The 72,089-nt window shown below is 37.0% G+C and overlaps 1 long non-coding RNA gene and 1 pseudogene across 1 annotated transcript; both read left to right on the top strand.

Moving 5' to 3' along the window:
* Window positions 1-31,056: 31,056 nt before the first annotated feature.
* LOC145100861 (uncharacterized) lies at window positions 31,057-33,050 on the top strand. The gene is made up of 3 exons (XR_013705334.1): window positions 31,057-31,970; window positions 32,193-32,255; window positions 32,351-33,050. It is a non-coding gene; the product is annotated as an uncharacterized LOC145100861 (long non-coding RNA).
* Window positions 33,051-45,914: 12,864 nt separating this feature from the next.
* On the top strand, window positions 45,915-49,992 carry LOC145063640 (ribonuclease TUDOR 2-like; annotated as a pseudogene).
* Window positions 49,993-72,089: the final 22,097 nt, after the last annotated feature.

The following is a 72,089-nucleotide window of genomic DNA, read 5'->3' as shown; positions in this document are numbered from 1 at the left end:
CAAGATCTAAATCATCGGAAGATTGATTGGACTCAAATTCATCATCTGATGACACAACATGCTTGATTTTTCGCTTTTTTGAGGGTTCTGCTTCCTTGGGAGCTTTGGCTTTCTTGGATGCTTTACTTTTCTTGTGAGTTTCACCCGTTGTATTTTCTTGCCTTGCTGCGGGGGGCTTTCTTGGGTGAAACCAACTCTTTGAGCCTTGTGGCTAAGGGAAGATTGGATAAAGTAGTAGAAGATGGAGCTGCGGAACGCTCTAGTTGATTGGGTGCTCTAGAGGCTAATATGTTCTGACTTCGCAGAGGTGGGGTAGAAAGGTATGGGTCAATACCTTCTGTAGCCTTAATATTTGGGTCTCAAGTCCAACCGTAGTAAAGATATGAATGGGTAAACGTTTGATTGGTCCAAAGATAGATTGATATTTAGAGGGATCGTATCCATTGAGATATCGTGTGATAAAGAAGTTGATGTCGTTGCCCATGCTGAGTTTGGCTTCTTGATGACGGTCTAAGATGCAAAGAGCCCAAAACCTTGCAAAAGTAAGCTCGGTTGGATTTTCCTTTGGAGTCTCCTTAGGGATGTACTAGAGAAAATAATCCCAAAGGATTTGACCATAGCTGACATCATGACCCGTGAAGATGCTCCATACAAGCTCGAGTAATTTGAGGCCCATGTTATCAGTGCCTCTGGTTCTTCCTGATAAACTGTGGATCACAAAATGTCACACAAACTGCAATACTGCAGGGAGCTGATTCTTCTTGAACTCACCAATACCCTTGATCTTCTTCTGGTATCCCATTTGATACATAGTGGTGGTGATGTCTGTGACACTTGGTGAGAAAAAATTGGTCGAGGGATGCACCAAAAGATTGATTGCAATAAGAAACTTGTCTTTGGTTAAGGTGATGAAAGAATCATCCACCAAGTTTAAATGAAATTCTTGCAGATTGGAGAAGGGTCGATACGCTGAAAACGCACATTTGAAAAATGTTGAGATGGGAACCACATCAGTGAATGATTCGAACGATCCAAATAGTGGATGATTGGAGATGAACTTGATCATGAGATTAATCGAGTCATTGTAAGAAGAATGATCATCGAAGATTGCCCTAAAATTGCTAGATTGAATTGAAGGCGATTGGTTCCTTCTAGCAGAGTCAGAACCAGTCGGCTGAGTAGAGGCTGATGCTTTTGATTGTTTCTTTGAGATGCCTGATTTCACCATTTTTGAAAAGTTCGAAGAACTTGTAGAAAAAAAAAACTTGAAGTGCAAGAGGGAAGAAGATGAAGTTCTTCGTCTTTGAGGGGTCAGAAAGTGTAAAGCTTTCTTGGGGAGGAAAAAATGTTTATATAGTGGCGGATCTCAAAAAAAGATTGTTTTTACCCTAATGAAAGAAATTAAGGGTAAAAACCCTTGAGTTCTTTGGTAAAATACGATCATTATTAGCCACACAAAACATTAATGAACAATTTTTTCCTTTTTTTCTAATTTTTTCTATTTTTTTTTTTGAAATGGCATTTAATGAAATGTTAGGTCCTGTTTCCCACATTCGAAAAACGTGTGGTGAGGGGTGAAAAACCGTTGAATAAAGGTGGAATATGTTACAGATTTGACATCCTTCGTGAAGGGGACAAGACAGTTTAGTGAAAAAGATTTCTAAAAGATTTCTTTTATGGGTAACTGATTTATTTTGTCATCACACCCAAAGTAGGTCTGAAAAAAAGTTTATTTGAGAAAGAAACTGAAACGATTGTGTGCAACGAATGTTTTTTTAGAATGTTTTTCTTGTTTAATGAAGGATCATTAAATAGCACACATCGTGTCAAAAAGAATTAATGAAGTAAATAAATGTTTATTCATCGTGACTGACGATCGGCAATTTATTTCAATGTTGGACATCATTGCGGATGGATTCATCAATGCGATAGACAGTTAGATGACTGCGGAAGAATAAGGTGAGAGGAGCACTAGATCAAAGTCAAAAAAAATATGGACCTTGAAATATAAGTATGATATATATGGTTGCGGTATATATAAAATATATACTGAAACTATGTATGATACTTATATGTGACTAGGACCGCAGTGGTGACCAGAGAAGGTATGTGGTAACTAACAATTCAGAAATAATTGTGGGTCCGGATTCATCATTCCTAACATTTGTAAGAAACTGTTGAGTTTTTTTAGAGTCAAGTGCCTTTATGAATAGGTCAGCAATCTCTTCATTGGTGTTTACAAAAATTAGTTCAATATTACCTTTGAGAATGTGGTCTTTGATGAAGTGATACTGTAGTTCAATATGCTTTGTCTTAGAGTGATGAATAGGATTGTGAGAAATTGCTATCGCACTCTTTGAATCATAGTAAATTGGTATCCGCAACATCATGTATCCGTAGTCCAAAAGTTGTGTGTTCATCCACAAGACTTGTGAACAACAACTAGCCGCGGCCACATATTCAGCATCTACGGTAGATAATGAGACACAACGTTTTTTCCTTGATGAACAGATGACGAGTCTTCTACCCAGAAATTGACATCCACCGAAAGTGCTTTTGCAATCCAATCTACACCCAGCATGATCAGCATCAGTGAACACTTGAAGATTGAAGTCGTTCCCAAAAGGGTACCATAGACCGAGGGTTTTGTTGCCTTTTAAGTATCTGAGAATCTTCTTAGCTGCAGTTAGATGTGATACTTTTGGATTGGCCTAGTACCTTGCACATACGCCTGTTGCAAAGACAATATCATGTCTACTTGCGGTGAGGTACATCAATGAGCCAATTATTCCTCCATAAGTTTTGTGATCCACTGATTCTCCGGTCGGGATCAACAGAGATCTTATATCCAAAGGCCATAGGGACCTTGGTTGAGGAACAATTGTCCATTGAGTATTTCTTCAGCGGTTCAGAGGTGTATTTCTCCTGATGAATGAATATTCCTTGCGGTACTTGTTTTATTTGAAGAGATAGAATGAAATTAATCTCTCTATTCATGCTCATTTGAAATTTGTTGGTCATGAGCTTCGCAAATTCATCCACCATCCCCTGATCTGTTGATCCGAAGATGATATCATCCACATAAATTTGTACGAGCATAAGGTAATTACCGTTTGCTTTTCTAAATAAAGTGGGATCAATCACTCCTCTTTTGTATCCGGACGAGACAAGAAATTCTAAGAGTCTCGTACCATGTTCTTGGATCCTGCTTTGGACCATAGATCGCTTTCTCAAGCTTATAACAGTGATATGGATATTTAAGACTTTCGAAGCTAGGAAGTTTCTGAAGATAAACCTCCTCTTTCAATTCACCGTTGAGAAAAGCACTCTCCACATCCATTTAATGTACTTTAATGTTCTTGTGAGCTGCGTATACTAAGAAGATGCAGATGGCTTCTGTTCGTGCTATAGGGGCATATGTTTCATCATAATCAATACCTTCAAGTTGACTATACCCCTTGGCGACTAGTCTCGCTCTGTTTCTAACGACCGCACCGGATTCATCCAATTTGTTCTTGTAGACCCATCTTGTACCAACAATAGTGTAACCTTTTGGTTTCGGAACGACTTGCCATACTTTTTTTCTTCTGAATTCTTCTAGTTCTTCTTGTATTGTGGATATCCAGTCAGATTCCTATAAGGCCTCTTTGATTGTTCGGGGCTCGACAGATGACATGAACGATGCATAGTGACAGTGATTAGATAAATTTTTTGAAGATCGAGTTTGGATACCTGTGGATGGGTTGCCGATGATTTGACCAGGTGGGTGATCCTTTGTCCATACATGAAGAGGAGGTTGCAGATGGTTAGTGACTGCGGTGGAGGGAATGCCTTCTATATCATATGATACTTCGGTTGGGGACTGCAGTTCCCCATGGATTTGAGAACAGTCTGTAGAATTTTCTTGAACTAAGGCAGTTGGATCCGCACTCTCTTGGGCAGTTGAAAGAGGTTCCCCCTGGATTGCGGATGGGAGTTCCCCGTGAACCTGAGAAGGTTCCCCCTGGATTGAAGGTAGTGAAGAAATCATTGGATCCGTTCGAGTGTCAATTATCTCTATATTGCCATCCTCCGTGTCTCAGGATACATTCGAAGATTGTGATCCTCTGCGGGGTAAGACCAGAACTACTTCCTGAAGTATTGGGACATCAATGGTTGCCTCTTGATTCGGAGTGGAACTTTCTCCTTTAATTGGAAGAGTGTTGTTTAGATAGAGTAGGACCAGATACTTCAGCTTGTTGTTATTGAGCTTCCGGAGACACAAGAACTTCAGATAGTTGATTTGTCTCAATAGAGTCAAAGAGATCATCGTAGTTGACTTCAACTATATTGATGGGACCCAAAGAGGATGGAATATCACTTTCCAGGACGACTTTAGTTTCATTGGATGGAGCAGTGTTGCGGACATAAAAGTCATCAAATTTGACATCGAAGTTTTTGACTATTAGTCTTATACATCTTATGAGTACCCTATAAGCTACTTTGTTTGTTCAGTAGCCAAGAAAAATGTCGTCGTCTGACTTTGGTGCAAACTTCTTTAAGTGATCCTTGTTGTTGATCACAAAGCATCTACACCCGAAGAGATGAAAGAATCGAACATTTGGCTTACGGTTGTTAAGGCCCTCATATGGAGTTTTATTGAGACGCTTGCATATTATGCTTCGATTTAGAACAAATCATGTTGTGGCCACTGCTTCGGCCCAAAAGTAGAGAGCAGGGTTGGAAAAGTTAAGCATAGATCTGGCTGCTTCTACCAGAGTTCATTTTCTTCTCTCTACAGCTCCATTTTGTTACGGTGTGTAAGGAGCTGAGAAATTGTGGCTAATCCCCTTTGAAACCAAGAAACTGTTTAAGAGATGATTGGTGAATTCGGTTCCATTATCACTTCGGATGCGGCGAACTGGTAACTTGATCAGTAGTTCAATCTCGTTGATGAAATTGATCGAAACCTGAGGTATTTCAGACTTTAGTCTCAAGAAGAAGACCCATGTGAAGTGAGTGAAGTCATCTACTATAAGCATTATGTACTTCTTGTGATGGAGGGTGGCTATGGTAGATGGACCGCAAAGATCAATGTGTAAGAGCTCTAGAGGTTCAGAGATTGAAGAATCAATCACCATCGGATTACTTGCTTTGGATTGTTTGTCACATTCACAGGCAGGACAGAGTTTATCATTGCCGAATTTGAGAATTGGGAGTCCTCGGACGAGTTCTCCGACGATCAGATTGTAAAATATCTGAAATTAAGATGAGCTAGCTTGCGGTGCCATAGCCAGCTGACTTCGGTTACTGCTTTTGAGAGAAATCACAACTGCAGTTCTCCAATGATCAGAGAGATATCCAAAGGGTACATGGTCCCTACGGATTTGGATTTGATCAAACAGGTGCTTCTAGCACTTGTCATTATGTAGCAGTACTCATTTTCAAATTCAACCCTGTAGCCTGCTTTACATAGTTGGCCTACACTGATGAGATTTTGATTAAGACCCTCCACATAAGCAACCTTTTGAATAGAGAAATTTCCCGTAGTAAGAACACCATAACCTCGGATTATGCCATTTGCATTGTTACCGAAGGTGAGATTTCCACCATTGTTGATTGGCCTAATGTCCCGAAGGTATTCTAACCTTCCGTTCATGTGCAAGGAGCAGGCTCTATCAATTAACCACTCCTCTTCTTGTTCCTCCTTGCATAATTCTTGAGAATTACACGGTTAGCTTGGTCATCCAAACAAGTTTGGAGCCAGGGGCTACAGATGAATTTTTCATGGATGCATGAACTGAGGTTGCAAGGATAGATTTAGTGTCAACTTTGAGTCCTAGACCTGGGTACTTGTGAGTTTTTGGAGTGTTGTGAGATTTTCAAAAAGTTACGAGGTCTATGATAGATATGAGGTTTCTGAAAAGTATGTGGGTGTTGAAAAGTACAAGTTCTTTAAACAATGGAAGTCTTTTGAAATGTACAAGGTTGGGCTTAAGAAAACCCTATTTGATGAAAATCAGATGAGCATCTTTTAGCATTTTCCCTAACATTGTTTTTGGTCAGCGGTCCGAAGGGTGTGAGATTATGCTTAGGACCGGTTTGATAATAAGATCTAACATTTGTGCTTTTTCTTTTCTAGTCAGAGTTCCTTGTTGCAGTATATGCACATGACTATTTCCTAGGATATGTCTTTGCAAGAGACTGGCATGATTTGAAGTGTGTTGGTGTAGGCAAAATACCTTTCCATTTTGGGTTGTCTAAGAAATAGATGATAAAACCATTTCTTCGAAAATACTTTACATGCTTTTGGGTTTTGTCAGACTTCTTTGAAAAAGTTTGAGGAACTGTACATTCCTTTTCGCTTGATTTTATGACAGTCGATATTTTAGAAAGATAGTTTGAAAAAACAGGTTTTTCTGGACTCTTGGAATTTGAAACTTCGACTTGTCTTTTCGAAAAACTTTTCTTATTTTTGTTACAGGACTGAAGTTCTCTTTTGAAAGCCATTTTTGGTAAAGCTTTTTGGTGTACTGGAGTCAGTGAGATTCAAATGTTGTTTCTTTGAATCCTTATATTGTTTTTGAAAACGAGGACTTGACTCATCCGAGCTGGATGGTTCAGGATTCTGGGAACATTAACTATATTCGAAGTTTTCTATGGGCAACTCAAGATGAATTGGCTTAATGGTTACTGAGCTATTGACTGGGGACTACGGTAAAGATAATTGGACTACCGCAAAGTAAGATTGAGTTGTGCGACACTTGATGAGAGGCAGTTGGTCGGACTGCGGTACAGGGCTACAGTAGGAGAGACTACGATCCGAAGGTAGTGAAGCAAAGTTTATGAAATCTACTAGATCTTCCATAAGAATTTCTTCATCACAAACAGATGACACGTGAGAGTTGGGATTAATTGTGCCAATGATAGGTTTTTGATCACAGGTGTGATCTAAGGATTCAGGAAGAATTTCCTCAATGACACAACAGGTGTGATCTAAGGATTCAGGAAGAATCTCCTCAATGACACAATTATTGCTTCGATCATGAAGGTGGCCGAAGTGAGCTTTGATGTCCTCAGGGAAGGTTTTATCATTAATCAGGTAATGGAACTCTCGATCCGGAGGGACATAGGGACGGTCCTTGTTAAAGTGGGATGATGAGTCCTTTGCAGTATTGTACCCGTTGGACCAACCCCAATTATAAGTGTTATCTACGGTTCCATTATTCACAAGGTTCTCAATAGCTTCACTTTCATTAAAAAGTTTTTCTATTAAAAGATTTAAATGTACAATTTCACTCTGAGCTAAATCTCTTTGGTTCAAAGCTATTTCTAACTGCATTTCATATAGCATCCTATCATCTTTCTCTAGCACTAAGTCTTCTCTAACATAGCTACTTTGTGTCTTTTGTTATCCAGTCATCCTCTTCCGTGAAACATCTCTTGGGATGCAATATTCTTCTCATCTAGAGCTTTGTTATAGTATGTAAGGATGACAACACATGTGTCATTTAAGTTGTCTATGAATAGTTGACACTCATGCATGCTATAATCTAGAGTTTGGATCATGAGTTTTACCTACTCAACGATGCTTAGAGTTCCATCCTTAGCCATGTAGCAGTAGGTCTTTTCCAGTTTGGTTGACTCATTCTCATCCAAAGTTGCCGTCATGCAAATATTGCCTTTTCCCTTGATGTTGTTATCCTCATCTTCATCTTCGGATGACCACACTTGATGGTCTCTTTTGACTTGGGTTACATATGCTCTAGCTTTCTCCTTTTCCTTCATTTCTTGAGCCATTCTCAGGTAGAATGCTCGGTCTTTCACCACGTTAGCTTTGCAATCCTTGGCAAAGTGGTTCTCCTTGTTGCACTTGTGGCAGATTAAAACATCACCTTTATCTTCTAAAGAGATATCAGAGTTAGTTGAATTTGTTGGCTTCGGTACCTCTTTGGGTTGAGTGTTCTGAGGTTATGGTGCTGAGTGAGTGTTTTTGGAGAAATGGGAATGATTGTGTTAAGGATAGAAGTTGTGATTGAAGGGAGGTTTGTTGAATTGCTGGTTTTTACGAAAGGAAAAGGGTGGTAGCCGGTTGAACTGTTGAGTAACAAGAGCAATTGCATTCTGGAACTCTTCTTCATCATCATACTCTGAGTCAGCCTTGTATGACTATGGACGATTGTCATACGAGGGAGAGCAAGAATAAGTATGCGGTGCTTGTGCCATGAGAGCTAGTGGCCCTCCGAAGTCAGCACACTCCTTGAGTACGGTAGATTCTTGTGCTTGAAATTCGTCATAGAGCTTGTAAAGAGATAAACAATGCATATTTATATCTCCTTAGACTATCATCATAGCAGTCGTCCAGTGTCTTCCCAAACCATTGAGAAACTGAACATTTGTTTCATGGTTGCTTTGAACCGTACCAGCATTGGATAACTTAGTGACAATCAGATTGAATATTTTGAACGAGTCTTCTAAACTTTCACTAGTATGAGCTTTGAAGTTTTTGAACTCATTGAGTGCTGTTGTGAGCTTCTTGTCTTAAGCTTGTTCAGTTCCCTCATGCCGGTTTTTAGAACATCCCAGATCTCTTTGGCTGATTTGCAATTTATGATAATATCGAAGTTGTCAGGAGCAACTCCACAAGAAATGTCATAAAAGGCAACAACGTCATTTTCCATTTTGTCGAGATCATCTTCGGTGGCACGATTCAGGGATGGTTTACCACCTCCAAGTCTGACTGTGGCACCGTCGGATTGAAATGGTGTGAGAAAAGGGACATTAGGTCCTTCTTCCACAGATCTCCATACATTTGTAGCACCTGGTTCTTGGTACGTATTCTCTTCTTTAATATATTTTGCATTTTGGCCTTGGACTCGGCGAGTTGAAGGACCAACTCGTCGAGTAGAAGCGGGATGAGACGCGGAGTTTAAGCTATGGACTCGACGAGTCGGGTCCCGGACTCGGCGAGTAGGCCCTGTCTGGACAAAAACCCTAATCTGAGGGTTTGCACCCTATTTAAACACCTTAACTCGGCCTCCTTCGTCCCATTTGCTCCCATAAGACCCCCAAAGCAAACCCTAGCTGTTATTGAAGCAATCTAAGGCATTTGCAGTGATTTTGGTGCTTTTGTGATACAAGGAAGGAAGGAAAAGCTTGAAAGATGAAGAGGAGGCTTGAGGGATCCGACTTTGAGCATCATTTGCAGTCTACAGAAGGTATAAAGTCTATACCTTGCTTGATCTTTTGATAGATTCCATTTTGTGGAGTTTTAGGGCTTTATCTAAGCCATTTTGGTCACCAACCATGATTGCAAGCATGGTTTGGGGTTGATGTTTCAGATTTGGTTTGGGGTTGATGTTTCAGATCTGGTTCCTTAGAGGGGTTACAATGCAGAAATTAGTGGCTTTTGCACTCAAAGGAGGCCACACGCATTGTAAGAGCTTGTTTTAGGACCTTTTGAGCTCAAAGTCCCATGCAAGCACGTAAAGGTTGTAACTTTACATGCTAGATCGATTTTAGAAGCATAGATCTATCTTTAGTGAGTGGATGTGACCAACTCGACGAGTCCAAGGCTTCTGTCCCATATCATTTAGGGTCAAAAGGACCCAATTGAGTGTGGAAAGGTTTTAGGAGGGTCCCGGGGAGTGACTCAACGTTCTGGACTAAGCCATTGTTTTGGAAGTTCATGGGAATCGACGAGTGCATTAACGGACTCGGCGAGTCCAATGCAATCTTCTAAGAATGAAGATGAACTCGAAGAGTTGTTCATACAACTCAGCGAGTTAAGGAGAAGACCTGTGTATCAGTTGATGATGAACTCGACGAGTTGTTCATACAACTCGGCGAGTCGGATGAGGATTCAATCGGTGTTCATTTAGAAGGAAAACTCATCGAGTCATCGCCTAACTCGACGAGTAGAGATGGGAATAAGGACAAATGGAAGGATAGGGACTCGGTGAGTCAGGTCAACTGGAAGTTGACTTTTACTTTGACTTGGTCAAGGGTAACAAGGGCATTTTACCCTAAGAACACTTAACAGTGTATGACTAAGTGTTTTGTGGGAATTATAGCCGGAGGATTTCCGGAGCAGCAGCGGCAGCAGTTAGAGGATTCCCGTACAATTCAGTAGCTACTACGAGGTGAGTTACCTTCCAGTAGTGGTGGGTCTATGGTCGTAATGCGGCCCACTAGTAGGAGTCGTATGTTAGATGTTTGTCTTTGTGATATTCATCTAGGTTTGCTACTCCCTGATATGTTATATGCTAGCATGATATGTTATATGTGATAGTAGTAGAGTTCGGTTGCTAGGACCGAAGGGTAGGTCATACACCCCAGATATGTCTGACAATACGTGATGATATGTTTATATGCTGGCATGATATGTTATATGTGATAGTGGTAGTAGGAGGGGAATAGTCCCCAAGTTCGGTTGTTAGGACCGAAGGGTAGTTCGGACACCCTAGATATGTCTGATAATATGTTTATGTTATGATATATGTGATAGTAGCAGTAGGGGGTGGAATAGTCCCCGAGGGTCGGTTGTTAGGACCAACGGGCAGGTCAGCACCCCAGAATGGCTTGACACGGGTAGGACGGCACCCCATAATGGCCGTATAGGTCAGAAGGCACCCCAGAATGGCCGCATGGGTAGGTCGGCACCCTAGAATGGCCGTACAGGTAGGTCGGTACCCCAGAATGGCCATACCGGGTAGGTCGGACACCCCAGAATTATCCGGCAATATGTATGTGATGTGATTGTATGGTATGTGGTACGATGGGGGAACTCACTAAGCTTCGTGCTTAGAGTTTATAGTTTTGGTTTCAGGTACCTCTTCAGCTAAGGGGAAGGAGCTGGCACGGCAGTGGAACATCATACACACACATTGTTTTCCACACTATGAGTTATTCTGTGATTTGTACTCTGAAATTATGATGTTTTTACGATTCGGTTTTCAGACACAAGACATGTTTTTATGAAATGATATGATCGGTTTTCAGACATGAAATTTTTGGACGTGAAAAATTGGGTCATTACAACATCTCTTCCAAGTCTCCATAAATACCTTTCCATTCTTTGTGGCCAGTGATGATATTGGTTTGCCACAAGTATTGGAGCTCTATTCAAACCACCAACACTGTTGGAAACATTGAGAGATAATGTGGGTTCCATATTTCCTTGTTTTGAAAATATTTTGTTTTTTTTTTAAGAAATCAGCTTCAGTGGTATAGAAAGCTTTTTAAAGAAAACAGAGTTATTTCTTCAATAGGCAACCACTTTGGCGCTAATACCAATTGTTGAGAGAAACACTTGAGTAACACACTTGAACAAACGTTAGTACAAGTTTATATTTCGGAAATTAAGTTTATCTCAAAGGATCTTTAAAGCTCAAAAATAATAATAAGTTAGAGTTAGAAAGTTAGATAGTTAGTAGGTTGGATGCGGAAATATAAGGAAATATAAATGACAACAAGTAATATATCAAGTATACACATAAGTTGATACTTAACGAGAATTGAAGTCAATTCAAGTTAGTGAGTGAGATCAAACTTAGTGATGAAGTCAAGAAATGACATGCTCCGAAGAGAGATTGCACACAGTTAAGATTATATGATATTAAGCGGTAAGTAAGAAGAGAGTAAGATGAGAGATAAGATTCAAGATGCGTGAGAGATGTGTATTCATTCAAAAAGTGAGAACTCCTTTCATAGAGTCTCAGAGGTTACAAAGGACCTATCTGTTTATCGTTTTCATGCAAGGCACATTGGATAAAAGAAAGTACTTTCAGAAATAAACATATAAAAGACTAAGACTAAATGTTGATCACAAAAACTACGGTTGTTGATCTTGACTACAGATGAGCTTAATTGTTGATGGTTGCGGATCAAAGATGCATGCGGATCGATGAAGTTTAAGAGGGTCGCTTTTATGTTCCAACAGAGATGTCCCGACAACACGTATCATTAGGAACTTACCCTTGATTGATTCTCTTTCATTTGAGCCACCCCTTCTTATTTCAAAATATACCTTTTTCAGATTCAATAGCAAATCCGGAAGTGAACAAATTGCTCTTAATCCCTTCATTATTAGTTAGCGAAGTTACACTTAGTGATGATTTAGAATGCGACTTAAGGATCAGTACAGATCTAGCACCCAATGTAGTTGATGCTTTAGTAGAACTTATAACGCTCTTTTAAATTAGATAATATCTAACTAGATAATATTTTCAACTAGGTCGCCATGGTTGGATCATGATTTCCATGATCCTAATTTCTCGCAATCTAGACTGCAGAACTCGAATTAAGGAAACACTAATTTTTTAAAAGCTAAAGAGTTGGGCTCTTTTTGTGAGGAATTAACCCAAAATAATCAATGAGCTTAACCTTTCCAACTATACAGTTTTATACGGCTAAGTTCTATTAGAATATGTCACAAATTGAATTTCGAGACGAAATTATTTCAACCGGGGGAGACTGTGACAACCGTCAAAATTCGAGTCGGTTCTAGATTTGACTAGACTTAGTTACGTGTATATGCATAACACATTCTAGACTTAGTAACTAGAAGCTAATTTATAACCTACTAGAAACTTGGAAACAATTAGAATCAATGGATAGTATACTTAGATTTCACAATGATACATGAATTCTACAACTACTTAACTGTAGTGATTATCCATATTCGGGTCACTCTTTCAGTCGAGAACCTTTTCTTGAACCATATACACACATCATGCACTTAACCTAGTGGTATAAATTAGGTCCGAGTCTCATAGGAACTTATGTTAAAGTTGAAAACTAGGGCTAGTATACTCGATTCCTCAATTTCACTTGAATGTAGAAACCACTACATAGAATGCCAATAAACCGATAAATAAGCTACAAACATTATTTATAACTATACAAGAGTTATAATAACATAAACTAATTTGAAGTCTCAAAGTTTCTATTTATTTTTATATCCAAATATTTACAAACTCTCCAAAACCAAAAAGCCCTAAAATCTCAAATTTATAAACCTAAGACTCCATAAAATTTGTTATGAACCTCATAATATCATTTGAAAATCACTGAACTCAGGAAAATATAATCAAGGAACAAAAAAAATTAAGTCATTAACAATTACCCATAATTTTATAAGTCAAAAATCAAGGTTTCATGAACAACATCTTGGTTAGGGTGTATATTTTATAAAAAGTTTGAAACTTTTATAAAATAATTGAAATTTTTACAAACTTAAAAGAGAAGGAGGGTATTATACCCTCAAAAGTAGTCCACCCTCTCTCATCCTTCAATATTTTCCTTCCTAAAACATTTACACAAACCTTACACTCCATATCCCTCATTCTCTCTCATTTTTCCAACACCTCTACTTCATTTTCTCTCTATTCTCTCTTCCTCTCTCCTTCAACCATGAATTTTATTCTGTAAAATAAATCCAAGAGCACACCTTGAACTCTAAATCTTCATCATCTTGTTGTGTTCTTGAAGGTAAACTCAGTTCCTACTTCGTTCTTCCTTCAAAATCTCAATGTTTCTTACATATATTCTTCTTCTACACCATTCTATGGATGGATTATGAATCATATGTCCATAACCACGATTTTTATGATGTTGGAGGTAGTATTTCACCCAAAATCAACATGCATGTGATGATCTTCAAGCTTAGAGTCTTGATTATGAAAGTTTGTTGTTAAAAGTTTTCAAATACGTTCATAAAGGACTTATTCCAAGACAAATATCTAAAATTTATTTTCTGGTCAAATCCGATTTTCCTAGAATTCCACAAGCAAAATGAGATCTTCTACAAATTTTCAGAAAATAACTCATTTTTCTCTAATTATTATAATTATTGCAAGAAAATAGGGCAATAAATCGTATAAATACTTTATGAGGTCTATAAATCGTAGTTATTCTTGTGGATGACCCCTAAAGTAAATAATGACATCTAAGTGAGTTTCTTCGATTTTTGTTACCGTTTTGTATGATTTTGAATTTTCTTTTTGTTTACTACAAATAAATTATAAAACCATGTTAAGGAACGTTCAAAGGCTATATAAGATCTTTTGTAGATCCTACCTCATGTGGAGCACTAAGAAAAATATTTTCAGAGTTTTTCATCATGCATTCCTATTTTTCCCCTATTTATATTTATAATGGACTAATAATGAAAAAAAAACATTTCTACACATCCAAAATTCATGAAAATTTAACAGACGACCGTATAATATATTAGAACCCTAAAAATAATTTTGGATGAGTTTTCTATTCAGTATGATATATTTCTTCTATTTTATAAAATTAAATACTGTTAAATCCACAAAATCGGATTACACTATATAAAAATCACCATTGGTATTTTTCCCGGATTATGCACACTGTAAGTGAAGTTTTCAAAAACTTTGGTAATTTTCTTTAATTGTTTGATAATTATTCACTAATTAATGATTATTGAAGAGAATAAAACAAAGATAAATAGAAAAACTAGCTAAAAAATTTATTTTATATTTTCCATAGCTTCTATATGTATAATAATAGTGTTACAAGATGTTTGGGCGATTTCGGAAACTTTCTTCTATTTATTTGCACTTTTGTTATAGTAAATACACAAAAATTATAAAATCGGGTTAAACTATTTAGAAACTCATTTTTATATTTTTTTCCAGCTTAATTATGTTTAATGGAAGTATTATAAAAAGCTTGGGAATTTTTATCATCTGGATAATATTTTTCATGAATTTATATTGTTATGAAGGCTTAAAAATTGTGAAAAATAGTAAATCATATAAAAAATTCAAGGGAAAACTTCTGCAAGACCTCTACTGTATTTAGATTGATAATATTTTGGATTTTTAAGATTTTAAAACACTTTTAAATGTATTGAAATACTCTCAATTAATATTACAAAAATCTGGAAAATAATATCCAAAATTATCTTAATCACATGAGTTATAAACTTTGACCATTTCAAAAAATGTTTGTAACTTAACAATATTAAATTTGACACAATATTGGCATAATTCTATTGCAGTAGCAAGTATACCAGTATTAGCTTTCTATTTGAGACTCATTAGTGTGTAACATCGTTGTAGAAAACGATAGCGGTACGAGTGGAGCATAGTTAAAGAAACCATTTGCATCATCTCAATGCAATGTGAGTATTCACCACTCCTCTATTTTTGTTTTTTAAATGTTTTGGGGTGGAAAAGCATGTCCTAAACTATTTATGCTCGTTGTATTTATTTGACTCGTATAAACTTGGTTGATATATTTTGCATATTGTGAGTATTCACGCACACCCCCTATTTTTGGTTTTTATGTTTTGGGGTGGAAAAGCATGTCCGAAACACTATTATTTGTTCGTTATATTTATATTGATTTGTATCAAACTTGATTGTTATATTTTGCTATATTTTCTATGTATGTCTATGCAACACGAAACATGAGGCTTTATCGTCTTAAGTCATTTCCCTTATACTTCACTCCAACCATTAGCTCTTTGAGCCAGTTGTCATTATGGATAGCGCTATTAGGAATTGACAACTCCTCACTCGCCCAATTGCTTGAGTGCATAATACCATATAATCTATGGAACGGTAAGCATAGATCTTGATAGGGCATCAGTCATAGGCTTGGTTGGGAACTCATTGTTTCCTCGTATACATACAAACTTGCTTATTAATATAGCAATGAGCTTTGTTTCTCATTATAGAAATAAACTTTATATCTCATTATAACAACAAAATTTTGTTACTAGATACTTATTTACTTGTTTTAGCAACGAACTTGGTTGCTCCTTATAGTAACAAACTTGTTTGCTCCTTGTAGCAACGAACTTGGTTGCTCATTTTAGCAATGAAACTTGTTTGCTCTTTTGACTAACGAACTTTATTTCCCATGAGAATATGAATGGTGCATCTCATTTGGGCAACATACTTTATCTCTCATGATGACAAAGAATTTTGTTTTTACAAACTTATTTACTCATTTTAACAATATACTTTTATTATTGGAAACTTTTATCAAAACATTGATTTCAATTCATGGAACCAATATTTTTTTTATCTGTGAGTACTCACCAACTATTTTTATAGTTGACGCTCGTTTTACATGCTTTTTCAGGAATCATCGAGTAAGTGGCACTTAAGGACACATCACATCTAGGAGCATTTGCATGGGTTGTATTTCAATTTACATTGTAATTTCTTTTAAAAGTTGTTCAAACCAATTATAAATTTTTAATGATTTTTAATACTACGGTTGGTGTTATCTTTATCTTTTGCTATGAAACCATTTATATTGCCACGCCTCATGTTTCCGCTTTAGTGCGGTGTGACAAATAGGTTTATGGGTAACATGTAGTCGGTTGGTGGTACAGATTGATCATTACTGTGATAGGTAGGGATGGTGGTAGGGGTTTAGGACCAAAATGGGTGTATAATAGGTGTGTGGGTTACAGGTGGTCGGTTGGAGGTACGAGTTGTTACTATGTCATGTAGGGGTGGTGGTAGGGGTTAAGGACCAAAATGGGTGTATAATAGGTGTATGTGATACAGGTGGTTGGTTGGTGGTACGAGTTGATTACTATATCAGGTAGGGGTGGTGGTAGGGGTTTAGGATCAAAATGGGTGTATAATAGGTGTATGGGTTACATGTGGTCGGTTGATGGCACGGGTTGATCATTACTATGTCATGTATGGGTGGCGGTAGGGATTTAGAACCAAGTTGGGTGTATAATAGGTGTATGGGTTACAAGTGGTCGGTTGTTTGTACAGGTTGATCATTACTATGTCAAGTATGGGTGGTGGCATGGGTTTAGGACCAAAACAGGTGAATAATATTTGTATGGGTTACAGGTGGTCGGTAGGTTGTACGGGTCGATCATTAGTATGTTATTTAGGGTGGTGGTACTATGTTAAGTCCAAAATGGGTGTATAATAGGTATATGGGTTACAGGTGGCTGGTTGATGGTACGGTTTTATCATTACTATGTAACGTAGGGTGGTGGTCGGGGTTTAGGACCAAAATGGGTGTATAATAGGTGTATGGGTTACAGTTGGTCGGTGGTGGTACGTGTTTATCACTACTATATCATGCAAGGGTGGTGGTACAGGTTTAGGACCAAAATGGGTCTATACTCCTATTATACAACTAAGTGGTCGGTTGGTGGTACGGGATGATCATTACTATGTCAGGTAGGAGTGATGGTAGGGGTTTAGGACCAAAATGGATGTATAACAGTTGTATGGTTATAGGTTGTCAGTTTGTGGTACAAGTTGATTACTATGTCAGGTAGGGGTAGTGGTAGGGGTTTAAGACCAAAATAGGTGTATAATAGGTGTGTGGGTTACAGGTGGTCGGTTGGTGGTACGGGTTGATTACTATATCAGGTAGGGGTGGTGGTAGGGGTTTAATGTCACACCCCAAAACCAAGAACGATGTGTGGGTTACAGGTGGTCGGTTGGTGGTACGGGTTGATTACTATATCAGGTAGGGGTTTAATGTCACACCCCAAAACCAAGAACGGCGGAAACATTCTGGGGCGAAGGACGTCATGTAAAGTATCACAACACAGTAAAAGTAAACAAGCAAACAACATAATCCATTGCATTAAATATATAATTTTAATACAAGTGTGTTCTTTACAGTTATAGACACCAAATATAATGTGAATTAAAATAATAAGATGAGTCTTGGATGCGCTCCATCTTCTCAAAAGCTGGCATCGGTACCTGTCTACTGATGACCTGAGAATACAAGTTATTTTGAAAGAGTTTATCAGCGTTAATCTGGTGAGTTCATAAGTATTTTAGTGTCGGTGGTTGTATCAAAACGTTTGAACATAGTTTTTAAACATAGTTTTTAAACATAGTTTGTAAACATTAGTTATAAAAGTATGTGAATGTTTGTACGTGTTTGTAAAAGTTTGAATCTCTCAGAAAAACCTATATTTTCTATTAAAAGTAGCCTTCTACCAAGGCGTAACTGTTTTGTACGTTTTTTTATCGTAAAAGTGTGTAATTTTCCCAAGTGTAACTATCATTATCAAATTATAGTTTGTACATTAATGTTTAAGTGAAATAATCACTAAATGTATGTAAGGGATAAATTATTGCAGTACTGTAGTGTTGTATTATAGGAACTACTGCTGTACTAATTACCTTAAACCGGATTTATATTAAGATATCATGTGATTAATTGCACCATACTATTGACTGGTAACAACGACATACGAATGGTCGTAGAACGGAATGACGTTTGGCACCCGCAGACCTGCAGGTCCGGCTGTAGCTAGCAGCAAGGTGTAGGATAGTCAATCCAGTATAGATCTATACGCAAACTCATGCTCTCCCTCCAAGAGAATTCTGGCTACAACTCGGGCCATGACATTTAAGGTATGCTCCGATACAGTGGATCACAATTGTTAACGTATTCATGTATATGTAATGTAATGTTACTTGTTCTAGTATCGTTGTATATGTTCTCTTCCTAGTATAGTTGTATATGTTCTTCTCTAGTATAGTTGTATATGTTATCATAGTATTATAATGTATATGTTCTCATAGTAATGTAATGTATATGTTTCTCATAGTACTAAGTACTGACTCATGAATGAACTGACTCATTGATCTAGCAATAGTATAAGTGTAATCTTGTGTTACCCCGATGGTAACTTACTAATGATGCAACTGATACGCATGAATATGGAAGTACTTTTATGCCTATATATGCAAATATGATATATAATTAATATTGAAACGACCCTCGGACGGCTACCCGACATCCCACCAGACCACATCCAAATCGAGGAAAAGGAAATAGGGCGGACGACCTTCCTAAGCCTTTTAAACATTTCTTATATATATGTACATATATGGACATGCAAATTATAAGAAGTATATTAAAGTTTAAATAAAAGTATTTGATAAGTAAAAGAGTTTGTAAAACATTTTGAAGTAAAACCGTTTGATAAACAGTTTGGACAGTGATAAAATCATTGGTTTTATAGTTATTAATCACATGTGATTGATGTAATAACTATAAGTATTCCACTTGTATTCCCCCCATAAAAGCATTTAGAACATTTAAAAGTATTTCAAAGGTTAATTAAAGGGGTATGAACTCACCTGTAGTGAGTGGTTCTGATGACAATGTTGGATTAGTTTCTAGGCGTCAACTGGTGACTTGAGTACACACGCGAATCCTATTTAGCATATATTGACACATATATGGATATAATTAGTGTTATGAACAACTAACTGATGATTTTGGGACCACCTTATGGACTAGTAAACACTTATAATGATGTGTTATAATCATATATGATTGTATGAGGGTTTATAAGGTTATACAAGAGGGTGTATGGCCAAAATACACACTATATGTGTGTGTGCAGCCAGGTGTGTGGCCTGGTGTGCTGCCAGCACATGTGTGCGGCCATGTGTGCTGCCAGATGGTGTGTGCTGCCAGAAACATGGTGTTCTTGGTGTTCTTGGTACCTTTTATGAAGATCTTCAAAGAGAATGGATGATACTTGAGAGGATTTCGTGTTCTATGCTTGAAGAAGTGAAGGAAGTGTTCAAAAATGATTTAAGTGTGGTATATATAGGTGGAGTGTGCGGTTGGGAAGGGTGTGAGGCCGCAAACATGAGTGTGTGGCTGCACACTCAAGTATGTGGCCGCACACTCCATGTGTTGGAGTGTTTCGCCCGGTTTTGATTCCAACACTTCGAGTTAACCCTTTTTAACACTCATACCTTGATTATATCACATTTAGAACGCTTCATTAGGCTCTAAAGGGTACTACCATATAGTAAAATAAGTCTAATATTGGAAAGAATTGAAGAGTGCATGCGAGAAGTTTTTCGGGTTGTCACATTTAAGACCAAAATGGGTCTATAATAGGTGTATGGGCTACAGGCGATCGATTGGTGGTACGGGTTGACCATTAGTATGTCATGTATGTGTAGCAGTAGGGATTTAGAACCTAAATGGGTGCATAATAGGTGTGTGGGTTACATGTGGTTGGTTGGTGGTACGGGTTGATTACTATGTCAAGTAAGGGTGGTGGTAGGGGTTTCGGAACAAAATGGGTGTATAGTAGGTGTATGGGTAATAGGTGTTCGGTTGGTGGTACGGTTTGATTACTATGTCAAGTAGGGCATGTGGTAGGGTTTTAATCCAACATAGGTGTGTAATAGGTGTATGGGTTACAGGTCGTAGGTTGGTGGTACGCGTTGATCGTTACTATGTTAGGTATGGGTGGTTGTAGGGAATTACTAAAAAATGGGTGTATATATGGTATATGGGTTACAGGTGGTCGGTTGGTGGTACGGATTGATTAATATGTGAGGTAGGGTGGTGGTAGGTGTTTAAGAACAAAATGTGTGTATAATGGTCGATTGGTAGTATGGGTTCATCATTACTATGACAGGTAGGGGTGGTGTTAGTGGTTTAGGACTAAAATGGGTGTATAAAAGGTGTGTTGGTTATAGGTGGGCGGTTGGTGGTACGGGTTGATTAGTATGTCAGGTAGGGGTGGTAGTAGGGGTTTAGGACCAAAATCGGTGTATAATAGGTGTATCGATTATAGGTGGTTTGTTGGTGGTAGAGGTTGATTACCATGTCAGGTAGGGGTGGTGGTAGGGGTTTAGGACCAAAATGTTGGGTTTTGAGCATTCTAACACTCCTAAGTGTACATGCAACCCTAAATACCTTGGATCTATGTTTTCTCTATTATACATGCAAATAAGAACATCCAAGGTATTATCCTAATCTAGCATCAAAACAATGAGCGTAACAAGATAGAATACATACCTCTTTGATGTAGAAAGTCTTCATGAAGCTTGAGTGCCTAGCCCTAATAGTGTGGAAGCCTCAAATGAAATCACAATCACCAAAACACTTAGAATAACTTGAGAGAATTCTACAACTCATGAAATCGGCTAGCCCTTTCACTTCACACACTAGTGGCCGATTTTGGTCAAGAATAAGATGCTTATATAGTTAGGGTTACACCATGTAAACCCTAATTGACATGGCCTTTCATTTCCATGATCCATGGGTACAAATACACCATGGAGCATCCATGGACCATCCTATGGGTTTTAGCCCAACTTGATTATCCATGGAGCATTAGCCCACTATACAAGTATGGATGATTTACACAATCAACCCATATATTTAATTAGTCTTCTTTTGATCACTTAATTAATCCTAGATTAATTCTTGATCAATACTAATTAAATAATCTTATTATTCTTATTATTAATATACTAGAACTTATAATATATTAATAACCATAAGTGTCTTATTTCTCTCATTATAGTCTATCTAAGTGCATGATGGTATGCAACCCAAATGGACCATGTCGGGTCGGGTCAAGTCTTACCAATTATAGTTATGGACTTAGACATTAATCCAACAGTCTCCCACTCGGATAAGTCTAAAACTAATATTGTGTATGACTTCAGGAACCAACTGGCAATCGTAGCTCTCAAAAGCTTCTGTCGAACTCTGACCTTGTAGATGAACTCTGACCTTTGTCAGTGACTTGTCCATTAGATAAGGGATCATATATTCCTCCATTCTAGATATCGTATGGACTGACACATGGATTATAATCATTCTCTCTGTCCATTTGTTGTTTCCCGATTTTCGATTTATGACGACTGACTAATTGAACAAATCAAATCAGTCCTGGCCCGGCCGAGCACTTCCATTTGTCATCATCAAATCATCGAGGGGCCCACATATATTGCTTTTATCCCGAAGGTAAAAGGAATGGATAAACTTCGACTCATATGGCTTGTTCTACTACTTGTTGAATCATACACAAAGGCATGTTTTATAGCACCGAGTTACCAAATGCGTTTTCGTGCAATCAATGTACTATCACCTCATAGTAACAACTCATATCTCTAGGTTTGAAGAATATAAGATATTATCGTCTCATGATCACTCGTGATAAAATCCATGAAGTGATTCCAATGAGCGCGGGTTGAATCCAATACTCAGAACTTATGAGCACTCATGAGTGTTATAGCCCTTTGTCCAACACCTTAGACCTCTACAAGCCAACCCATGACAGTCTTAATTCATATCTACTTCCAACATATGACCGACTGTGGATGGTTTGAATAACTTAGTCATTCCGGAAGAATAACTTAGTTTATTCGGGAAGTCAAAACATGCAAAGTGAAACACAATAATAATTGAATCCAATATGGTATCAAACCCTATGAACATAAATAAAACACCTTTTATTTATCACCATATGATTACACATTATTCATTGTATACTGTTTCAGCTATCAACTTTATTCTTGAATTTAAAACAATAGTTGTCCCATGCTCCAAGCATGTACACTATGTTTTCTAAACACTAGTCATGCCATACACCAAGTATGCATACTATGTTTGTCTATGATCTTTACTTTGTGAACTAGATCAATTGAACATAACTTCAATGATTCTCTTTTCACACTCCCAAATCCTTACCGCAAATGCAAGAATTCCAAATTCATGCCATTTACTGAAATCTGTTAGATTCTAAACTTATATGCATTGATCCTCTTGTAATGATTATGCACAAAGTCATAAAGACTTGACAACAAACATTACAGAGCATTCCAAAGGAGATCAGCTCCTTAGAAACATCCTTCTTGCATTAAGTTTCCTAATCTTAAACAGATTGAAAAATTCTAACTTTGAAACATTTCCAGATTCCATTTTGACTTATCACTTCTGAACAAGAGTTGCCTCCTTACAGACTATGTCAATATGTTCCTTCCAGAATTATCACTATACTTCCAACTGTCCTTGAGCAACCAATCTTTGGTAAACCTTAGATTGTTCTCGACAATTGTTTAATCCTTTTAGTCATATCCAGTTCTAAACCTTTTCCCTTCTTAATGCCCCAGGCATTTGGAAAATTTTAGAAAGGATGAATATAGCACATGTAATCGATCCTATATCCGAAGCATATGGGAATCGATTCATGATGTCTCACATAAAGACTAAACCAGTCTTTTGCTATAACATTTCCATTTCAATTTGCCAAGTTCTCATAATTCAGATTATGAAAAGGGATGTCGTAATCATAATCGAATTTTAGAACGCAAATAATGGACCCATATACAGAATTTCCTTATGTTGATCCATTCCAACATGAAATTCATAAATATATCTTTGACTAAATGATTAAAACCTCATGATCTAAGCTTATAGATTTGAGATGAAGTACAATTTCCTCTCCCTTAATTATAGCAAAACAACTTTTCGCAATTGAAACCTTTTGTTTTCTATAATTAACATTGCTAACTTGCAATACCTATCATAATTATCATGCTCCCACTAACATGATGATTATTAGCATAACACTTATGCTCCCACTAGCTTTGACATGTACTCAGAAATCAGCTGACTTTCTTACCAAAGTTCAGATTTCTGATACTAGATTGTTTTGATAAAACTTTATCAAAATCATACACATTCCCTTAGATAGCACACTTGTGTGTCTAAACAATTATGAAGAGGGATGCCGTAATCATAATGGTTAGACCTTTTTGCCACTTCTCACAAGTCCAGGTTAGTGTGCCGGTAAACCACACATGCTCCACTAACGACTTTGAGAATGCAAATATTACAATTGCTATCTAGCTAAAATCTACTTAGTGAAAGTGTTTCCTCACCATCATTTTCATGAATCAGAGAGAAACCTTATGACACTTAGATTTAATGGTGTATGTGTTCTTATCCATGTGAATTGTCAAAACCATAGACACAAGACAAGGATAATGACAAATCCACACTCATATGGATTGAACTCAATCTTAATTTCTTGCCACCTGGCAGCTCAAGGGCCTGCCATTGCTTCCAAGTTGTTGTGCAACACATTGAGAACTCTAAGAACTCATATGCAAAGCCAACTTTAACTGGAATGGGCACAGAATATGTCAACACGATAGGTTATAACCCTCAAGTCGTGTGCTAGTGATGAACTTCGGGTTTTATTCTTGATTAGTTCTTGAGACTTTCAAGACCTTTAAGACTCCCACTGCCCTCTTGACATATAAGACTTTCTTGTCAGATATTCAACAGATAGTGTGGGTTCTTATCAAGACAACCACTTCACATAATTGGCCTAAGTTGGTCTTTGTTTTATCCAAAACGTCACAACTTACCAATTTCAAATGTACCAGAGTAGAAAACTTTTACTCTTACATTTGACAAGTGTTTTAAACCTTCTTTAAGACATGTCACTCAAGTTACAATCTTGGAGTATGACTCTAAGACTTGTATTGGAACGAAGTATGAATCATCTTGTTGATTTAACCATTTCAACAATTCAAGTTCCTCTTCTTAGTTATAAGAAAGCACTTAGAGGATGAATTGTGATAAGGTCTCTAAATCATTAATATGATCATAAAAACTGATACGAAAGTACTCTCCCATCTTTCCAGATTTGAGAAACTTTTATCCTTCCGCCTAATTTGATTCTTCTTATTCGCTCTGCCATACATTGGAACCTTTTCCAATGTCTCAGAGTTACACTTAAGCTTGTAAGTATAATCATATTTACTGAGCTTTAGTAAACTATGACGAATAGTCTTATCAATCTTTTGTGGTGGATTTAATCAGTGCACAAGACTATGTACTCGATCCCTTAGTCCATTACTTGACTCACACATCCATGTGAATAAGTAATTAGTCTTAACTTTCCAATACTTGAAAGTTCTCATTCATCATGCTATACAATTTGCATGATTCCAAGTTCCGGTCCAATTGAAACTTGGGTGATGAGAATCTTTCCTTATTTGGTAAATTTAGACATTACCACAAATGAAAGAATCAATTTCATATTTCCACTCTTGCTATGAATGGAATCTTATAAGCAACAATTTTTCCTCAAATGCCATTGTAAGGTTATTTTAAAATAAATAAAATTAAAAAAAATTTCTTTTATTTTAAAACTATGCGGAAAAACTTATCCTTACAATCCATATGAAAACTTGTTGTTATCTATTCCTAAGCAATATATCATAACTCCTAAGAAGTAGCTCAAGAATCCGATCTTCAAACTATGCGTTAGAAATCCATCCACGCGATCAAATTCAGCATATTCTTTCTTTAAGTTCCTTCACTTTTTCTTTGATTCTTAAAACATCACCATGTGACCTAGTCACATCATGTATCAAGAATCTCAGAATAGAAACTTAACAGAGTTAGATAGTGGATTTTACCTGAAGTAGAGTCAAACTTATTGACTTTAACTTCCTTAGGTAAATTTGGCAGCTACGCAACCAATGCCCCTTCCTTTGGCAATATAAACATATGGACCCTTTGATAATGGTACACGGGACTATCACAGACTTAGCTTTTCTCTTTACCATTTGGTCAACCGAGTTGACTATGGCCGATCCCTTTCCATTGGGAAGAGAATGCTTTTCTGGATTTCCTGTGTCACTATTGTCAATGTCCATAAAGTTTTAAGGAAGTTGATCTTAACAAATAGATAAGATCATTAAGGGTCTTGTCATAGTCTTTTTCATAGGTGTCCCAAAGGAACTCACTATATGACTTAGAAAGTGATTGAACCACCAACTTTCTCAAGACTTTGACACCCAACTCTCCCGGCTTGTCAATATGTGACTACATCTCCAAGACGTGACCACACCTATACCTTGCCTTGCCAATAGGGCCTGAGTGACCTTAAACTTTTCCAAGAACTTGTGGGTTAGGGAGAATAATTGGAGGAGGTGAATGAAGTATGATTTCCAGAGGACATCATTTTCATTTAGGAAAGCTTGTTTCAAGAGATTTGGGAAGATCATATATGGCTAAACCAGACATCTTTTGGGAGATATTCAAGATAGTTGATTTTAAAGTCCTTAATATGACACCCAATATGAAATATTAAGGCTAGGACCCAACAAACTATTTTATAACTTAGAAGAGGTATGCCGTAATCCAAGCTATAAAATATTTGAAGGTAGGTGAATGACGATTCACCAATTTCCACCAAGATAAACGAAATGTATTATTAGGTTTTAATTGGTTTTGAAACTCCTAGATCTTTGAGATTCATTGAACTGTTCAAAGGCATGTTTCAATCTCGAGTATGCCCTTCAGGTTTTGTGACTGGGATGCCGAGGATCACAAAACAAGGTGTGAAGTAACCATGCAAATTACTGGGTACCCTTAAGTGTTTACCCCTCAATCGATATGCCGGTAAACCACACACGCTCCATCGATACTATGATAAATATTAATTCACCCTTTACCTACCTTGTTAAGTCCAGGTTAGTGTGCCGGTTAACCACACACGCTCCACTAACGACTTATACAAAGTGTAAAGTGTAATTTCATGGATTAGCACCTTATTCACATTTTCCTAAGTAACTAAGATTGGGTATTATTAAGAGTTTAGTTACTTAGTATTTATCATTAATACTTTTAATGAAGGGAGAATTATAGTCTTGTGAAACCCGTTCGGCTAACGACCCTCCACCAGTCAACCAAGCGGTGGGTGAGAGTGGACACCCATTAAGTTTCCATTTTATAGGCAACAACCTTATACCCACCTTATAGACCGACTTCGTGAATGAGGCGTACTAGCGGTAAGACTGACTTTACTCTTACACACACACACACACACACACATATATATATATATATATATATATATATATATATTATTAACTTATAATATTATAAAGTATAAGGGTTGAATTTTAACTTTTAAAATCCTAAGGGCTAACTTGGAATTAAAGTATTCATAAGAGAAAACTTTACAAATTCCAAAACTTGAGGGCAAGTTTTGAAACTATTCAAAACTAATTAATTCCATAACTTATGTGTTTAAAGTAGTTTTAATCCTAAAACTCTTCAAGTTCCATAACTTGAGGACAAGTTATGGAAGACTTTAAAATAATAAAAGAATTAACTTTTCTTTATTTTATAACTTATGGAATTAATTAAGGTTACACTTTATTTATTTATTTATTAATGAAGTGACTCTTCAACCTCCATAACTTAAGGACAAGACTCTTCATCTTTTGTAACCATTGCCAACTTTTATGAGTTTTATGAAACTTAAATGTGACTTTTCATATAACTTGAGGACAAGTTACAAAAACACATTTTAGAATCAACTCTTAGATTAATTTGGATTGAAAACAACTATTTCACTCAACTTTTATATTAATCTAAGCAACTCATAAGAACAAGATAGTTCAAATCAAACTTTTTCATGTAATTAGTCTAAACCTTAAACTAATACAAAACATGAATCTATTGACAATTATCTTTGAAATTGGATTAGCATGAACATTACCACATCAAAAACAAGTTTATAAGTTCAAAAACAACTTAGGGTAATGTTCCTAGTCCATTTCTAGCCAAAAACCTCGAAGATATGCTGTCTGGGGCTCCTACTCGTCGAGTGCATGAACCTACTCGACGAGTAGGATGATTTTACTCATGGACTCGGCGAGTTCATCAGTGGACTCGGCGAGTCCAGTGCCCAGAAAGCCAGAAAATCAAGTTTTTCAGCATTTTTCAGCAATTTGCATCAAGTATAATTGAAAACAAGCCTAGGCTTTGATACCACTGTTGGGTTTTGAGCATTCTAACACTCCTAAGTGTACATGCAACCCTAAATACCTTGGATCTATGTTTTCTCTATTATACATGCAAATAAGAACATCCAAGGTATTATCCTAATCTAGCATCAAAACAATGAGCGTAACAAGATAGAATACATACCTCTTTGATGTAGAAAGTCTTCATGAAGCTTGAGTGCCTAGCCCTAATAGTGTGGAAGCCTCAAATGAAATCACAATCACCAAAACACTTAGAATAACTTGAGAGAATTCTACAACTCATGAAATCGGCTAGCCCTTTCACTTCACACACTAGTGGCCGATTTTGGTCAAGAATAAGATGCTTATATAGTTAGGGTTACACCATGTAAACACTAATTGACATGGCCTTTCATTTCCATGATCCATGGGTACAAATACACCATGGAGCATCCATGGACCATCCTATGGGTTTTAGCCCAACTTGATTATCCATGGAGCATTAGCCCACTATACAAGTATGGATGATTTACACAATCAACCCATATATTTAATTAGTCTTCTTTTGATCACTTAATTAATCCTAGATTAATTCTTGATCAATACTAATTAAATAATCTTATTATTCTTATTATTAATATACTAGAACTTATAATATATTAATAACCATAAGTGTCTTATTTCTTTCATCATAGTCTATCTAAGTGCATGATGGTATGCAACCCAAATGGACCATGCCGAGTCGGGTCAAGTCTTACCAATTATAGTTATGGACTTAGACATTAATCCAACACAAAATGGGTGTATAATAGGCGTATGGTAACAGGTGGTCAGTTGGTGGTACGAGTTGAGCATTTCTATGTCATGTAGGGGTGGTGGTAGGGATTTAGAACCAAAATAGGTGTATAATAGGTGTATGGGTTACAGGTGGTCAGTTGGTGGTACGGGTTGATGATAACTATGTCAGGTAGGGGTAGTGTTACGGGTTCAGGACCAAAATGGGTATATAATTGGTGTACGGGTTATAGGTGGTCGGTTGGTGGTACGAGTTGATCATTAGTATATTAAGTAGGGGTGTTGCTACTGTCTTAGGACCAAAATGGGTGTATAATATGTGTATAGGTTACACGTGGTCAGTTGTTGGTATGGGTTGATCATTACTATATCAGGTAGGGTGGTGGTAGGGGTTTCGGACCAAAATGGGTGTATAATAGGTGTATGGACTACAAGAGTTAAAATAGGATGAGTTATTAGATAGAATAGTGTAAATACCTGCATGGTTGGGTTTGACTTTCCCATCCTTCACATATTGCTGGTACTTTGGGCACTTCCGCTTCCAATGCGACTTTTCATGGAAATAGAAGCATTCAGCTTCCTCCGGTTTAGAAGAAGGAGTGATGAAAACTTTTTTGGTTCCACATGAAGAAGAGCCATCAAGGGTGTTACCCTTGGTACCCTTCGAAGGGCTCTTCCTCTTCTTCCCTCTACCTTTCCCGATTTCCAGGACATGGGCGGATTTTGGAGTAGGAGTAGGAGTGGTAACAACCGACTTACCTTTAAGACCTGTTTCTACTGTTTTTAGGAGTCCTCGAAGTTTGCTGAGTGTGACTTCTTCCTTATTCATGTAGTATGTCTTGCGGAATTGATCATAACACGAGGGTAAGGAGTGCAAAATGATATCTATTGCTAGTTCCTTGGGAAGTTCACAGTAAGCTTCAACAAACGATCCACGTACCTTTGCATTTTCTGCATGTGGCTCGTGACGGAATCTCCATCCTTCATCCTGGTTGTTATCATGGAGGAGATTATTTCATACTGCTCTTGAAGAGCACTCTAATGGTATATTTCCATCATATTTTGGTGCATCTCAAAAGGGTAGTAGTCCTCATAGGACTTCTGGAGTTCAGCTGTCATGGTGGTCATCATGATGCATGCCACTTTGGTGGCATCTCTTTCATGAGTCCGGAAGTCAGCGATCTCCTGGGGAGTAGCAATGGACTCATCGATCTCCTTTAGCTCCTTATCAAGGACATATTTGTTGTCCTCATAGCAATTCACCATCCTGATGTTCCGGATCCAATCCATGAAGTTGGAACCATCGAAAATGACCATCCTACATAGGTTCATGAGGGAAAAGGAGCCAGTAGGGTTTGAGCCAGAAGCAGTGTTGTTGGAAGACATCTGAAAAAGAAGAGAACAAGTTTAGTTTAGATATAAGATAGTCCTTAATAAAATAGCCAAATGTAATATTAAGGCTAGGATCCAATCACAACATATCATAACTTAGAAGAGGGATGTCGTAATCTAAGCCATAACATATTTGAAAATTAGATGAATGACGATTCACCAATTTCCACCAAAACCGAAATATAAATTATTAGGTTTTAATTGGTTCTTAGAAATTGCTAGATTCTTTTGTGATTCAATGAACTTTTCAAAGGCATGTTTCAATCTCGAGTGTGCCCTTCAGGTTTTGTAACTGGGATACCAGGGATCACAAAACAAGGTGTGAAGTAACCATGCAAATTACTTGGTACCCTTAAAGTTTATAACTCAATCAATGTGTCGGTTAACCACACATGCTCCACTAACCTATAATAAACCTTAAGTCACTCTTTACCTACCTTGTTAAGTCCAATTTAGTGTGTCAGTTAACCACACATGCTCCACTAACAACATAAACAAAGTGTAAAGTGTAATTTCATGAATTAGCACCTTATTCACATTTTCCTAAAGTAACTAAGATTGGAAATTTAATAAAACATTTAGTTAGTTTATAATATTCATCATACTTTTAATGAGAATTTTATAAGTTCTTGTCCTACCCATTCCGCTAACGACCCTCCACCTATCAAGGGAGTGGTGGGTGAGAGTGAACACCCATTAAGCTGCCATTTTATAAGCAGCAACCTTATAGACTGGCTTCGTGAATAAGGCCTGCTAATAGTAAGACGACTTGCACTTATATATATATATATATATATATATATATATATATATATATATATATATATATATATATATATACCATCTTATAATGCATTCATAATCAATGTGTTAATTACAAATTGTAAAGCCAAAGGTACAACAAATAAAACCTATTATCTTAAAAAACATGGAAACATGATCCTGACCATCGAATCTATATTGGATGGCGGAGATTATTCTGTTTGGGATCCATGTGAAATGCTGATATCCAATCATAATAGAGTGTACCCATGTACAAGTAATTACACATTAGATACTACCCCACTAAAGCTAGTTCAATCAAAAGAAGTTTGGGCGGCATTCTGGTCTCAAAAATAAAAAATCCCGGTTAGAATTGGAAGAAAACTAAGAATCCTACTCCAAAATAATTATTTCTCCCCATGCTCTCGTCTTCTCTCTCATGGAAAACCCTAATCGCACTTCTGGTTTTCTAAATCAGGTTTATCCGCTCTTGCCTCCGCTCCCATCGGACCACCATAGTCCCCCCCACCGGACCGCTAACACCCCGCTCCCGAGTTCAACTTAAAGAGAGAAAAGAAAGGAAATGGGAGGAAATGAGAGGAAAGCAAGAGAGAATGGTGCTCCCGAGTTTCATTAAAGGAAGGAAGTGGAAGGAAATGGAAGGAAAACTTTCCCTCCTACCTTTCCTCCCGATTTGGGAGGATTTGAAAAGAAAGAACAAAATGTTTAACTTTCCTTCCATTTCTCTCCAACTCGGGAGCACAAATGACAATTTCTTTTTCCTTTCTTTTCTCTTCTTTTCTCTCCTTACTTTCTTTTCTCTTCTCTTCTTTTCTTTGCTACAACTCGGGAGCGGGGTGTAAAACAATAACCACCACAATGCACAATCCTTTCAAAACACCCTAGCCAAACAAGCCCCTTCCTTTATTCTCATTCTATACTTGTGAACAACGAAGGCTGAAGCAACGGAAACCCTGCTTTTCCCTACTTGTGAACAACTGGCCACCATCGATGATTGCAACTCCAACAACCTGCTTTTCCCCCACCGACATCTCCTTTTCTGTGTGTATCGGGTGCTCAGGACATCAACACCACTCGCCTACCTCTACAGCCGCCACCGTCACACATTCCAGTCACACACACAAACATACACCAGCTACCGGGCCTCCACCATCTCTTGAAACCCTTGCCTTCCACCGCACCTCTTCCATCACTTCTACAACAGCTACTGCTAGAAGTTGGGTCATTAATTTTGTTGTTATTTGTTCGCATCTGGTTGTGAAGGTTTTGATCGAGTCGATAACAACATGGTATGATTCCCCTACTTTTGTGTTTATATGTTTACATATGGAGATTTTGGTTTCGATTACATATCTTCTTTGTTTATTTGGAATGAGAGGAACCGATGGTTTTGGAGACAAGGCCCATGCCAGTTGACTAGCAAATATAACGTGGCAGGTAACATTTTTTCTTTCGCTCTTGCTACTAGCTTCACATGTTTGATAGGTTCTCGAGTTGTATACAAATATTTGTGTACAGGTGTGTTGATTTTTCAGTAATTGAGTGTATCTGTAGGTAGTTGTATGTCTATCAGTCTATTATTGAAGAAAATTGTACCATAATGTGTATTTGTTATGCTTTTTATTGGGGAGCTTCTGATTTTTTTTGGGATCTCAATAGCATCGTAGCTGTTGTTCCAGATCTGAAGCAGAACCCTACCATCGAGACTGGAGTTGTTTCATAGTAAAGCCTTAGAATTTATAATGCATACTCTTAGTTTTGTTTCTATTTTTCATTAAGTTAATCTAAATTTGTTTGTTATGGTTACCTTTTTTTAGGGTTTCTCAAGGTGTTAGTTCCAGGGGTTTTGGTGGGTTTGCATAGATTGTAAAAGGAATATTGAATAAACAACAAAGAAGTAGGCTTAGAAAAAGGCTTGAACAACATTGGTGATTTGTATATTACAAGCCTATTAAAAATTTGATATCCATCTTATTAGGCTTGAGGGAGTGGTGCGGTAGAGGGAGCGCGGTTTTGCCACATAAGCAGCGAACACCGCCCCCAGGGTGCGGTTTGGGTGCGGTTTGAACCGCAGTGCGGCAAAAAATGACCGCAGCTTGTGATTGGGTGGGGATAATTTGACTAGCTTGTGATTGGTTGGGGAGAAATTAAAGTTTTTGTTTAAATTAAATTTTTTTTAAAAATAAAGTGTGGCACCACTCCTTGGGTGTGGCAAAGAACCGCACTTTTGTGGTAAAAATGACGTGGCGCTTACGTGGCAACGAAGGGAGTGCGGTTTTGGTGGCACCACACTCTCCAGCCTTAGAATCTGCTTTGCTGACTTTGTTTTTTTTATATTGATTTTAAATTTCTCTTGTGTATTTGAAATGCAATTTTTATCTTGACGGCTTGGTTTGTATCTGGCTCTCTTTACCTCCATATCATGAGGCTGATTTTTAGATTATTTTGTATTTGGAATGATAATGTTTTTTATTTTAATGTATTGAGCCCATTTAAGATGAGCTTACTTCATAATTACATGCTGATCTTTAAGCCCTTTTACTGGGAATTTTTTTTTGTTATTGTACATAATGATACTATTTAATTGGATTTTGATAATTTTTGTACAAGATTGTTAGTTTGTTCTTTTGGTTGTATGTATTCTTTTTCTTCTTTCAAGGAACCAGCAGGAGGATTACAAAATTCACACCACTACTTTAGCTTTTAAAGGGCTACGATCTACTGGAATGGCTTTATTCTATATTAGATTCTCGAAAGCATCTCCAAATAGTTGTAGAAGAGTGTGGTTCTAATGTGGAAATATGAAATTAAAATTGTTGTATCGTGAGTAAAAGAATAGTTGAGATCAGATGTGTATAAATTTGAAAATCCTAACAATAATAGCATTGCATTTTTTTTTCTCTTTAAGCATTGAGAAAAGATTTGGATTTAGATATTTAACTATGATTGGGTATGTTTTACAAGTATATAGTGTTATATAGGTAAAAACAAAAGTAGGATGTCATAAAAAATGTGTCTATGGATGTATACTGCTATTGTTTTTGTTTAACATGATTTAAAACTGTGAAACAAAGTAGACATCCAATATTTTAGGTGAATGAAAGAATACTTGCCAAGTTTCTACATCTCATTACATAATGTATGATTTTTGAAGTCAAAAGTTTATGATGGTTCAATACCAAGGGTATCAAGCCCATCAAATAAAACGTTATATATTTTTGATAAAAATAATCATTTAATAATATAGAGAACTTTATTTTAAAAAATGAACAATTTATTTTTTATATTTAGTTTTATAATAACTTAGTTCTTCGCACCATGCTTATAAAAGGCATTATCTGAATCTTTTTGTTTGTTAGATATTTCTATGTTCTTTTATATGATAACTTTGGAAAGATTTTTTTTTATAAATGTGACAATTAAAGAAAATTAAAAATATGTAAAAATACCATTAATTCTATATTATTGTTTTTATTAAAAAAAATCAGTAATAACGAGAAAATTTGTTGTAAGAAAATTTTATATAAGATACAACATTGAAAATTACTAATTTGAAACTTAACACCAATCCAAAAAAAAAAAAAGCCTTAGAAAATAAATTAATCCTCATTCAAATCTATTTAAAAAAAACCAATGCAAGACAACCTAACAAATGTTTTGATTGACAAGAGTTTAAAAAAAATTACAAAATATATATATTTTTTTTAATTCTAAATTTGCATAATATTTTTCTTTTTAACAGGCAATAGCCTGTCAAAAGAAAAATAATCGTAAAAAATATTCTTAGATATAAAACAGTCAGCATGTGGAAACTATTCGTTGTAGACCATAAGGAGCGGTTACACACCAACCTAGAAACTGAAACGAACAATCTGACACAAAACAATTCGGTAAAAAGTCGAAAGGAATTATCTGCCGCATGGAAATAATCCGCTGAAAAAACTATGTAACACCACTACATCGCGTGGATACCCTATATATATATATATATATATATATATATATATATATTAACTTATAATATTATAAAGTATAACGGTTGATTTTTAACTTTTAAAAATCTAGGGGTTGGAACTAAAGTATTAAAAGTGACTTTACATGTTCCAAAACTTGAGGGTAAGTTTTGAAACTTTCAAAACTTTTCATCTTTCATAACTTATGAGTTAACGATGTAATAAAATGAGTGACTTTTCATTTTATGTAACCTATGTGTTTAATAATGGACTTTAAAAGAAAGATTTTTTGTAATCCATAACTTGAGGACAAATTATGGATTCCATTAAACACATAATGATCAAGAATTAAACTAACAAGCAAGTTACAAATAATTCCTATGATCTTCTAAGCTCATAAGTTCATGAACATGCATATCAACAATTTCAAGAATCATAAATAAACTATATAAAACTTGAAATTTTGATAATAACCTTTGAAATTGCATTAACATAATTATTACACATCAAAAACAGGTTTTAAGGTTCAAAAAAAGTTTAGGGTAATGATCCTCATCCAATTCCAAGAAAAACCCTGAAATTCTGCATACAGGGGCATCACCACGTCATGGTACATACTGCCACGTCGTGGTGAGCAGTTAATGTGAAATTTTGATTTTTGGAAAAACACGTAGCGTCAAGTATCAAGCAAAACAACCCTAGGCTCTGATACCACTAAAGGGTTTTGAGAATTCTAACACTCCTAAGGTGTTCATGCAACCCTAGAAACCTTGGATCTATGTTTGACTAAGATACATGCAAAATAGTTTTTCCAAGGTTCATAATCCTATCTAGCATACATGAGAACTTTAAACATAAAAGATGGTTAGAATTACATACCTTGTAGTTGATTTCATTCCTTGAAAACCTTGAGAGCCTAGCACCCCAAGTGTGATGCCTCAAATGTTTCACAGAACGCCAAATGCTATTGGAATGAACTTTGAGAGAGAATGTCACACTTAAAAATCGGCTTGCCCTCTATTTTGCCACTAGTAACCGATTTTGGTGAGCATCATATCATTTATATAGTGTGTTATAATTAGGGTTACACCATGTAAACCCTAATGTAACATGACTCTTCATTTCCATGACCCATGGATTTGTAACTCCCATGGAGCATCCATGGAGCAGCCTATGGACCTTAGCCCAACTTGATAATCCATGGAGCATCTAGCCCACAATATAAGTATGGATGATTTACACAATCAACCCATATATTTAATTAGTCTCCTTTTTGATCACTTAGTTAATTCTAGATTAATTCTTGATCAATACTAATTAAATAATATTATTAATATATTAGAACTTATAATATATTAATAAACCGTAAGTGTTATTTCTCTCATTTTAGTTTATCCGAATGCATGATGCCATGCAACCCAAATGGACCATGCCCGGTTGGGTCAACTACATACTAGAAATAGTTATGGACTTGGACACCTTATCCAACACCAATATATGTTATAATAGGTGTACGGGTTACAGAAGGTCGGTTTGTGGTACGGGTTAATAAGTGTATGGGTTTAGGATCAAATTAGGGGTATAATAAGTGTATGGGTTACAGGTGGTCGGTTGGTGGTACGAGTTGATAATTACTATATCAGGTAGGGATGGTGCTAGGGGTTTTGGAGCAAAATGGGTGTATAATGGGTGTATGGGTTACAAGTGGTCAATTGGTGGTACGAGTTAATTACTATGTCAGGTAGGGTTGGTGGTAGGGGTTTTAGACCAAAATGGGTGTATAATAGGTGAATGTGTTACATGTGGTCAGTTGGTGTAACGGGTTGATCATTACTATGTTAGGTAGGGATGGTGGTATAAGTTTAGGACCAAAATGGGTGTATAATAGGTGTCCGGGTTACATGTGGTCGGTTGTGTTGGATTAGGGTCTAAGTCCATAACTATAATTGGTATGTACCATGGTCCATTTAGGTTGCATGGCATCGGAACATTTGGATAGACCGTTTGTGAGGAGAGGACATTTGTGACATATTAATATATTATAAGTTCTAATATATTAATATGAAGTCATGTTATTTAATTATTATTAATCTAGAATTAATTTGGACATAATTTAGTGATCAAAAGAGACTAATTAAATATATGGGGATTGATTGTGTAAATCATTCATTCTTATATATCTGGGCTTACGATCCATGATTCCTTATGTTGGGATTAACCCATGTGGTGAACCATGGACGTTAAAACCCATGTAGCATAAGGAATGGGTAAAGTCAGGGGTTACATGGTGTAATCCTAATGTGCACACTATATAAGGACCCTCTTAGCTCATGAAATTGGCACTAGTGATACATGTATGAGGACTAGCCAATTTGAGCATGAGTGTCTTCTTCTCATGCTTATTCCAAGTGTTGATGATGTTTTGTGAACCATTTGAGGTGTCACACTTGGGGCACTAGGCTCTCGAGCTTCATGGAGTCAAGCTACATCAAGAGATATGTATTCTAACTTGTTATATTACCCAAGTATCAAAAGATTGTATGCTGCATAGGGTAATATCTTGGAATAGTCATATTTTCATGTATAATAGATAAAACATAGATCCAAGGTATCTAAGGTTACATGTACACTTAGGAGTGTTAGAATGCTCAAAACCCAACAGTGGTATCAGAGCCTAGGCTTGTTTTCTTGTTATACTTGCAAAATTGGCTAAAAATTCGAAGTTTGTTGTTGTCTGCTCAGGAGACTCGCCGAGTCCATGAAGGGACTCGACGAGTCCAAGCCTAAACTCATCCAACTCGTCGAGTTGGTTCGTGCACTTGACGAGTTGGACCCCAGACAACATATCTTTGATTGTTTTGGTTGGAATTGGACTAGGAACATTACCCTACGCTGTTTTCAACTTATAAATCTGTTTTTGGTGTAGTAATGTTCATGCTAATCCAATTTCAAAGATAATTGTCAATAGATTGATGTTTTGTATTTGTTTAATGGTTAGGCTAACGACATGAAAAAGTTTCATTCAATTATCTTGTTCTTATGAGTTGCTTAGATTAATAGAAAATTTATGTGAAATTGTTGTTTTCAGTCCAAATTAATCTAAGATATGGTTCTAAAATGTGTTTTTGTAACTTGTCCACAATTTATATGAAAAGTCACATTTAAGATTCATAAAACTCATAAATATTTCCATGGGTTATGAATAAATAAAAGTCATATTCTTTTAATAGTTTAAAGTCTTCCATAACTTGTCCTCAAGTTATGGAACTTGAAGAGTTTTTTGATATAAAACTACTTTAAACACATAAGTTATGGAATTGAATAGTTTTGAATAGTTTCAAAACTTGCCCTCATGTTTTGGAATTTGTAAAGTTTTCCCTTATGAATACTTTAATTCCAAGTTAAGCCCTAAGAATTTTAAAAGTTAAAATTCAACCCTTATACTTTATAGTATTATAAGTTTATATATATATATATATATATATATATATATATATATATATGTAAAAGAGCAAGTCAGTCGTACCACTAGTAGGCATCATTCACGAAGTCGGTCTATAAGGGGGTATATGGTTGTTGCCTATAAAATGGCAGCTAAATGGGTGTCCACTCTCACCCACCGCTTCCTTGATCGGTGGAGGGTTGTTAGCTGAACGGGTAGGACAAGGACTAGAATTCTCCCTTCATTAAAAGTATTAATGATAAATATAAAGTAACTAAACCTTTTATAAATTCTCAATCTTAGTTACTTTAGGAAAATGTGAATTTGGTGCTAACCCATGAAATTACACATTGCACTTTGCCTAAGTCGGTTAGTGGAGCACGTGTGGGTAACCGGCACACCAGCTGGATTTAACAAGGTAGGCAAAGGGTAACTTAATGTTTATCATAGTATCGGTGGATCGCGTGTGGTCAACCGGCATATCGATTAAGGGGTAAATTATTAAGGGTTCCAAGTATATTTTCATGGTTATTCACACCTTGTTTTGTGATCTTTGGCATCCCAGTCACAAAATTTGAGAGGGCACAATTGAGATTGAAACATGCCATTAAACAATTCAATGAGTCTCAAAAGATCGAGGATTTTCAAATCCAAGTAAAACATAATTAAATTATTTCGTTTTCATAGTGGAAATTACTAAATCGTCATTCGCCTACCTTCAAATATTTTATAGCTTGGATTATGGCATCCCTCTTCCAAGTTATAAAAGTATTGCGTTGGGTCCTAGCCGTAATATTTTATATTGAGTGTTATATTAAGGACATTAGATAAACTATCTTGAATATCTGTCTAGTTCAGACGTCTATGATCTTCCCAAATCTCTTGGTACTTCACTTCCTCCACCTCCTCTAGTTTTTGTCCCTAACCCACAAGTTCAAGGTCACTCTAGCCCTATTGGCAAGCAAGGTCTATCTGTGCTCACATCTTGGAGATGAAGTCCCATATTGACAAGCCGGGGGAGTTGGGTATCAAAGTCCTGAGAAAGTTGGTTGTTTAATAACTTTCTAAGTCACATAGTGAGTTACCTCTTGGACTACTATGAAATAGACTATAACATGACCCTTAATGATCTTATTTATATGCTTGGTGCTGCTGAATCAACAATGATTTGGAGCTTTGGTAAAGAAAATTTGATTACTAGATCAGCTTCCCAAACTACCATGTAAATTGATAATGGTAACATTGGATATCTAGAAAAGCCTTCTCTTCCCAAGGAAAGGGATTGACCATAGTCAACTCGGTTGACCAAATAGTAAAGAGAAACGCAGGTCTGTAATAGTCCCATGTACCATTTCCAAAAATTCCATATGTTTTTCATGCCAAAGGAAGGGGCATTCATTGCGAAGCTGCCTATTTACCTGAAAGATCATAAGGTTGATCAAGTCAAGAAGTTTGACTCTACTTCCGGTAAAGTCCACTATCTAACTCTGTTAAGTTTCTATTCTGAGATTCTTATTACATGATGTGACAGGGTCACATGTTGATGTTTGGAGAATAAAAGAAAAGTGAAGAAACTTAATGGAAGTATATGTTGATTCTGATCGCGAAGATGGATGTCGATCGCATGGTTCGGTGATCAGAATTTTGAGCTGTTTCTTAGGAGTTATGATATATTGCTTAGGAATAGATAACAACAAGTTTTTCATATGCTTTTGCACTATAAAGATTAGTTTTTCTGCTAAGTTTTAAAATAAAAATAAAATTTTTATTTTATTTATTCTAAGTATCCTTACAATGGCATTTGTGAAAATTTGTTGCTTATATGATTCCATTGATAGCAATATTGGAAAATGGATTTGTTTTCCTCATTTGTGGTAATGTCTAATTTACCAAATAAGGAAAGATTCTCATCACCCAAGTTTTAATTGGACCGAAACTTGGAATCATACAAGTTGTATGGTATGATGAATGAGAATTTTCATCGTTGGAAAATTAAGACTATTTCTTTGTTCACATTTATATGTAAGTTAAGTAAAGGACTAAGGGATCGAGTACACATTCTTGTGCATTGGTCAAGTCCACCACAAAAGATCGATAAGATTATTCTTCATGATTTACTAAAGTTTAGTAAATATGGTTATACTTACAAGTTTAAGTATAATTCTGAAACATTGGAAAAGTTTTGTATTGATGGCAGAACAAAAGAGAATAATCAAATTAGGCCGAAGGATAAAAGTTTCTCAAATCTGAAAAGATGGGAGAGTACTTTAGTGTCAAGTTTTGTGATCATCTCAATGATTAAGAAACCATATCACAATTGGTCCTCTAAGGACATCTTAGTGCATTTTTATGTCTAAGAAAAGGAATCTTGAATTGTTGAAATGGTTAAATCAAGAAGATGAGTCATACTTCATTCCAAAACAAGTCTTAGAGTCATACTCCAAGACTATATGATGAGTGGCATATCTTAAAGCAAGGTTTATAACACTTGTCAAATGTAAGAGTAAAATGGTTTCTACTCTTGTACATTTGAAGTTGGTATGTTATGATGTTTTGGATAAAACAAAGACCAACGAAGGCCAATTGTGTGAAATGTTTATCTTGATAATGAATCTGCACTATCTCTTGAATATTTTGCAAGATAGCCTTATATGTCAAGGGGACATTGGGAGTCTTAAAGATCCTAAACGAATTTCAAGATCTAATTAAGAATAAAAAACATGTAGTTTGACACTAGCACACGACGTGACATTTATAACCTATCGTGTTGACATATTTCTATTTATGTACCCATTCCAGTTAAAGTTGGTTTTCATATGAGTTCTGAGAGTTCTCAGTTGGTTGCATAACAACTTGAAAGCAATGGCAGGCCCTTGTGCTGCCAGGTGGCAAGAAATTAAGATTGAGTTCAGTCCATATGAGTCTGGATTTGTCATTATCCTTGTCTTGTGATTATCGTTTTGAAAAATTCACATGGATAAGAACACATACACCATAAAATCTAAGTGTCGTAAGGTTTCTCTCCGATTCATGGAAATGATGGTGAGGAAACACTTTCACTAAGTAGATTTTAAGTAGATAACAGTTGTGATATTTGCATTCTCAATGTCGTTAGTGGAGCGTGTGTGGTTAACCGGCACACTAACATGGACTTGCGAGAAATGGCAAAGGTCTAAACAATTGAGACTACGATTACGGCATACCTTTTCATAGTTTTGAAATTGTTTAGACACACATGTGAGCTATTTTAGGAAAGGTGTGCGATTTTGATAAAGTTTTATCAAAACGTCTCATATCAGAAGTATTGATTTCTAGAAGTCCATATGGTTTCTGAGTACATGTCAAAGCTAGTGGGAGCATAAGTGTTATGCTAATAATCATCATGTTAGTGGGAGCATGATAATCATTATTAGTATTGCAAGATATCAATGTTAATTATAGAAAAAAAAAAGTTTCAATTTGTGAAGTTGCAGGGGTTGAAAAGTTGTTTTGCTATAATTAAGGGAGAGGAAATTATACTTCATTTCAATTCTAAAAGCTTAGATTGGGTTTTTAATCATATTTAGTCAAGGATATATTTGAATTTTGTGTTGGAACGGCTCAACATAAAGAAATTCCACATATGGGTTCATTATTTGCGTTCTAAAATTCGATTATGATTACGGCATCCCTTTTCATAATCTGAATATGAGAACTTGGTAAATAGAAATATTGTAGCAAAAGGACATGTCTAGTATCATTTCTTTATGTGAGACATCATGAATTGTGTCTCATATGCTTCAGATATAGGATCGATTGCATGTGCTATAATATTCACCCTTTCTAAAATTTTCCAAATGCATGGGCCATTAAAAACGGAAAAGGTATAGAATTGGATATGACTAAAATAATTAAGAAATTGTCGAGGAAAATCTAAGGTTTACCAAAGATTTGTTGCTCAGGGACAATTGGAAGTATAATGTTAATTTTGGAAGGACCATATTGACATATTCTGAAAAGAGGCAACTCTTGTTCAGGAGTAATAGTCAAAATGGAAATATGGAGTTGTTCCATAGGTTGAAGTTATTCATTAAATATGTGTAAGATTAGGAAACTTAATGCAAGAAGAATGTTCAACGGCATTGAAATTTTAATATGAGACTTCGTTTCCACAAAGTTGGTCTCCATTGGAATACTTTGTAATGTCTGTTGAGAAGTCTTTGTGACTTGGTGCATAATCATTACAAAAGGACCAATGCATATAAGTTTAGAATCTAACAGATTTAGGTAAATGGCAGGATTTGGAATTCTTGCATTTGCGGTAAGGGTTTGGGACTAGGGGTGTTGAACGGGTAAAATTTTCGGGTTTCGGGTAGAACGGGTATTTCCTTAAGAAAATAATACCCGATACCCGACCTATATTGTAATTCGGGTTTTCGGGTTTCGGGTATTTGGGTTTGAGGTCGGGTCGGGTAATTATCGGGTATACCCGAAAATTTATTAAATGACACTTATTGATATTTTTTTACATGTTGGTTGGTTTAATAAAGAATTGGGTAGGAAAATACTCCATATAATTAACAAGTACATATATAGTAACAATACAAATACTTATAATATGTTATGTACTTTTTCAATTCCATTCCAAATTTTGATAAAAAAAAACCATGAATATGATTAGCATGGAATAATAGCTCTAAACACAACAAAATAAGTCTAAATAATTAAAGTCTAAACACAACAAAAAAAGTCTAAACACAATCCAACTAAAAAATAAAAGTTTATACATAACAAACGAGTAAAATTCATAAGTCATAACCCAACTCAAAACATAAAAGTCTAAACATAACAAAACAAAGTCTTGCATCTTCACGTTGCCATATTCATTTCCCTTTGCAAGTTTGTGTCGACTGTCGAGCCGTCGTTCATAAGAAGGAAACGAAAAGTTTTGTTTTATTTGAAGTGTGCGTACGTGACTGCATTGTATATTTGGTATTATTTAAAAAACGAATTCGGGTATTCGGGTATACCCAAAAAAAATATTCATACCTAAAACCCGACCTATATTATTATTGGGTTAACCTATTACCTGAATGCTCATACCCGTTACCTGTTCTACTCGACCCATTCTACCCGAATTTGGAACGGGTCGGGTGGGTAAAACGGGTTTCGGGTTTTTTCGACAGTCCTATTTTGGACCGTCAAATGAGAATCATTGGAATTATGTTCAATCGATCTATTTCACAAAGTAAAGATCATAGAAAAACATAGTGTGAATACTTGGTGTATGGCATGACTAATGCTTAGAAAAACATAGTGTGCATACTTGGTGTATTGGCATGACTAGTGTTTAGAAAACATAGTGTACATGCTTGGAGCATGGGACAACTACTGTTTTAATTCAAGTATAAAGTTGATAGTTTGAAAAAAGTATGCAATGAATTATGGGTAATCAATATGGTGATAAATAAAAGGTGTTTTATTTATATTCATAAGTTCTGAGACCATATTGGATTCGATTATTCTTATGTTTCACTTTGCATGTTTTGACTTCTAAAATAACTAGGTCGTTCTTCCTGAATGGCTAAGTTATTAAAACTATCCACAGTCAGTCATATGTTGGAAGTAGATATGAATCAAGACTGTCATGAAGCTAGATTGTAGATGTCCAAGGTATGGGACATAACAAGTAGCGCTACAACATTCATGAGTTCTCATAAGTTCTGAGTATTGGATTCAACCCACGCCCATTGGAATCACTTCATGGATTTTATCACGAGTGATCATGAGACGATAATATCTTATATTCTTCAAACCTAGAGATATGAGTTGTTACTATGAGTTGGTTATACATTGATTGCATGAAAACGCATTGGAAACTCGATGTTATAAAACATGCCTTTGTGTATGATTTAACAAGTATTAGAACAAGCCATATAATTCAAAGTTTATCCATTCCTATTACCTTTAGGATAAAAGCGATATTTGTGGGCCCCTCGATGATTTAATGATGATACATGTGAGTGCTTGGCCAAGCCAGGACTAATGAGATTTGTTCAATTAGTCGGTCGTCATAAATCGGAAATCGGGAAACAACAAATGGACAGAGAGAATGATTTATAATTCATGTCTCAGTCCATATGATATCTAGAATTGAGGAATATATGATCCCTTATCTAATGGACAAGTCATTGAAAAGGGTCAGAGTTCATCGACAAGGTCAGAGTTCGACAGCGGCTTTTGAGAGCTACGATTGACAGTTGGTTTTTGAAGTCATACACAATAATAGTTTTAGACTTATCCAAGTGGGAGACTGTTGGATTAGTTTCTAAATCCATAACTATAATTGGTATGTACTTGACCCGACTCGGCATGGTCCATTTGGGTTGCGTGGCATCGGATCATTCGGATAGACCGTTTGTGTGGAGAGGACATTTGTGCCATATTAATATATTATAAGTTCTAATATATTAATATGAAATCATGTTATTTAATTACTACTGATCAAGAATTAATTCGGACTTAATTTAGTGATCAAAAGAGACTAATTTATGGGGATTGATTGTGTAAATCATTCGTTCTTATATATGTGGGCTTATGATTCATGATTCCTTATGTTGGGTTTAACCCATGTGGTGAACCATGCAGGTTAAAACCCATGTAGCATAAGGAATGAGTAAAGTCATGGGGTACATGGTGTAACCCTAATGTGCACACTATATAAGGACCCTCTTAGCTCAAGAAATTGGCACTATTGATACATGTATGAGGGCTAGCCAATTTGAGCATGAGTATCTTCTTCTCATGGTTGTTGTGTGAACCATTTTAGGTGTCACACTTGGTGCACTAGGCTCTCGAGCTTCATGGAGTCAAAATACATCAAGAGGTATGTATTCTAACTTGTTATATTACCCAAGTATCAAAAGATTGTATGCTAGATAGGGTAATACCTTAGAATAATCTTATTTGCATGTATAATAGAGAAAACATAGATCCAAGGTATTTAGGGTTGCATGTACACTTAGGAATGTTAGAATGCTCAAATCCCAACAGGTTGGTGGTACGGGTTGATCATTACTATGTCATGTAGGGGTGGTGGTACGGGTTTAGGACCAAAATGGGTATATAATAGGTGTATGGGTTAAAGGTGGTCGGTTGTTGGTACGGGTTGATCATTTACTACAAGAAAAAGACCCTTTTACGACGTGCAAACCACGACACTCATTGATTTATGTTACATAAAAGAGAGTGACATTAGAAAAGTGTCGTCTCTTCAAAAAAAATTAAGGATTTATGTCACACATTATTGCGTGCCCTTAGATTAGTGTCTCATGTAAAAAAAATAAAAACACGGAGGGCACTTAATCTAAAATGTGCGTCCTCTGTGAATGTGGCTTTAGGTTTTACTCAAAATGCGTGTTCTTAAAAGGGTGAAATGAAATCCCCAAAAATTCAAACCCCGCCTATTCCATGTGAAAAATTAAAACCCTCTCCTCTTCCAATTAGCAAGAAAGAAGCCTATGGTCTTCGTCTTCGTCTTCCTCTCTCTCTCTCTCTCTCTCTCTCTAACCTAAAACCTAACGTGCGATTTCATAGAGATTGTTATTAGGAAATAAGAAGCAAAGAAGAAGACAAGCAAGCATAGTACTACTAAATTCCACAAAATCACAAGGACTAGGGCTTTTTTTTCAAGAACGGAAACACTTGGTACTCTCTGGCCTCTGCAACAATCGATCGATGATCTCACCTCACCTCATTGGCAAAATCTTTGATCACTTCTCCTCCAATGACCTTTGGGGTATTTTCCTCCAGCGACCTTGGGCTCATGTGACCTCGTCGGAGACTGCTCAAATTTCCACACCCTAGCTCGACTAAGATATGCTTTGGTTATTCTCTCTTCCTAACGTTTTCGTTCTTCTATTTCTTTAATTACTCCTCTATTCATAGCTTTGATTTTGATTTTGGATCTTCTCATCTTCTTCTGTGTAAAACCCTAACTGAAAAACTATGCAGGTTTCAGTGGCGATTTCCTCCTCATTCCACGATCCTCAATTCTACTCTCTAAGCATCTCAGGAATGCTTTGTTCCTTCTCCCTTATTTTAGTTCTTCTTGTTTGATTATTTAGGTGCGATATCCTTCCCCCTACTTTTCTGATTCTCGATCCCATTCTGATACATTGTTAGCAGTCGCACATAGCACCTCACGGACATACTCGCATTTATTATTTTGAGAAAAAAATTCGAGAATATGTTATGTTCTGATGAATTTTTTATGTGTTTATCTTATCTAGGGATTGAAATTTTTGTATTATGCTAAATTACATCTATCTTGATATACTTGACATGAACAGAGTGGAGAGAGGAATACCAATGGCAGATGGTACATAGTTTTATCAACTTCAACAAGCAGTGGACCTGCTTCCAAAAAGCCTTTGAAATTAGGAAACATGCTTTCAACAAGGAAACGTTATGAGCCAATAGTATCTGACTTTCAAACACCCGATCCACCTGTGGAGATGTATGAATATCAAGAAGAGGTGTGTTAAATGGAAACCATATGTCTTACTTTTTTTATAATACAAAGTTGAGTATTATCATGAATCATGATGCTCATTTTTATGCTACAGGTATCTCATGCAAGAAAAAACTTGCACAAAAACTATATCTACTTGCAAGGATGGTCGTCTTGTGGGTCATGAGAGGACCAAAGAGGTACATACATACATACATACATGCATACATACAGTGAATATTAATCATATTTAGCATCTTTTCTTTATTATTTGAGTACATAAGAAAAGTTCCAAGACGCATAAGGACAGTCAGGGTAGGTACTACTCTCACATGATGATGATATTATATGGTAAGAAATCAAATTCATTCTTTAGTAATAAGTCTTTCTATCCTAATAATCTTAAACACTCAAAACCAAATTACCCTGCAGGTAATTTACTGAACATATTGTTGTAAGGCTCAACAAAGGGTAGAAATGTTATATGTTAAGCAATCAAATTCATTCATTAGTAATAAGTCTTTTTAACCTAAGAGAAATTAAATATCCTCCTACCATTTGTTCCTACTTTTCCTCCTACCATATCAAATGTTGACAAGTGGATTAAATGGTTATTAATTTCATTAAATGTCTAATCAAAAGTGACACATGTCGACATTTGATATGGTAGGATGTAAAGTTGGAACAAATGGTAGGAAGATATTTAATTTCTCTTAACCTAATAATCTTAAACACTCATTCTTTAGTAATAATGAAGGTTGATTTTAATGATTACTTCAAACTTTTTTATCCTACGCCTTGAAGAACAAGCTAGCCAACAAGGAGTTGGTTTATGGGATAGGGTTAGTTATTAATTATTGTTCTTCATATATGCTGTTACTTTTTATTAACTTTTATAATAAATAATAACTAATGCTACAGATGGACTTTGCCTTTCACTGTTGTACCCACGTCTCTTGCAACAGCTCTGGATATCAACTTGAGCAATGCATCCCTTATTTTCATCTCTGTTACATTCGCCACCATGGTTGGTCAACTTTCACCTTTCATATTACTCAAAGTTACTATTTTTATTAAATTTAAATTTTTATCTTTGTTTGCAGTACAAATCCGCATCTCCTATATTTCTTTTGATATTCGCCTTTGCATTCAAGTATTATTATTTACTTCAATTTAGGGTTGTCTTCTTTTTGAACAAGTTAATATTTTAGGAATTATTTTAATAGTATCTATTAGGATTTACTGTGTAGTTTGGAGACTCCAAGTGTCAAACTTGTAGGCATTATTTTAATAATATTTATTGTGATTTTATTAACAGGTATAATAAATAATAATCCATTGCACAAGTTCTTATTAAGTTTTGTAGATTGCTTATATGGATATATATATATATATATATATATATATATATATATATATATATATATATATATATATATTAATACTTTTGCAGTTGCAAAAGAGACTGCATTAGAATTTTGGGGTTTTATATTTGTCATGTTTGCTACTGTTATGGTTTTCGTTGGAGCATGACATAGATCCTTTTTCAGATATTTTAATTTGCAAAAAAATAGTTTCTGAAATATTTATCTCCTACCTTTTTTCTATAAATTTGTACTGATATTATATTTTGTCTTTCTGGTTTTCGTTGTATTGTTGCATGTTGATGACGTGTCATTTTGTTGACGGGTTTTAGTCTCCGGGTACTGTGGAGGCAGCAATCAGGAACCTTCCGCCATCTGTGGTTGGCGATCCCAGCAATCTTGATGTCATGGGCCTCTTAGCCATGGAAGCCATTGTAGAACAAGTTCGTGATGGAAGTTGCTTCGTGTTTATCTGCTTTCAAAGATTCAGTTTGTCCAAGTATTTATTGCTAGAATCCAGGTACCACATGCATCCTTTTGAATACCACATGCATCCTTTCTGTAGAACTTTTTTTTAAATGATAAATATCTTTTTAATCATATATTTGTATTTAATTATAGTTTATTTTATAAAATTACATATTTTCATTATTAATCAATTTAATTATATATTTAATTATAAATTTTCTAACTGTTTACTAGGCACCATCACTGTGGAGAAGTACAACACAAGAACCTACAATACCAACTGAGGTCCCATCCGAAGAGACAAATGGAGAAAATAATAATTTAGAGTCACGTGGGCCCTTAACATCAGACCAAAGAATCTCAGCCTCATTAGGCTTCAATGAAGTGTCCCCTGATCCTTATGGGAGGGAAGCTAAACACTTTACCGAGATCCGTGTTCTAAACAGAGATGTGAGTAATATCTTATTTTCTATATTTCCTGTAATTTCCCCTTATTAAGTTGACATAAAAGACGTTGAATTTGATTATTTCTATGTTTATTATTGAACAGGTCCGGATTGTTCTTGAGGGCGTTGACAAGTTTAGCAATCTGATTGCTTCTGTATATTACTCTGATGGAGAATCAACAAAGGATCTTGCAATGGAGCTTATTGAAAACGTATGTTATGTTTTAAAATGACAACCTACTTTCTTACAACTTTTTTTTATAATATATTGTTTTTCTTTTAATTAGGGATATGCAAAATATGTTGAGTGGAGTGCGAGTATGATGGAAGATGAAGCCAGGAGGAAGTTAGAAGCTGCAGAACTTCTAGCAAAGAAGACTAAGTTGGGGATTTGGACAAACTATGTTCCCCCAGCTTCCAATTCTAAGGCCATATCAGATAACTTCACTAAAAAGGTTTGTCTTTAAACTATCTCATTGTTGTTGCTGATGATTCACTAACATTCGGTAGTCTAGCTGTTGAAAGAAGAGTAAATCTATCAAGTATCAGATGCCCCAAATTGGGAGGTATGTTAGGTTTTATGTTTAGTAAATTAATTTTTTTTTATATTTTTACATTTACCATTTCACTTCATTAAAAGTTTTTAAATGAACATACATTTCTTATTCAACATCATTTCTTGAATACTTTCCAAATAAACCATATGTTCTTGTATGTAGCTTGTATATGCATTACAAAGTTATAAAAATTCCTTATAAACCTCAAGTTAAAAGAAGATTTATGTTATCATTTTTTTCAGTTTGGTATTTTCCTAGTGAATGTAGTGTTTGCATTTCTGGTTCTATACCAGGATACGAGGTATATAACTATATAACTATATATTTATATTTATATCTATTTATTTATCTTTTTTATTTACTATTGGGTTATTAAATGCACACAAACACTTGGAGCAAAAATGAATGAAGAATATGGAGATACTGCTCCATCTAAGCCTTATCAAGTGCCTAATGGAGTACCTCAGCAAGTGCTTTATAGGTAATATTTACCATTTGTATGGGGGAATACTTATCATTGTGATAGTCATTGTTGATATCAGGTAATTCATATTATAGTGTATTTATTCCAAATCACACATTCTTTGGATGGAGGAAAGGGCAATTTCGTCTTTCACAACTAACATTTCATGTTTGATTCTTCAAATAATTATATTAGCATATTAATTTTTTGACATTTATTTGATCAGGTCACAAGAATTATCGGAGCAGGGGTTTATTACTCTTAAGGATTTATGAAAGTAAAGATGAAACACTACTTAGTTGGAATTTGATGTACATAGTAGATTAGATAAATGCAAATTTATATATTATATGAAATAGAATTGTATGACATTAAATTTATTTTTGTATATAGTATTTTATTTCTATTGAGATATTAAATGCAAATTTAATTTAAAAATTAATAAATATATAAATATTTTTTTAAACATTTAAATTTACGATACGCAAAAATGTGTGTCATCTTCATTTATGACATGGCCTTTCTTGACAGGGGTTTTAATGATACACATTGCATGTCATAAATGCGCGTCGTCTATAGACGACGTGCAAAAGTGTGTCGTCTCTCGTTATGACATGGCCTTCCTAGACACACATTTACGCGTCATATGTGCGTTTTATGACACACATTGCGCGTCGTAAAAAGCTATTTTTCTAGTAGGGATCACTATGTCATGTAGGGGTGGTGATGCTGGTTTAGAACAAAAATGGGAGTATAATAGGTGTATGGGTTACAGGTGGTCGGTTGGTGGTACGGTTTGATCATTACTATGTCACGTAGGAGTGGTGATAGGGGTTTAGGACCAAAATGGGTGTATAATAGGTCTATGGGTTACAGGTGGTGGGTTGGTGGTATGGGTTAATAATTCCAATGTCAGGTAGGGGTTTGGAATAAAATAAGTGTATAATAGGTGTGTGGGTTACAGGTGGTCGATTTGTGGTACAAGTTGATTACTATGTCAGGTAAGGGTGGTGGTCGGGGTTTAGGACCAAAATGGGTGTATAATAGGTGTACAGGATACAGGACGTCGGTTGTTTGTACGGGCTGATCATTACTACGTCAGGTAGGGGTAGTGGTGGGGGTTTAGGCCAAAAATGGTTGTATAATAGGTGTGTGGGTTACAGGTGGTCGGTTGGTGGTGTGGTTTGAGTACTATGTCAGGTAGGTGTAGTTGTAGGTGTTTATGACCAAAATGGGTGTATGGGCTACAGGTGGTCGGTTGGTGGTACGGGTTGGTTACTGCATCAAGTAGGGATTTAGGAACAAAATGTGTGTATAATAGGTGTATGGGTTACAGGTGGTTGGTTGGTGGTATGGGTTGATCATTACTATGACTGGTATGGGTGGTGGTAGGGTTCTAGGAGAAAAATAGGTGTATATTAGGTGTGTGGATTACAAGTGGTCGGTTGGTGGTACGGGTTGATTACTATGTCAGGTAGGGGTGGTGGTAAGGGTTTAGGACCAAAATGGATGTATAATAGGTGTGTGGGTTATAGGCGGTTGGTTGGTGGTACGGGTTGATTACTATGTGAGGTAGGGGTGGTGGTAGGGTTTTTGGACAAAAATTGGTGTATAATACGTGTTTGGGTAACAAGTGGTCAGTTGAAAATTGGTGTATAATACGTGTTTGGGTAACAGGTGGTCGGTTGGTGGTACGGGTTGATTACTATGTCAGGTAGGGGTGGTGATAGGGGTTTAGGACCAAAATGGGTGTATAATAAGTGTATGGGTTACAGATGGTCGGTTGGTGGTACGGGTTGATCATTACTATGTCATGTAGGGATGGCGGTAGGGATTTAGAACCAAAATGGGTGTATAATAGATGTATGGGTTACAATTGGTCGGTTGGTGGTACAGGTTGATCATTACTATGTCAGGTAAGGGTGGTGGTACATGTTTAGGAAGAAAATGGGTGTATAATATGTGTATGGGTTACAGGTGGTCGGTTAGTGGTACGGGTTGATCATTACGATGTTATGTAGGGGTGGTGGTAAGGGTTTAGGACCATAATGGTTGTATAATAGGTGTATGGGTTACAGGTGGTCGGTTGGTGGTACGGGTTGATCATTACTATGTTAGGTAGGAGTGGTGGTAGGGGTTTAGGACCAAAATGGATGTATATTTGCTAATTTCTTCCCTTTCTCGTGTCGAAGCTCTGCGTCTAAACCCCCGAAGCCATCCCGAAGTCCCAGTTTTCATATCGAAGTTTGGAAGGAAGTTTTACACTCCCGAGATTCACGAGGATCCTGAGAAAATCCGCTTTCTCCGGTCAAAGTTCAGCTCGATTTTCGTCTCACCTTCTTTCAATCTATCATGTGAGTTCGTACCCCTACAAACACACTTTAAATATATGTTAAATGCTTTTTAATTACATTTAAGGGGGGGGGGGGGAGGAATACAAGTAAACACCCGGTTATTATCGTGTGAAAGTATCTATCCTTTACTATGTATTCTATATTGTTATTTAATCAATCTTATGTGATTTATAACTACTATACAAATGGATTTACTACACGTTTAGCTGTTTCACCAAACATATTACTTCAATGGACTTTCTCAAACATTTTTACATGTTAAAACTCTTTATTAAACTGTCTTACATACTTTATGTTTCCTTTCAAACATTGTTACAATCGTGTTTCAAATAAATGTTTTTCTTATACTTAAAACTGTTCTTATCAAACAAACTGCTTTCAAATCATCGTTTCTTAGTTATTAAACTTTTCAGGGGGTGTTTGGCTTAGCTTTTAAAAGCCTAAAAGTCCTTTTTGGAAAAGTTGTAAAAAGTCAGGATTTCCTGACTTTTCCAAAAAGTTCATTTTCATTGTATAAAAACTCCAAAAGTAACTTTTAAAATCAGCTTTGCCAAACATCTTTTGCATTTTTTTCTTTTTCAAAAAGGACTTTTGGACTTGAAAAGCTAAGCCAAACACCCCCTCAAAGGTTTTACCAAAACTTCTTCTATACTTTTATATTATCAAATGCATACTTATATATGTATAGTTATATAAGTAATGTTTAAAGGACTTAGGACGGCGGAGCTCACTTTATTTCCTTTTCCTCGTTGGGATGTGGCGTTAGGGCATCGGTTATTCATCCGAATGTCGTCTAAATATTAGTTAAATATCATGTATACATGTATAGACATAAAAGTTCCATCAGTTGGTTCAGTACCTTTAGGTAGCAAAGGCATACTTCGGTTATACACATACATTACTAGTAACTATAATAGGTATAGTTAGGAGATACTACTTACTATTCCAAGTACAAGGAATCACACAAGAGTCAGTTCATTCATGAGTCTATACTAATACATTACATATTATATGAAATACGAACACATTACATAAAATTACAAGAGATACGATTACATAGATACGTTTACATAAATACGATTACATAAATACGATTACATAGATACGTTTACATAGTTACTATTACATAGATTCTATTACATGTGTTTCGGGACTTACCATTCTACACCCAAAAGCTGTTAGCTACAGTAGGGAAAATGATCATCGACGGGTGTCTACGGTTGTACTGTTCGACGAGTTTCCACGCCGTGAATATCCTAGTGCAAAAGGATACAATTGTTAGTTATTATATTATTTTCCTTCCTTTACTTTGTGACACATTCACATGAACGATGAGGTAGGACATATTTGATGTAGATAGACTATTTTCTTCATTACCTTTATATTGCGACTCATACGCATAAACGACGAAGTAGACCATAATTTTATAATAATAGTTAAATAGGGAAAAACCGTCACAATTACAGTGATGCTTACTAACAAAACAGTCGGGTCTTGGTAGAAGACTACTTTCAAAACAGTCGGGTCTTGGTAGAAGACTACTTTTTATACTAGTAGGAAATATGGGATCTTCTAGGGTTTTCAAATGTTTACAATTACTTACAAACACTTTCATATGTATACAAACTTTTCTTCAAACATTTACAAGTCTTCCTTTACGGTTTTACAAATCAAAGACACATTAATACTTATGAATTCACCAGCTTTGTTGCTGATACTCGCTTTCAAAATTACTTGTATTCTCAGGTCACAAATAGTCAGGTACGACGACCCGGTTTTGTGAAGACGGAGCAGTCAAGACTCGTCTTTTATTTTAAACATTAATTATGTTGTTTTATACTATGAAAGAACACTCATGTATTTAAAATTATACTATTAATGCAATGGATGATGTTGTTACTTTTTTACTACTTTATATTGTTGTGATTTATATTGTTGTGATACTGTACATGATGTCCTCCACCCCAGAACATTTCCGCCGTTCTTGGTTTTGGGGTGTGACAGTTTAGGACCAAAATGGGTGTATAATAGGTGTATGGGTTATAGGTGGTCGGTTGGTGGTACGGGTTGATTACTATGTCAGGTAGGCGTGGTGGTAGTGGTTAGGACAAAAATGGGTGCATAATAGGTGTATGGGTTATAAGTGGTCTGTTAGTGGTACGGGTTGATCATTTCTATGTCAGGTAGGGTTAGTGGTAGGGGTTTAGGACCAAAATAGGTGTACAATAGGTGAATGGGTTAGAGGTGGTCGGTTGTTGGTACGAGTTGATCATTACAATGTCAAGTAGGGGTGGTGGTACGATATTAGGACCAAAATGGGTGTATAATTGGTGTGTGGGTTACAGGTGGTCGGTTGGTGGTACGGGTTGATCATTACTAGGAGTGGCAACGAGGCGTGTTCAGGGCGTGACATGGTTTCCTACACCGACCCGTTATTTTTTGGGTTTCTTTTCATGGCGCCCCATCGGGTTTCGGGTTTTCCCATCAGGTTTCACGTATCTTATCGGGTTTATAACAATTGATAACGAAATATTTATTCTGTTTTAAGTTACCACAATGTCTTTTAAAAAATACATGTTCTACCCTTCATTTAAATAAAAAATATGATGCATCACTTTAATAAAATAATTTGGACGCCGTTCCAAAAATAATAATAATAATTTGGACGTTATATTAAAAATTATTTGATTTAAGTTTAATGTAATATGTCAAAACATAAAAAATGAGCATTCAAACTAGATTGTTAATAAATGAAAAGATTATTTGATTTAAGTTTGGTGTGATATGTTAAAGCAAAAAGGAAAAAAAATGATCATTCAGACTAGATTTTTAACAACTAAATAGATTGTCCATAGTAAGTATATTTTTATCTTTAAATGTATGCGATTAACATCAAAAAGATTCGAATATATATATATATATATATATATATATATATATATATATATATATATATATATATATATATATATATTAGGGTTCGTGCACAAAAACCGCATAAATAGCCCGCACCGCACTACGCGGTGCCGTTTGCGATTTTAAATATGTAATCGCGGTTCAAACCACGCCGCAATATATATATATATATATATATATATATATATATATATATATATATATATATATATATATATAAGGGTTCGTGCACAAAAACCGCATAAATAGCCCGCACCGCACCACAATGCACTGCATAATGTGGTTTGGAACATTTGCGGTGTGGTTTGTGGTTTCTAATTTTGTCAAACCGCACTACGCGGTGCCGTTTGCGATTTTAAATATGTAATTGCGGTTCAAACCACGCCGCAATATATATATATATATATATATATATATATATATATATATATATATATATATATATATATATATATATATATATATATATATATATATATATCATACAAATACAAACAAACGATGAAACAGATTGAAGTTGAAGGATGCTAAATTTCATCATGAGACTTGGGTTTGGAATTGAGTTCATAAGTAAAATTAAATTTTTATTTAAGGGAAATTATTGATAATTATGTAGCTTAATGTCTACCATTATTAAAGACAATTAGTTTTTAGTTTTTTTTTTTCGTGGTGATTCATTATTTGTTCGCTTTAATTATATCTTATAATATTTTTTATAACATATATATAACTTCATTTAGCCGTATATATAAATAAATAGAGATAATTTAGATTTGAAATCTTAGAAGTTCTTCAAACCGCATAAAACCGTCAGCACCGCATAAAACCGCATCGCATCGCATAACGCGGTTTACAAGTATCGCGGCGTTGTTTGGGGTTTTTGAAAATCTCAAACCACGTATGCGGTGCGGTTTGCGGTTTTGACTCTAAATCGCACCAAACCGCACCGTAAACACCGCTAATATATGTAATCAAGACGGGGCAGGTCGGGGCGAGGATAACCCACTCCCTTCCCCGAACCCGATAAAAAAACCCGATAACGACCCGTTACCCGACCCGAATTGATCGGGTTTCGGGTTTCCCAGTCGGGTTCGGGCTTTTTTTTCCATCCCTAATTATTACTACGTCAGGTAGGAGTGGTGTAGGGATTTATGACCAAAATGGGTGTATAATAAGTGTATGGGTTACAGATGGTCGGTTGGTGGTACGGGTTGATCATTACTATGTCAAGCAGGGGTGGTGTTAGGGGTTTTGGACTGAAATAGGTGTATAATAAGTTTATAGGTTACAGGTGCTCGGTTGGTGGTACGGGTTGATCACTATGTCAGGTAGGTGTGGTGGTCGGGGTTTAGGACTAAAATGGGTGTATAATAGGTGTATACATTATAGAAGGCCGGTTGGTGGTACGAGTTGGTCATTACTACGTCAGATAGGGGTGGTGGAGCGGTTTAGGACAAAAATGGGTGTACAATAGGTGTATGGGTTACATGTGGTTGGTTGGTGGTATGGGTTGATTACTATGTCACATAGGGGTGCTGGTAAGGGTTTAGGACCAAAATGGGTGTATAATAGGTGTATGGGTTATAGGTGCTCGGTTGGTGGTACGGGTTGATTACTATGTTAGGAAGGGGTGTTGGTAGGGTTTTACTAACAAAATGGGTGTATAATAGGTGTATTCCTTTCGACGAAACGTAGTATCATTATTACTAGATATTAGTCTAATATTCATTGCGACTAATTATTAGTCTAGATTCATCATTAACTCAAAGTCTACTTCGTGATCTATCAAGTAAGGATCAACCAGTTAGGATGGTTAGGAGGCAGGACCATTTCGGCATATTGCTTTTTCTAAAATCCAACAACTAAGCCAACATGACCATTCTGCACACCTATCCCGTAAGTAGATAAATCTGTGTAATGACGTTGAATGACTGGTAAATCTTGTTTATAGGTTCATAAAGGCGATAATGAACTTAAACATAATTAATACTTAAAGTAGGGTAAACATAACTTAGTTACAAGGGGTTTAGCGAGGGACCGGACTCTGCTCGGGCAAAACTTCAGAGCTAAAGTATCTTCCTTTCGGAGCCTTCTGGCGCTCCGAGACTTGCTTTTAGCACTTAGGAAGTGCTAGAAAAAAGCTTAGATGGTTTGGGAATAATTGGGAGAAAAGAAGTAGAATGGTGTGAAGAAATTGGATGATTTGCGCCTCTATTTATAAGCTAGGAAACTAGCCAACACGGCGTGTTCTCAGCCCCTACACGTCATGTTCAGTTGCCAAGTGTCATCATCTGGTGGCAATGTGTGGAGGAGAACCAGTGGCTCGGATCGCGTGACATGTCACTCGCATATTACTCTAAAAACTAATTATCTTCTTAAATCTGTAAGTTTCACAGACGAGCTCCGGTTTTGACGTTTTTTTATGTTCACACGTAGGTATCAACGGGATCTACAACTATCTTTTAGCCTCCGTTAGCTAATTATGAATTTATTTTTAAAGTTATATTTTAATAAGCTTAAACAGTTAAAGTCCGTTAAAAATTCATATCTTTTTCATCTGACGTCCGTTTCCGACTATCTTTATATCGTTGAGCTCCTATTAATGAGATCTTCAATTCTCATTTAGGTTGTGTCGGTTAAGAATCGATCGATCTAAAATTCAATTTCTAGGATGTGTACTGCTATGCAAAATCTTTGAAAAATCGTAACTTCCTAATAAGAAGTCAGATTTGGATGTTCTCTATATGCACGATTTTGGTTTAACGTATACTACGACTTTTGATTAGTTCTTTAAGGCTAAAAAGTAATTTATCAAAAATTCACTTTTTATGTTACGCGATGTTGTGTCGGTTTAGTCATATTTTGGCGTTCTTTATATGTACGGAATCCTGGTGTCATATACTGTAATTTGGTTAAGATTATTTATTCTAAATAATCTTCTATTAAAAAGTCGTTTTTTTAACGCTCATTTTATCTAAATTAACTAGTCCGAAACTGCGGGCGTTATAATTATCTCCCCCTTTGGATAATTGCCTCCCGGAATCATCAACGAAATAGGGTTTGTATAATGACTCTATATGTTATCTTTTCATGCTAAGTAAGAATCGTAACTCTTATGTTCTTTCAAATAAGTATCTAACTCTTGGACCTCTTGACTACTGGCGGTGTTCAATCTTGCACACGCTATTTATCTCATGTTGGACTTTCAATCGTAACATTCGAGTTACAGACTCGGTATTTATTGGAGATTCTTGCTCTTTCTTAACTAGACTTAACTTAAGATAATTTCTTTACTTCAATTCTCATAACAGGTCGATGAATTATGTGTTGGGTTCTGAGCATTCTAACACTTCCTAAGTGTACATGCAACCCTAATAAACCTTGGATCTATGTTTGTCTGAATACATGCAAAATTTGTTTTCCAAGGTTGATAACCTATCTAGCATGGCATGGGGAACTTTTAAACATAAAAGAACTAGATGAATTACATACCTTTTTGATGAGTGTTTATTCCTTGGAGTTTGAGAGCCAAACACCAATAATGTGAATGCCTCAAATGGAAATCACAAATCACCACAAACTTGGAAAACTTTATGAGAGAGTATACACATTCTTTGAAATAGGCCACACCTTACACACACACTAGGGTGTTATTTCATGCAACATAAGCTTGTTTATATAGAGTGCATGGTTAGGGTGAAACCCTAATAAACCATCTATTTTCCTCTTCCAAGGATCCATGGGTTAAAAGCTCCGTGGATCATCCATGGACTTCCATATAAGCTTAGCCCATTAACAAATGAGTATTAGCCCACACCATATAAATATAATAGCCCATGATTTAATTAATCTTCCTTTTAATCACTAAATTAATTCATAATTAATTCAAGATTAAAACTAATTAAATAACATGACTTTATATTAATATATTATAACTTATAATATATTAATAAATCGTAAGTATACAATTCTCATAAAATTATCCATAAATAGTTCGGGTGAAGTGCAACCCAAATGGACCATGCCGGGTTTGGTCAAGTATATACCAAATAAGTTATGGACTTAGACACCTTATCCAACAGACTCCCACTTGGATAAGTCTAATAACTGTATTTGCTTATATTACTTTAGGAACCAACTGGCAATCGTAGCTCTCGAAAACTCTGTTGAACTATGAAGCATCATTTTAGATAAGTGATCATATAATCCTCTATTCTCATGATATCAGCCGGACAAACACATGGAACAATATCTTGCTTATTGTCTGGCAGTTGTTTCCTGATTTCCGATTTGTTTGACAAAGAACTTAATTGAACACATCAACTTAGTTCTGACCGGGCCCGGTACATGGGTCAACAAAAAATCATCGAGGGGCCCAGATATCGCTTTTATTTCTAGAATGAACAGATAAACTTCGACTCATATGCTTGTTCTACTACTTGTTGAATTGTACACAAAGTCAAGTTTTATAACATCAAGTTACTGATGCATTTTCGTGCAATCAATGCACAACCAACTCATAGGCAACAACTCATATCTCTAGGCTTGAAGACTTATATTATATTACTGTATCATGATCACTTGAGATAGATTCCATGAAGTGATACAAGTGAGCGTGGGTTTATTCCAATACTCATAACATATGAGCACTCATGAACGTTGTAGCAACCATTGCTATGTCTAAACACATTTAGCCATCTGCAAACTCGATTCATGACACTCTTAATTCATACCTACTTCCAACATATGAATGACTGTGGAGTGTTTAAATAACTTAGTTCTTCGGAAGAATAACCTAGCTATTCTGGAAGTCAAAACATGCAAAGTGAAACACAATAATAATCGAATCCAATATGGTCTCAGAACCCTTTTGAATATAAATAGAACCACCTTTTATTTATCACCATATTGATTACACACTATTCATTGTATAATGTTTCAAATAATCAACTTAATACTTGAATAAAAACAACAGTCGTCCCATGCTCCTAGCATGTACACTTTGTTTTTCTAAACAATAGTTATGCCATACTCCAAGTATGCACACTATGTTTGTCTATGATCTTTACTTTTGTGAAATAGATCAATTGAACATGATTCCAATGATGCTCATTTCACAATCCCAAATCCTTATTGTAATGTAAGAATTCCTAATTCCTACCATTTACCGAAACTTGTTAGATTCAAAACTCAAATGCATTGATCCCCTTATAATGACTATGCATAACAGTTTGGCAACAGGCATTACAGAGTACTCCAACAGAGATCAACTCCATGGAACCAAAACCTCATATTCAAAGTACATTGCTTTGAACATCCTTCTTGCATTAAGTTTTTTTTTTTAAAATCTTACACAGATTGAACGAATAACTTCCACCTATGGAAACATTACCATATTCCCATTTTGACTATCACTTCTGAACAAAAGTTACCTCTTTTCAGAAAATTTCAATATGATCCTTTCCAACAATTTACATCATACTTCCAACTGTCCCTAAGCAACAAATCTTTGGCGAACCTCAGATTGTCCTCGACAATTGCTTAATCGCTTTAGTCATATCCAGTTCTATACTTTTCCTTTCTCAATGCCCTGAGCATTTGGAAAAATTGGAAAGGAGGAATATTATAGCACATGCAATCAATCCTATATCCGAAGCATATGGGACACGATTCATGATGTCTCACATAAAGACATGATACTAGACCAGTCTTTTGCTACAATATTTTTTATTCGCCATGTTTTCAAAATTTAACTATGAAGAGGGATGCCGTAGTCATAATCGAATTTTGAGAACACAATATATATATATATATATATATATATAATTGTTGGAATAGTGTCTAAGGCTGCAACTATATTTGGCAAGTATTTGACCCGATTGTGCATGGTCCTTTTGGGTTGCCTTCACCATAGCAACTGGACAGGATGATTTATAATGAGAGAAGAAATATTATTAATATATTATGAGAATAATATAATGAATAATAATATTGTTATTTGATTAATATAAGTCATAAAATAATTAGGAATTAATTTGGTGACTTAAACAGATTAAATAAAAGGGCATAAACTGTCAATTGTATGATAGTTGTACTTTGGGCTATAATCCCTAATGGATAAGGGGTGGATGGTTTTGGGGTTTGGAAGGACCTATAAATCGTCCAAAGCTTATCGTTAGGGAGATTGGATTGCTTAGGGCCTAAGTTATCCAATTAGGGTTTAAAGGGTGAAACCCTAGGAGGCTCACTAGTATAAATAGACCCTTGGGGTCAAGGAAATTGGTACTCTTGCATTTGAAGAAACCCTGGCCGACTTCCTCCTCTCTCCTCTCTCTCTCTCTCTAATCATCCTCTTGCTAAGTTGGTGCTTATAAGCCATTAGAGGAGTGACAATTGTGACTCTAAGCTCCAAGGACAAGAAGATTCAAGAAAGATACTTAAGGTAATCCATTAGATCTGTTTTCTTATGTTATTATACTAGATCTATTGATCAAAGTCTTGGATACATTGCATGTTTAATTAGAGAAACCTAGATCCAAGCATTAGGGTTTGTATATGTATATAGGAATGTTTTTATGGCTCAAACCCATCAGTGGTATCAGAGCCTTGATTGGTTTCTATTGAATTGATGCATTGGTTGCTTGTTTGTTGATTGCAAAATTCAATTTTTTTTCATTCTGCCTGATGAACTCGGCGAGTTCCATAGTGGACTCGGCGAGTAGGCCTCAACTCGGCGAGTCCATTGTGGTACTCGGCGAGTTCGAGCGTCAGAAGGTGCTAGTTTCGGGATTTCTTGCTGTTTATCTTATGGAAACTTGCCTTTATCTTAATGGGTCAATAGAAATCCGATTTTAACATATATTTGAGTATATTTTTGACCTAATTAAAGATATTTATCAAATAATTGAATAATAATTTCCTTATGCGATAATTGATTGATTATTTTAATTAAATTGGTGAATTGTTTTGCAAGAAACATTTAAATAAATCAAATAAAGATAATTATGAGATTAAATGGTTAATTTAAATTATTTGTTATGTGATCCCTTATGTTTTGAAAAGTTTAAAACTTGTCCTCAAGTTTTGACATTTATGTTTTGTGATTAAAAGTTTAATTTAGACAATTTAAATTTCAAACCCTAGAATTTTACAAGTTTAAAATTCAACCCTATACTAATATAATATTACAAGATTAATATATATATATATATATATATATATATATATATATATATATATGTATGTATAATTAAAATACTAGTCTTACCATTAGTAGGCCTCATTCACGAAGTCGGTCTATAAGGTGGGTATAAGGTTGCGACCTATAAAATGGCGCTTAATGGGTGTACACTCACACCCACCGCTTGCTTGATCGGTGGAGGGTCGTTAGTCGAATGGGTAGGATAGGGCAACCTCATCTCCTCATTAAAAGTATAATATTGAAATACAAAGTAACTACATGTTTTTTTTAAAAATTCCCAATCCTAGTTACTTTAGGAAAAGTGAATTGACGCAATCCCATGAAATTACACTTTGCACCCTTTCTAAGAAGTTAGTGGAGCGTGTGTGGTTTACCGACACACTAATTGGTTCTAAGCAAAGGTGGCAAAGGGTGATTCATTGTTTATCATAGTTCGGTGGAGCGTGTGTGGTTTACCGACACATCGAATAGGTGATTGTTACAATGAAGGCAGCGTGTAGATTTGCATGGTAATTCACACCCACTTTGTGATCCTCGGTATCCCAGTCACAAACGAGATGAGCATATCGAGATTTAAACATGCCATTGAAAAGTTCAATGAATATCATCGAAACCTAGGAATTCTTAATACATTTAGAACTTAAGGTTATGTTTTCATGGTGGAGAATTAGTGAATCGTCATTCACTTACCTTCAAATTGTTTACATGTTGGATTACGACATCCCTTTTCTAATATGTAAATATTGTTGTTGGATCCTAGCCCTAATTTTTCTTATTGGGTAACAATTAGGGATTCAAATTCTAATCTATCTTTGTCCTTTCTATTTGTAGATGTCGAACACGAACAACACTACTGCTAGTTCATTCACATTGATGAGCCTTTGCCAAAAGGTGACTTTCGATGGAACGAACTTTAGCGAATGGATCAGATACATTCGCACGATTGCTCGCTGCGAGGACAAGGAGTATGTCCTTGACGAGAAGCTCGAGAAGATCAATCCAGAAATAGCTACTCCAGCTGAAATGACTGCTTTTGAGACTCATGAACGTGATGCAACGAAGGTTCATTGCATCATGATAGCCACAATGAACGTCGAATTCCAAAAGTCCTATGAGGACATGTATCCGTACGAAATGCATAAAGACTTAGTGCAGAGATATCATCAAACACGAGGCAGGAACGTTATGAGATCTTCACTAACATGATCTCTGCTAAAATGGGACATGGTGAATCTCTAACCGTGCACCTGCAAAAGATGTAAAGGTATGTCGATCGTCTTCGCAAGTTGAATGTCGACTTTGGGGAAGATTTGGCTATCGACATGGTGCTTCATTCCTTGCCTCCATGTTACAATAAATTTAGGATGACCTACCACATGAACAAGGAGGAGGTCACCCTAAGTAAACTCCAAGGTCTCCTAAGGGTTGCTGAGAGCAACCTCAAGGACAAGTCTGTTGCACCAACTCCCAATCCACCAGTTGCTCCTGTTTGGGCAATTAGTCAAGGAAGGGGTAAGAAGAGGAAGGCTCCATCTAAGAGCTACCGCAAGGGAAAGTCCTGAGATGGTTCCTCTTCTAGTGGGACCAAAGTTGATCCTGCTAAGCCTAACCCTAACCCATAGGAGGCAGAGTGCCACCATTGCCACAAAATAGGGCATTGGAAGAGAAGCTGCCCAGAATAACTACAAGCCATCAGGGAAGGAAAGATCAATCCGTCTTTTGCAGATATATACACAATTAAATCTACTGATTCATCTCATGCTATTTATTGGGTCCTAGATACCGGGTGTGGTTACCACATTTGTTCTGAATTGTAGGGACTAAAAAGAAATAGGGATGTGGAGCGTGGAAGAATAAATCTAATCACGGGGAACAGAAGATCGTCGCCTGTGACCAAGATTAGAGTGTATTCTCTAGTGCTTAGTAATGAATTATGTTTAGATTTGAATAATTGTTGCTACTCGCCAGAAATACCAAGAAACATCATTTCGTTTCATGGTTTGTTTAGACAAGGATTTAGATTTTCTTTTTATAATGAGAGTGGTTCAATTTATGCTTATCTAAATGGTGTAACATACGGAATTTCAGGTATTATATTTATTCATTTTATTTTGTGTTTTGTGGAAGAACTCGGCGAGTTGGTGCGAAGACTCGCCGAGTAGAGACGCGATTTCTCACCCGGATTAATGACCGGACTCGACGAGTCACATTGGTGGACTCGGCGAGTCTGCGCTGTTTAATGAAACCCTAATTTCTTGGGTTTGGGGCCAATTTAAAGGGGCCTTATGGCCGTCATTTGTCCTCACCAGTCCCCAAAGTGAAACCCTAGTGAGCTTGAGAGTTTGGAGTGAGATAAGGAGCAATTGTTGACCTTGGAGGTGTCATCTAGCAAGGGAAAGGAAGCAATAGCAAAGGGGAAACAAGAGGAACAACTTCTTGAAGATCTGAGGTCTAGAACATCACGTTTGAGGTATTATTTTTCGAACCATTCTCTATTTGGTGATGTTCATGTTGATTTAGGGCTTATTGAGCCCTTTTGTGGCTAGATCTAGTGCTTCCTTGGTCCCTTAAGCGAGTTAGGTTCTGGATCTAGACCCTTGGAGGTCCAGAGTGTCCATTTGTCCAAGCTTTTTATGAATCCATGGAGGTTTTGGATTGGGGTTTTTGTGCTTGAGGTAAAAACACCATTTATGAGTCATTAGGTGTGTTATGAGTGCCAAGGCATGAACTTTACGTGATGAATAAGCTTGGAAGGACAGGATCTATGAGTTAGTGAAGCAGATCTGACCTCAGAAGGTCGTTTGGGGTTGTGCATGGAATGCACTCACCGATTCCATTTCCAGACTCGACGAGTTGGTGCGGGTTGTTCAGTGATTTCGAACCAGGGTTTGAGTAAACGAGTCGGGTGAGTGACTCGGTGAGTCGGAGAGGACTCAGAGGAATCGGGTCCCCGTAGAGACTCGGCGAGTCCACGCCAGACTCAGGGAGTTGAGTTGACTGTTGACCGTTGACCGTTGACCAGAGTTGACCAGTGTTGACTTGATAGGGTTAGTCAACCTTAGTTGGGAAAGTGTTAATTAGAGATGTATTGTGTTATAGGAGGACTATAGCTCGGGAAATCGAGCACTAGTGATTTCAGGGATTTGCGAGTTATCGAGATACGCAAGGTGAGTCTTCTCACTATACTTTACCTTGAGTAGGTAATCAGAGTTATGTGACAGAGTATTTGTATGCTATATGTATGTTATGTGTTGTACTGCATTATTTCTATGTGATTTATGCTGTGCATGTTTCTAGAGTTGGAACCGGAAGGTTCACAGAGTTAGAACCAGAGGGTTCATAGAGTAGGGTCCACGGACCCACAGTGTAACGCCCGGGTTTCAGGGCTAAGCATTTTTGTCAATGTAATAGTCTAGGTCAACTCTTGTAACTCTTTTTGAAGTAATAAAGATGAAATATTTGAGTATTATGTGAATTATATGTGTTTATTATTTAATTATAAATATATAATTAATAAAGAATAAAAATGAGCGTCAAAATTAAAGTGTGAGATAATCCCGATATCTCTACATAAAGTTGTAGAATATGTCTCAAGGTTTCCGTGCATATAAGGAACGCCGAAATCCGAGTTATAACGAAGAAGTTATGACCCGTCGAAGTTTCACGACAGAACCGGCACGATACCGGGAAGCGTGAATAGTGAATTTACGATAGAGCGAGATTTAGCCTTAGTGATCTAAATGAAAGTCGTAGAATATGTTAAACTAAGAACATCGATAAAAAGAACGCCCAAATCTGACTTCGTATGAAGAAGTTATGAGATTTTAAACAGACCAATCCTGTCCCGGCTTGTTAAAAATATAACTTTAAAAATAAAGTCAAAATTAGCCGACGGAGTCTAAACGAAAGTTGTAGAGTACGTCTTTACCTACGCGTGGATATAAAGAACGTCAAAAACGGAGTTCGTATGAACGAGTTACAAATTATAATAGCATATTTACGTATTAAAATAAAGTATAAATCATGTATACGTACACACACACACACACACACACACATATATATATATATATATATATATATACATATGTATATATCATTAGAAAGGTATCGACGATGCGGTCATTATAAGACTAATGTTGAGTTCTTTCGACATTAGTTTAGTACAAATATCATTAAATCCATTTATAATAGTATTATAGAGGGGTGTTTAGTTGTTTATATAACTAAAAGGTCATTAAGTAATTATGGAGGGTAGTTTTTGAAAATTCAATTAGTATAAATAAGAGCCTTGGGCTCTCATATTTCTTGCACCATTCTCTTGATTCAAGAGTCTTTCTCTCCTTATCCCCCGAGCATTTCGGTCCCTCGTGATTCGACTTCTCTTTCTGTAGCTTAGTATAGTAAGGTGAGCGCTGAAGCGCTGCACAAATCTTTCATAGAAAGATTCAGCGACGAAGTTCTGCCCCTGCAGAGCCCGACTCCTAGCTAAAACCCCCTTGTAAGTAAGTTATGCTTACCTTATTTTAATATAGCTTATATTTAAAATTAGTATTGTTATTATGAACTTGTAATAAATATTTGAGCTATTATTATAACTTATATAAGTGTCGTTATAATATTTTGTTTTAACTACTCGCGGTACGGGGAATCTGGTTTAAAGGGCCGCATAGGGTTGTTGGATTTCAGAAGTGCTATATGCCAAAATGGTCCTGCCCTCCGGTGTTTTATGTCTGGCCCCTGTCTGTACATAGTGGTTGGAAAATATTGTTTAACGCTTATATAATAATAATAATACCAAGACTAATAGTTGGTCACGGTAAATATTAGACTAAAATTTAGCGATAATAATGCTAGGTTTCGTCGAAGGAAAATAGAATCGTTAGAAGCAAGCGCTGCCCGATTTTGGAATCATCACCTTAACAAGTGAGTGCATAGTTACTTTCAACTTACACATAGATATGAAGTATTTTATATAAATTACATGCTATGTGTGCATATTATCTGAATACTTGCTATCTATGCTAGATGAACGTCGTTATACATGTTTTCAATGATTTAAAATGTATATGTATTTTATATCTACGAAAATGTTGGGGTAAAACATGGGTAGATGCAATAGGTGATGTGTGATAAAATGATGAGAGGCCTCGATGTTGATGTTGTTGATTCTGTCATCTAGTGGAGTATGGATGACGACCACGGACTCTTCTAGACAGTCCAGTGGAACACTAGCAGGCTCGCAACCTGTAGGTGTTTGTGAACGATATGTTCACCGGTGTACTCCATCCCCCACATGGTTGCCTTTAGGACATTTATTGCTGAGGAATCCCCTTAGCAGTAGTGTCCGTCCCGATGATGATCCTTAGGCTAGGTCCCTTATGATAGGTGTTTAGGGACGTAAAGTGAGGATAACGGGAACGGGTAATCGGGTTATTGTTGATCGATGAAATTAAAAAACTTATTTATTGTGAGTTGAAAACCCTATGTGCTCACCAAGCTCCCAAGCCTGACCCACTCAGTTTTATGTATTACAGGTAGTGGCGCATGAGCATAGGTGTGATGTTTTGGACGAGGGATTACGGATATAGGCCTGTAGATATGAAATAATGTAGTAAGGCTTATATTGTGCTGTTTATGCTTTTGATCTGTACGAACATGACATCCCGAGTCTTTTAATGAAATACATTTCTATGGAAATGCTTTTGATAAATCTTTATCATATTTTTGTTTTGGGACAAATTCTGCAACACTTTCATTTAAAATGTAACTCTGATTTTTAAACAAAGCATAAACAAACCGGTCTTTTCTGGCCGTGATTTTGGGGATGTCACACACAGAGTTATAGCCTCGAGTGGCTAATATGTGCTATGTGTGGTATTTTGGGGAACTCACTAAGCTTTGTGCTTACAGTGTTGGTGTTATTTGTTTCAGGTACTAGTGATGACCGCGGGAAGGCGCCGGCCTGATCAGTACACACACGGGATTTTATGTTATGAGATCTTGGGATTTTTATATGTTGTGGATTTGAGTTTCAAACACTGACGTTTTTATGAATACTAACTGAATTATGCTTTTATAAAATGCGAAAAATTGTTTTGAAATTTACGGTGTTACAAGTGGTATCAGAGCCTTGGTTTGAGGGATTCGAGTGCTCCTTCGGGCGTATTTCAACTCAAACTGAGGATTTGAGAAATATTTTCAAAAAGAGTAAAAGATTTTTGGAAAACGCAGAGCAGAGTTGTGTGTACGATCAGTCCGCGCCCAAACGGTGATTTCCCAAGATACCCTCATATTATGTGTTATGATATTGATATGATGTATTCCCATGCTAGAATAGGCTAGGTACTCCTATTAGGACTAGAGTGGCCTGATTTGTGATGCCTTAGCCTAGGGAGAGGTGAGCTGCTATGAGATGCTTGAGAGTGAGTAGGAAGCAGGGAGGAGCTTATGAGAGATCTGTTAGAGAGTGGATTATGCATAATAGAGTACTTGGAACTTGGGATCCGAAGAGGAGGACTTGGGGTGTATTCTGATACGGTGCGGACAGTAGTATTGGGCCCGTACTACTGAAAGCACCGGGGCGGTGTACAGCCCAAGTAAGAATCTTTGGAATGCCAAGGATCAAGGAGGGATGAGTTTTCGAGTGTGAGTATTCTCGAATGGATTTTAATTTATCGTATGTTGTATTTCAGAGGTAGATCATGGTGAGGACATGTCTTATGCCTGAGAGCAGTGGGGCCAGTAATGAGGAGATCCGTCGGATCATCCATGAGGAGGTGGCTGCGGCCATCAGGGCAGAGATAGCATAGATGTTCGGGTCTATTAAGACCACGTTGATTGAGACTTTCGACGAGCGTTATGCTGCTCTTTCTGAGGCTGCTGTTGCAGCGGCCACCGCAACTATTGCTGCCACAAGGCCGTATGGTGGTGATGCGTTGCTGTTCCGAGAGTTCAGCAACACAAAACCGCCGGAGTTTGACGGGACCCAGGACCCGGTGGCGACTATGAGATGGATTTCAGACATAGAGGGGTGTTTCTTTACTTGCTCATCTCCTGAGCATTTGAGATTCCGGTTCGCGCTGAACCAACTTTGCTTGGGAGCGAAGGACTGGTGGAAGTTTGTGACGACGCACTTTACGCCTGCTGAGCTTGCGGCAGTGACTTGGGAAAGGTTCACTGCCATGTTCCGAGATGAGTACGTTCCCCAGGTGGAAAGGGAGCGTTTGGCCCAGGAATTTCTGACCCTCAAGCAGGGTACTGAGTCTGTTACGGTGATTACCAGGATGTTCCACGAGAGGGCGATGTTCTGCCCTAAGCACGTGTCCACTGAGAAGGCACGTATGAGCCGATATTTGAGTATCTTGAGGAGAGACATTCAGGAGTTCGTGGTGAACTCCTCGTACCGGACATTTGCCGAGCTTCAGGAAAATGCCCGGAAGAGCGAGATTGAGCTAGAGACTCAAGCCAGGGAGGAGGCGGAGTCTTAGGGGAGGGATCGGCGACCGGCACAGTCCCAACTGGCAGCCAAGCGAGCCAAGCCCGCTGATCCCAAATCAGGGAGCCAGAAGGGCCGCACTTGTGGAAAGTGCGGCAAGGGTCATGATGGAGTTTGTAGAGCTGGATCTTGCTACAAGTGTGGCAAGGAGGGGCATATGGCCAAGGACTGCCCCAAGGGGTTTGCAGTGTGTTTCTACTGCAACCAGACCGGACACCGGAAGGCAGAGTGTCCGCAGTTGCGGGGATCAGCTCAGGGAGCACCTCAGGGATCTGCCCCTGCCACCATCAGAGCTACCAAGAGTCGGCCAGTGAAGGCCGAGATGCCGAGGGCACGGGGGAGAGCCTTTCAGTTGACCGCGGAGGAGGTCCTCGCAGCACCCGATGTCGTGGCTGGTATGTATTCTTTCGTGTATTTATTTTGATGTTGAGATATCATGCTTATATTATGTTATGCATAGGTAGTTTTCTTGTGAATTTTGTACCTTCCTTGGTGTTATTTGACTCGGGTGCGAGTCGGTCTTTTGTATCTTTGGCTTTTAGTCAGCATATCAGTATTAGTCGTGAGGCGTTGAGTCGGCCTCTGAGAGTTTCCATAGCTGACGAGAGAGTGATATATGCCACAGAGGTGATCCGTGGGTGCGTATTTGATATTTTCGGTGTTGAGTTCCCGATTGATTTGGTTCCTATTGCGATGGGTGATGTCTGTGTCATTGTGGGCATGGACTGGTTGAGCAGATTCGGTGCGGTTATCGACTGCGAGCGACAGCTGGTGACCATACGAGACCCCAGTGGGGGAGTTCTTACGGTGTACGGTGAGGGTACATGTTCTGGGTCAGCGTTTTGTTCGGCCGCTAGGGCGAGGCAGTGTCTACAGCAGGGCTGTAAGGGCTTTGTGGCGTATGTGATGGATACACGGGTTGATTCAGAGAGGCCGAGGTCAGTTGAGGAGGTTCCGATAGTGCGTGAGTTTCCGGATGTATTTCCAGAGGAGTTGTCGGGTGTGCCTCCCGTGAGGCAGGTGGAGCTCAGTATCGATTTGGTTCCGGGGGCCGCGCCTATTGCCAAGGTGCCTTATCGCCTTGCACCTCCAGAGATGTAAGAGTTATCCTCGCAGCTTCAGGAGCTGCTGGGAAAGGGATTTATTTGGCCGAGCAGCTCGCCGTGGGGAACGCCTCTCCTTTTTGTCAAGAAGAAGGATGGTTCACACCGGATGTGTATTGATTACCGGGAGTTGAACAAGCTGACGGTCAAGAACCGTTACCCGTTGCCGAGGATCGACGATCTGTTCGATCAGTTGCAGGGAGCATGTTGGTTCTCCAAGATCGATTTGAGGTCTGGATATCATCATGTGAGGGTGCGAGATGAGGACATCCAGAAGACAACGTTCAGGACGCGATATGGGCATTACGAGTTTGTCGTGATGCCTTTCGGTCTCACCAATGCCCCGACGGTGTTCATAGATCTCATGAACTGAGTGTGTAGGCCGATGTTGGATCGGTCGGTGATTGTATTCATCGACGACATTTTGGTATATTCGAGATCTAGAGAGCAGCATGAGGAGCATTTGAGGGAGATCCTCGGAGTTCTGAGATCGGAGAGGCTTTATGCCAAATTCTCCAAGTGTGATTTCTGGTTGCAAGAGGTCTAGTTCCTAGGGCATCTCGTTAATCAGAAGGGGATATTGGTCGACCCGGCCAAAGTTGAGGCAGTGATGAGTTGGGAGGTGCCGAGGTCACCCACCGAGATCAGGAGTTTCTTAGGGTTGCCAGGTTATTATCGGAGATTTATCAGAGATTTCTCTAAGATCGCAGTGCCACTCACCAGGTTGACCCGGAAGGATGTCGCTTTTTCATGGGGCCCCGAGCAGCAGACCTCCTTTGAGACGCTTCGCCAAAGATTATGCGAAGCCCCAGTGTTAGCCCTCCCGGAGGGGATGGAGGACTTTGTGGTATATTGTGATGCATCGATCTTGGGGTTGGGAGCGGTGCTGATGCAAAGAGGGCATGTGATAGCATGCGCATCGAGGTAGCTGAAGCCTCATGAGACGAGGTATCCCACCCATGATCTAGAGTTGGGGGCAGTGGTGTTCGCCTTCAAAATTTGGCGTCACTATCTGTATGGGGTTCGGTGTATGATATACACGGACCATAAGAGCCTGAAGTATTTGATGGATCAACCTAACCTAAATATGCGGCAGAGGAGGTGGTTGGATGTGGTCAAGGATTATGATTGTGAGATCCTGTACCATCCGAGCAAGGCTAATGTGGTAGCCGACGCCCTGAGTCGCAGGGCGGAGAGCGCCCCATTGCGGGATGTATGTTTGCGGTTGACCATGATGGCTCCGGCGTTGGATGCCATTTGTGGAGCACAGGCTGAGGCCGTGAGATCGGAGAACCAGAAG

This window comes from Lactuca serriola, chromosome 1 (assembly GCF_051521515.1).
Source record: "Lactuca serriola cultivar US96UC23 chromosome 1, Lser_US96UC23_V15, whole genome shotgun sequence".
NCBI classification, from domain to species: Eukaryota; Viridiplantae; Streptophyta; class Magnoliopsida; order Asterales; family Asteraceae; genus Lactuca; species Lactuca serriola.
The sequence above is the reverse complement of the archived record's forward strand: the minus strand, read 5'-3'. Positions and strand labels throughout refer to the sequence as shown.